The sequence below is a fragment of the Ranitomeya variabilis genome, chromosome 1 (assembly GCF_051348905.1).
Source record: "Ranitomeya variabilis isolate aRanVar5 chromosome 1, aRanVar5.hap1, whole genome shotgun sequence".
In the NCBI taxonomy this organism is placed as follows: Eukaryota; Metazoa; Chordata; class Amphibia; order Anura; family Dendrobatidae; genus Ranitomeya; species Ranitomeya variabilis.
Window position 1 is genome coordinate 1,063,960,289 of NC_135232.1, and position 72,089 is coordinate 1,064,032,377.

Sequence of the window (72,089 nt, forward strand, 5' to 3'; positions counted from 1 at the left end):
CTTCCTAACGAGGACTAATGGAGCTGCCCAGGGTCTACAACTGTCTCTGACCACCCCAGCCTCCTTCATCTCTCGTAACATACTCTTGGCACATTAGTAGTGAGCTGGAGGTGCAGGCTGGTACCTCTGTTTAATGGGTGAATGATCTCCAGTGGGGATAAGATGTTGAACCCCTTTTACCTGCCTGAAATCTAGTGGGTGTTTGCTGAATACCCGCTCATACTTATGGACCACCCGGTAAGCCCCATGTTTTTGGTGTGAAGTGGTAGAGCCAGTGCCCATGCCCACATGTAACTTTTGGCACCAATCCTCCAACTGTCCTGCAGAGCCATTGTCCTCCGCCTGGTTGGACGGGACCAAGGGTTCTGTTGTTTTTATTGCATTATAATTAACAGTGAACAGTTTAGCAAGTGTGGCATATCTGGGTAAGTGGACCTCTTTCGCCCCACAATTAAGGACAAGTACTGGTACCCTCCCCTTGCGGACATCAACCACCCCTATGGCTGTCAGGATGGTGGCCCTACTATCTGAATACACAGGCTCTACCAGGGCCTGGTAGTCTTTACCTCTGAGGCCTATTGCTGCCCGACACCAGATCAACATTTCACTCCTGGGGGGTATTGCAATGGGGATCTGATCACTCACTGCGATGCTGCCAACTTCTCCACCAGACAGCTCCACCTGTTATCTCTGCATCAAGGCTCTGATTTCTTTTTGCAGGACACGCTGCTCACTGGAACCAGCAGTTTCGGCCACCTGTTGTAACAAGACAATAACCTTGGCAAGACAGTTTTCTATGACATTAGTACCTAAAGTCATCATAGGGTTACATTCTTGCTGGTCAAAGTCGACAGTCACCAGTCCTTGGGTCTTCAATTCTACCCGCCCCCCTTGTGGTCACCTCCTTGTGCCCCCACTTGTGGCAAAGGCTGACCATTGCTGGCTACTATTGTCAAGTCACTATCTGGGCCACGGGTAATATCAGACTCCACCCAGTACCGTTTGTACAGAATGTAAGGCATAGTTGTCACCTGAGAGCCGTTGTCCAGTAAAGCGCTCATCGGGATGCCATCAATCACAATGGGGAGGACCGGTTGTCCTCCAACGTATTTGGCTCTCCAGCTTTGTGGGCCTCCTGGTCGTCTTACTCCTGGGGGTTGGCTCTCTGCCCCAGTGGTCGCTCGTTTAAATGGCAGAACTTTGCAATGTGTCCCGCCTGGTTGCAGCGCGACAAATAGGTCATCCATCCTGATGATAGCGGTCGTTGTCTCTTCCTCTGATCGGTGGGATCCTCTTCTGTCGTTGCCAGGGGACGTCATCTGGACTGGAAGCCAGATGGATCTTTCCTTTCAGAGACTCCTGCAGCGACTGCATGGTTCTGGCTAGTGTAGCTACGCTTTTAGTCAGTTCCTGGACCTGGAGGCACAGTTCTGTTGAGGGATCATCATCCAGGATCTGTGTGTTGGCCTCGATGGGGGCTTGATGAAAGGATGCCACCTCCTGGTGGTACATGACTGCTGGATACCTAGGGGGTGCTGTGCGGCTGGGCTGTGGTTCATGTAGCACCCGGATGGCCCTGTCTTTAAAATGTGCAAAGTCCAGGTCAGGGTTTTGCAAGGCCAGGATGCGCAGCTGTGTCCTATGGGTACTGGACCGGAGTCCCTCAATAAACTGTTCCATCAATATGGTGCCAAATTCACCAGATCCCTGCAACATGTTGAATCCTGGAGCATAAACCAGTAAATGCTTTTGCTTTGTATGATAATGCTTATCAATGTGAATATATTGTCTGCTTCACTGGCAATATACATGCTTCAGTAACTGGATAGGTAGCATGAGGTGCGTGATATACCATACTTTATGGATAAAGCATTATTTTCTATTACAGGGATGGAGCACTGCAGTTAGGATGTACCTGTAAGTATTATACCTCTTACTGTTCTTCCTTAGTAATGGCTTTAAATAATTAACATGTAATTACTAGGATTTGATGCCAGCACACATTGTATTGTATCCAATTACAGTCATATCCTTCATTCATACAGCTTACCTTACAGGAACGATAGAACTGTCTTAAGCCCAGGTTCTTGCAAGGCATCTAACTGGAGCAGCTAACGATTAAGCCAATCTGCTGCCATAGTTTCCTTCTCATTAATATTCCCAATTCAGGTCGTACAGAAGGTACACAGGGGGCCCAAGTATGGGTAAAGTTGAGCCACACTTCTCTCCCAATTTAAAGTGGTACAATTAATGTACAGTATATGCTCGAGCATAAGCCGACCCGAGTATAAGCGGAGGCACCTAATTTTACCCAAAAAAACTGGGAAAACTTATTGACTCGAGTATAAGCCGGGTATGCAGTATCCCCTCATCCCTATCCTGGCGTGCATGGCTCCTCATCCCCATCCTGGTCTGCATGACCCCCTCATCCCTGTCCTGGTCTGCTTGGCCCCTTCATCCCCATCCTGGTCTGCATGGCTCCTCTTCACTATTCTGGTATGCATGGCTCCTCATCTCTATCCTGGTATGCATGACCCCTCATCCCCATCCTGGTATTCTTGGCTCCTCATGCCTACTCTGGTATTCATAGCTCCTCATCCCTACCCTGGTATGCATGGCTCCTCATCCCTATCCTGGTATGCTTGACTTCTCATCCATATTCTGGTATGCATGGCTCCTCATCCCCATCCTGGTCTGCATGACCTCCTCATCCCCGTCCTGGTCTGCTTGGCCGCTTCATCCCCATTCTGGTCTGCATGGCTCCTCTTCACTATCCTGGTATGCATGGTTCCTCATCCTCATCCTGGTCTGCATTGCCTCCTCATCCCTATCCTGGTATGCATCACCTCCTCATCCCTATCCTGGTATGCATGGCTCCTCATCCCCATCCTGGTCTACATGACCCCCTCATCCCCGTCCTGGTCTGCTTGGCCGCTTCATCCCCATTCTGGTCTGCATGGCTCCTCTTCACTATTCTGGTATGCATGGCACCTGATCCTCATCCTGGTCTGCATGGCCTCCTCATCCCTATCCTGGTATGCATCACCTCCTAATCACTATCCTGGTATGCATGTGTAACAAGGTGGCATGGGGTCGTAGTCACGGGCGAGTCCACTAAGTCACAGTCAGTGAGCCCCGGTCCCTTGAACATGAAATGGCAGGTGAAGTCCCAGTCCTGTGGTACAGTCAGTTACCTCCAGCTCCCAGTTACTCAGGATGCAGGGGATGACTACTCAGGAAATACCACAAGCCACAGTTCTGTTCCAAAGGTAAAACATCCAACACAATGCTTCCTGCATTGTCCTGGACAACTTCAGGAAATTGTATGACCTCAATGGCTCCCATCCAGGTTTGGGAGCCCACACTCCTTCTGGAGACATTCCTACAACATCAGGACCCGTCCACACTGCCCGGCAGTCCGTGGCAGCTTTTATCCCCTCTACCGGGGTGCCCTCTGTTCCTGGTTGTGGAGAGCGTCTTGCCCTGGGCAAGCTTGCCTGGGCACTCCCCTCGGAGCAGGAAGTGCTTTCTCCATAATCCTGCTGTACAGTCTCTCTGCTAAACTCCTCCCAGCAAATTAACTCATTCTATACCTGAGCTGGACATATGAAAAGGCAGTCAAATTACACATTAACCCATGACACAACAGTATAAAACATTGGTGAGCCATTAGGGTGCCGCAGAGGGACACATGTGCTTGATATATAGGAGGGAGGAGGCAATTGAGGGTCCCCGCCACCTCCTTACACATGGTCCCTTCATCCCCATCCTGGTCTGCATGGCTTATCATCCCTATCCTGGTATACATGACCTCCTCATCTCTATCCTGGTATGCATGGCTCCTCATCCCTATCCTGGTCTACGTAGCTCCTCATCCCCATCCTGGTCTGCATGGCTCTTCATCCCTATCCTTGCATGCATGGCTCTTCATCCCTATTGTGGTATGCATGGCTCCTCATCCCTGTCCTTGTATGCATGGCTCCTCATCCCTATCCTTGTATGCATGGGCCCAATCAAAAGCATCCTACTTACCTTCTCTGCTCTCCCTCGCAACATCTTGCTAGCAGCTGACAGCTGATTTATGCTAGTGAGCAGCGCATGGCAGTGACATCATGTGCTGCTCACAAGCAGAGCACAGCTCCTGGAATACACACCGCTCCCCAAGCTGGAACTATGTGCATGGAGGGCAGTGAGTGTTCATTGCTATTTAGTAGCGCCCATGGGAATGGAGGGAAGTGAATATTAATTTCTCTTAAATAGCGGGCACACGTGATCGCCTGGCAGCTGCAGTAAGCCAGTAGCTGCGACTACTGCGCTATTACAGAGAAATGAACGTTCACTGCTAGCTCAGTGAATATTTATTTCTATTTATCAGAAGGCTTTAGCTGAAGCAGCTGGCTCCTGCATCCTGTTACCCACTGATTAGTCGCTGCCTCTCTACACCTCCATCTTTTTGGACCCTCACTCGAGTATAAGCCGAGGGGGGCATTTTCAGCACAAAAAAATGTGCTGAAAAACTTGGCTTATACTCGAGTATATACGATAATTTCTTTTAGAATAGACTTAATTTGAATGTTTTTTATCAGAGGTTTTGAATCTGATTTTCTTCAGCGTTTTTTTTGTCAGTGTTTCATCAGTTATTTTCTTGCACACAAAATAAAATGAAAAGCGCCTGTGTTTTCTATAAGGCCGGAGTCACGCTAGCGTATAATACGGACGAGTGCTATGCTCAGATCACTCAACAGTATTGTATGTGTGAGTGAAATCGCAGCATGCTGTGATTGTACGCGTATATCGGCCAAGTCTCGCCAATGCAAGTCTATGGGTGCGAGAAACAATCGGACACCACACGGACCATCAGTGTGACTTGCGAGAAATACACACATTTTCCTCATTTAAGCCCACTGAACCATTAAATTAATTGGGGAAAAGCAGTGAGAAATGTAAAGCCATATGCATGTCATACGGATTGCATACGGATACATAGGTGCAAGAAAATCGCATCATCGCATTGCAAACGCATTACACACAGATGACCATACGGAGAACACTTGTGCGATTCTCGGTTGAGAGAATCGGACCGATTTTTCATACGTTGTGTCTGACTCCGGTGTAAGAGAAACACTGCTCGCTGGAGTCCTGGGTTCAAGTCCCATCAAGGACAACATCTGCAAGGAGTTTGTATGTTCTCCCTGTATTTGCGTGGGTTTCCTCCAGGTTCTCCGGTTTCCTCCCACATTCCAAAGACATACTGATAGGGAATTTAGATTGTGAGCCCCAACGAGGACAGCGATGATGATGTGTGCAAACTGTAAAGCACTGCGGAATATGTTAGTGCTATATAAAAATAAAAATTATTATTATTAATCTGTCAGAGGCTTATCTCAACTAAAGGAAAGGGTCGACCATTGAAATTTCAACATCTGGATCCTTCTGATCCTCAATATCATCAGAAAGGAAAAATCCAGAACGCCACTATAGACATTAGATGGTGGTCTGATTCTGCCAAAATTGGTGAGTTTGGCCAACCCATCAAGTCTAACTTATTCCGTAAACTCTTTAGCACATATAGCCTTGTAGAAGCCATTGGCACGTGTAGAACAATGCTTTTCAGATAAGTAGAAATGCTTTTAGAGTGCAAAAAAAGACATTAAAAGGACCAAATATTGATTTATTGGGGAAAAACTTTTTAAGAACACCTGAAGATAGAGGGGCATATGACTACCTATACTGGTCTTCTGGTGGACAGTATCCCGTGTTTGAAATAGAAGATAAAAACATTGAATAATCCAAAAAAAATCACTATGCCATTACTATTTATTAACATTTTATGAAATTTGATCATGCATTGTTAGGTTTTAGAGTTACACTGCCTTTGCAATAATTAAAATGCTCATCAAGAAGACCATAATAAAAAAGACCCACATAAAGAAACGATCCATCACCTTGGCCACCTTCTTCCACTCTATCCCCATGGAACTAATAGATTTTTGTTCTCGGTACCAGTTAGTTATATATTCAATGTTGCTCGCCAGGGATTTGTAATGTGCACAGTGGTTACAAAACGGATGACCACTGAGCTTAGCTTGGATGTCAATGTCACATACAAAGTCTGTTCTTATGGAAAGTGGACGCTTCAACGTATCATAGACCTCCTGTTCCTTCTCATAATCATTGTAGGAATGAACACTGTCCTGAGAAATGGTGTCACAATCGTCCTGCGGTGTGGTACAGTTCTCACCAACGTCATACACAAAAAATATTTTTGACATGTAGTCAAGTATGATGACCCTGGCCCAGTTAGGGATGGGCTTTGCTTCTGCTCCACATAGATGTATATTCATGATGATGATTGTCAGAGCTGTAGAGGCCGTAATCATGGTCATGGTAGCAATATAATATTTGCCTAAACAGGGTGAAAAAAGACCTTATATCACATTTATATAAACATTATTTTGAACATAATTTTCCAAATTCCAAGGATAAGCTAAAAACTTTTAAATAAAAGGTTGCTCACTTCGACACCAAAACCTGCCATCAAGTGCACAGGTCGTAAAATAGAGTAACCCTTGCCCAATGTGGCACAGCGAAGATCAAGAAGAAGAGTCCTCAGTCGTGTTCCAGATAAAATTATAAGTTTTATTCCAACAAGTTTAAAAGGCAGACTTCTTCACGTAGATCCAAAATGTTATATTCTTTTTCAACGCGTTTCAGACTGCATAATGAATAAGAACGGAGCTGCAGTCTGAAATGTAGAGAAAAATTTTGGATAAACTTGAGGAAGTCTACCTTTTAAACGTGTTGGATAAAGCTTATCATTTTTGGGAACATGACTGGAGGACTCTTATCTTGCGCATGTTCTATCATATGGTAATATGATACCTGTCCCCTCGCTATTCCCTGGCCTCTCCCCTCTGTCAATCCCTCCACTGGCTCCCCATTACCCAGAGACTCCAGTACAAAACCCTAACCATGACATACAAAGCCATCCACAACCTGTGTCCTCCATACATCTGTGACCTCGTCTCCCGGTACTTTCCTGCACGCAACCTCCGATCCTCACAAGATCTCCTTCTATACTCCCCTCTTATCTCCTCTTCCCACAATCGCATACAAGTTTCTCCCGCACATCCCCCCTCCGCTGGAACTTTCTACCACAACATATCAGAGTTTCACCTACCATCGAAACCTTCAAAAAGAACCTGAAGACCCACCTCTTCCGAGAAGCCTACAACCTGCAGTAACCACCGGTCGACCAAACCACTGCACGACCAGCTCTACCCTCGCCTACTGTATCCTCACCCATCCCTTGTAGATTGTGAGCCCTCGCGGGCAGGGTCCTCTCTCCTCCTGTACCAGTTGTGACTTGTATTGATTAAGATTAGTGTACCTGTTTTTATTATGTACACCCCTCCTCACATGTAAAGCGCCATGGAATAAATGGCGCAATAACAATAAATAATAATAATAATGGTAATAATAATTTAGCAGTAGTGGTTCTGATTCAGTAAACTTTCTTTATTCTCAAGTATCAGTGTCATATTGTAAATATTTTTCTTCCTTGTTGTTATATAGTTATTAACTGAGATACTAATAGCGCAGTGTTTATAAGCAACACTCATAGGATAGAACAGTAAAAAAAATTGATCTGTAGGAATTTACTGAAGTTTTTTCCTTCCTACATGCAAAATTAAAAAAAACTCTCTACATAGTTTTCATTACCAATTCCCTACCTAGCTGCTCTATAAAACCTGGCACAAATCCATCACTTAATTCCGATGTCTATCTCATCTTCCCTTCCCCTTTTCTTTGTTGAAAAAGCAGCAGTGGCAAGAAGAAGGTTGTACATGATAGATCAGAGAGGAGAGACGAGGGAAGATATTCAGGTTTTTACAGAGGGCAGCTCATACAGACTGTAGGGAGGGAGGAAAGCACATGATGAGCTGTAGAAGTGGCAATCACTTCGGGAATAAAGCTGCACTGATACATAAGAAGTAAATGAACAGAACAGCATCTCGGACACACAGATCTTACATCAAACATATATTAATGGAAGATTGCAATTATTTTAACAAATGTTAACCACAAACAAATACAAAAATACATTTTTTTTCTATGTTAAAATTGTCTTTATCAAATGTCAAGTGCAAGTGAACAGACAAAGAATATTGACATACCTTGAAATGAAGGCGTTTTCCAGGGCTAATCATTAGTGGCCTATCTTTAGAGTAGGAAAGTAATGTTTGATAGTTAAAGGGGTTTTCTCACGAACAAAAGTTCCTTTTAATCAATAGATTTTGGAACAATAATAATCTCCATAACTGGATGTGTTTAAACAAAAAAGTTCCTGTGCTGAGATAATCTTATAACTGTGCCCCTGCTGTGTACTGTGTAATGGTTGTGTCTGACCGTGCAGGGACATGGGCTGATCATACCACAGCTCCTGTGCGGGGGGAAGGGGGAGAAAAAAAATGTATACAGACATGGGATCAGAGTTGGTTTCACGGTATGTGATCACAGCCGATATTTTTGTGAGTTAATACATTTCCCTGCCTGGTTTTAAACAATATTTTCCTTCAAGGAAAGAATCAGCTATGATCCTGTGCTGTAATGTCTGTATTCTCTTTTGCTTCCCCCCCTGCCCAGGAGCTGTGGTATGATCAGACCATGTCCCTGCACAGTCAGACACAGCCATTACACAGTACACAGCAGGGGACATTCATAAGATTATCTCAGCACAGGAACATTTTATTTAAACACATCCAATTGTGGAAATTATTATTGTTCCAAGATCTATTCATGGAAATGAACTTTTGTTCATGGGAAACGCCCTTTAAGGATCCAAACTTCAGGACCCCTGCCTATGAGAAGAATAATCTCTTCATTGTTCATCCAGGCACAGAATCTCCACTGTACATGAAACTTTGCCTTGCATTGCACCTCACTTGACTGGCAACATTGATTGATCGCCATTGATCCTAAGGATGCACGCATGGCTCTCTCCATTGACATCTATAGGAGTTCTGATAGAAGATGAGCAAGTGATAGCAGCAATGAGACAGGGGAACCCGGTTTTCAAAATAAGTAGAGTGCTCAGAATTGGGATCCAGGACCTATCAGACATTGATGGCATATTCTGTGGAATCAGATGAGAATGTCCCTTTTGGTATTTAAGATTGTATTATAATAATGGCTATATTTATATCCACTTGATTGCAACAAGTTGCTGGGCAGAGCCCCAATAAAAACAGTGGTGGTATTGATGATACCTAGAACTTACCTATCAGCGGCACACTTTCAGAAGGAGGCATGCTTTCTGCTACCATTAATTGAAAGACAGTGAGAGCCAATAAAACGGTCACTCCCAAGGAAACTTTTTCCCCTGAATCTGCAGGAAGATAGAAACCTAGCGGAGCCAGGAAAGATATCATGACACAGGGTATTAACAAGTTGAAAATGTAAAAAGAAGATCTTCTCTTAAGGATCAACGTGAAGGTGACATCAGGGTAAGGCTCTGAGCAGCACCCATAAGTGATAACGTTCCTCACTGCTGGCATACCCTGCATTTCCCACTCCACATTTTCCACAAAGTCCGAGAGTTCCCCAGTGTCCATAGCATTTATAAGGTCCACCTGGTTCCCATTGTAGGTCCACGAACCAAAGGTGAGGTTACATTGCTGGTTGTCAAAGGGGAAATACGAGACGTCCACCACACAGGAGCTTTTGGTTATAGCGGGAGAATCCCATGTGATTTTTCCATCATATCGGAGGACGACATTTGTATTTACTGGCTCAGCAAACTCATCATCTGCCCTGTTTTAAGAAAGCAGTAAAAGACATGGCTGTAATTGACTCTCCTAGTGTACATTAGTTTCAAGACACAATTTGGAAACCTATGTGCAGGGCCGGCGTTAGCGGCATACAAACTAGTCAAATGCCTAGGGCCTCACTTCCCCAGGGGACCCCATCCAGTGGCATACTGCCAGGAACATTGCTAGGCACTTTGATCGGGGCCAAGGTCCCGGATCAAAAGTGCACTACCCTGGAAATCTTGGACTGCAATAAAGTTTATTTGTCTGAATATTTCCCCTCCAGTGTCTATATGTTTGTCTGCTTTACTCCTCATTCCAGCTAGTTCAGCTTCCCGTTCTCTTCTCGTGTTTTAAACCTCTGCAGATCAGTGTGTGCAGTCCATCTGTCCAGCGCCTGCGTCTTCACACTGACTTTGCTCTTGCAAGAGCATGTGAGCCACGGTTAGAAATTTAGTTTTCCTTCCCACAGCAGCAATGACAGGCAGATCTGTCAGATTACGAGCAGTAACTTACTCACTTTGATCTCGGAGCTCCGGTGCTGTTCGGTGCAGGATCAAGTTTCACCGCCACAAACAGCACCGACCAACACCGGAGCTCCCACCAGAGTCATTAATCACGGCTTATAATTAGGGATGAGCGAAACTGAACTGGAAAGTTTGGGGTTTGTACCGGACACCTAGTGCCTGTTACCGAACTCCAAACACTGACTTTTTACTGTATGTTCAGTTTCCTATTTGGGTTCGCCAGTCTAATAAAGCTTGTTGAAAGGCTGCAGTGCAGCTAATCAACAAGATTTTAGACTATGGACACTTCTGAAGCCATCACAGACATGCCAAGTGTGTACTCTGCACCCTCGCCTGTGGGAGTACTGTCCTTTAAGCCACTGTTTGTACTCTGCACCTGTAGGGTGTATGATATAATATGTTTATACCTTTGACTTTCTCTCGTCCCAGTGCCATATGTTATCGGAATATGTGTATTGGTTAATATATGATGGTATTTCTAAACGATTTAGTGTATTATCACTCTTATATAATGGTACTGCTACACGATCAGGTGTATTACCGTGTCTTGTTCACTATGAAATATATATATATATATATCTATATATATATATATATATATATATATATATATATATATATATATATATATATATATATATATATACTGGTATATTGTCTTTCTTATCCTTTAATCTGCTAAATGTATGTGTTGCTGTTTGGTGTGCCGGTTAAATAGGGAAAGCGTAGTACTGAAGTCTGTCCACTAGATGGAGTAGCTCAGAATAGTGCACATAGTGCAAATAGAAGTTCCACATAGTTAGGAAATAGTTAATATAGGATAGGTCAGCTGCAACTAAGAAAGGGGGAACTTCCTCTTTTGGGTCAGAAGGGCCCGGGTGCCCAGATAGTCCACACGGGCTTAAGTGTCCAGGACAATAGGAGCAACCACGCAACGTTTATTAAGAGAGAAGCGCAGCCATCCACAGCATTGGGCCGGTACTGTAGAGGCCAGAACAGCAGCGGGAAAGGAGAAACAAGACAGAAGCAGTGACAGGATGGGGGCACAGGTAGCTCTATGATGTGGTAGCTTATAGCTTGGGCAGATGCCCTCAGTATCGGAGCAAAATGGCCACTGAGGGAACTCCCAGATGCATTGAGCGTGGAACAGGAGTACGCTGGGTCACCACAAAGCACAGTACAGGAGGGCAGGTCACTCACCAAGTGGCATCTAGCTTTGGAGATAGAAACTCTCTTGTCTGGCGTGAAACAGGCTAAGGAAGGACTGAACGTTGCAGAGCCAAGTTGGGAGGACTCTGAGAAATCGTGTGGAACGGTCCAACCAGGGTGTGTGCTGTATGACAAAGAGGAAAGCGCAGGGCAAGAAGTAAAGATGTGTAATATGAATCCCACTGTCAAGGCTGAGAAGAATATGGATGTGCTGTGTAAAGGAAACAGTAAAGTTGTTTATTTGAAAGCTGAACAGGACTGTGTCTCAATCTTTGTAACACCGACTGTTGGGAGCCTACAGAATAACAGAGGTGACCCTGTCGGCGCAGAAAGTGGAGCCACAGGTACGCGAAGTGTTGGACAATGTTTTCATGTAATGGGAGGCCAGGGCACCGATACACCGGAGTGCTCAGCCATGACAACCACCCTGGTCGTACCCCATACACACCCATATCTGAGGGACTACTGTCCTTTAAGCCGCTGTGTGTATTCTGTAGACTGCACCCATATCTGTGGTAGTACTGCCCTTTAAGCCTCTGTGTGCCAATTTACACCTTTATGAGGCCTATCGTCCACACGTGGCTCGGAGGGTGGGTTACTGTTATGATCCGGTGACCTTGGAGCCGCATGAGACTTTCTCAGGAGTAGGTGGTACCTGTACTGACCGCAAACTCTAAACTGTCACCGCAACTAGAAGTAGCCGTGGGGTGTACCTAACACATCCTAGACACCTCGACACAGCCGGAGGACTAAATACCCCTATAGATGGAAATGGGAATTCTATCTTGCCTCAGGGCAGAACCCCAAAGGATAGGCAGCCCCCCACAAATATTGACTGTGAGTATTAGAGGAAAGACACGCAGGCAGAAATCAGGATTTAGCAAAAGAGGCCAAGCTAGCTAAATAGAAAAGGATAGGACAGAATACTAAGCGGTCAGTATTAAAACCCTAAAAATATCCACAGCAGATGATACAAAAATTCCACCATCTAACTAAAGACATGGAATGTATATCTGCGTCTCCTGAGAATCCAACTTGACTGAAATATCCAAACACAGTCTAAGCTGGACAAGAAAAAACATTGAATAGTACTGAATTGTAAAGCACACAGCATGTGTGCTGCAGAAACAAAACCAGACACTTATCTTTGCTGATTTGGCAGCAGGGCAGGAGGAACCAGAAAGAGATGCAAAACCTCCAAGAACAATGGACAACTGGCAAGGGCTAATGAATCCTGCACACCTAAATATCCCAGTCAGAGCTGCAATCAGCAGGGACACCTGCCCAGGATTGCAACCCAGGGACAACTGCATTACTACCAACAACCACCGGAGGGAACCCAAGAGCAGAATTCACAACAGGTTACTGTCCCAACATCGGTGAGGTACCCAACTGTACAACCATGGGACAGTTTGAGAGGAGGAGGAGGAGGAGGCAGGGGAGTAAGAACAACTGTTCATGGTCAGTTTTAGACAAGGTGAGGCCCTGGGCAAAAGTTTAAAGTGGGCCACAAATGCTAACATACTGCACCATCACACAGAAACATTTTGTTTGTATTTATATATGCTGAGTTCAGGCCACTTAACAAGCATGATCAACAAAATTTAAGTCGTTCAACGCTTGTTTTCCAGCCTCCTTACACCAGCTGAGGAAGAGTGATGGGCACAGAACGATCAATAGTAGATCAATCTGTCCCGATACAGTATCATGTTATCAGCAGCATGTCTGCAGTTTTGACCAGGTGAAGTGCAGCTGAGAACAATGATTTCTGTTTCGGCATAAACAATCCAATCACTTCATGAATAGGCAACATTTTGCTTGTTTAGTATAATGCACACCCCATTGTCTTCCATGTAGTACAATGTGCCCAATAGTCTTCCACATAGTATACTGTTCCCCATAGACCTCCATATAGTATAATACCCTCCCCATAGACCTCAATATAGTATAATACCTTCCCCATAGTCCTCCATATAGTATAATGCACACCCCATAGTCCTCCATATAGTATAATGCACACCCCATAGTCAGGGGCGTAACAACAGTCCTGCGGGCCCCGGTGCGAACTTTTGAATGGGGCCCCCCCCCCCCCCCAAAAAAAAAAATGATATACAGACACACGCATACAATGTTAAACTAAGAAGTAAATATCTATTGCAATTCCTTTATGTATGAGTGGTCGCCTATATACACTGCAGGGGCAGATAGTATAGAGCTTTATGTATGAGTGGTCACCTATATACACTGCAGGGCAGATAGTATAGAGCTTTGTGTGTGAGTGGTCACCTATATACACTGCAGGGGCAGATAGTATAGAGCTTTATGTATGAGTGGTCACCTATATACACTGCAGGGCAGATAGTATAGAGCTTTGTGTGTGAGTGGTCACCTATATACACTGCAGGGCAGATAGTATAGAGCTTTGTGTGTGAGTGGTCACCTATATACACTGCAGGGCAGATAGTATAGAGCTTTGTGTGTGAGTGGTCACCTATATACACTGCAGGGCAGATAGTATAGAGCTTTGTGTGTGAGTGGTCACCTATATACACTGCAGGGGCAGATAGTATAGAGCTTTGTGTGTGAGTGGTCACCTATATACACTGCAGGGGCAGATAGTATAGAGCTTTATGTATGAGTGGTCACCTATATACACTGCAGGGCAGATAGTATAGAGCTTTGTGTGTGAGTGGTCACCTATATACACTGCAGGGCAGATAGTATAGAGCTTTGTGTGTGAGTGGTCACCTATATACACTGCAGGGCAGATAGTATAGAGCTTTGTGTGTGAGTGGTCACCTATATACACTGCAGGGGCAGATAGTATAGAGCTTTGTGTGTGAGTGGTCACCTATATACACTGCAGGGGCAGATAGTATAGAGCTTTGTGTGTGAGTGGTCACCTATATACACTGCAGGGGCCGAATATCTGAGCTGGAAGCAGTGCATTCTGGGTCTAACAGGGCCAAGGCCGGATATATAATACACGTGGGGCGTCTCCGACAGGGTAAACCAGCTGTAACCCATCCAAGCCCGGTCATCTGCCTGCAGCACAGCACGCCCCTTATGGAGCGGGGCGGACATCCGGCATAAGATGACTAGTAGCCCGTACCTGAGCTGCAGGCCCCTCTCTTCGTCCTCATGGCCGTTCAGGACCCTCCGCAGCTTATCCATGCCTCCCTCTGCACGACACCACGCTCCACCAGTGACAAACCGTACAGCTGGCCACCTTCACGTCCTGTCACGTGATGACAACAGCATGTGACTCGCTTGACGGCAATCTCAGCCTGGTGTACGGAACTGCGACGTGCATGGCCCCTCCCCCACAGCGTGTACGGAAGCCCGTGGGTTCAACCTAACACTGAATTTACAGGACGAAATGTGCAGCGTGCGCTCACGGAGATACCCTGACAAGTTGACCTCAGGTCGCAGAGGTCGCGGCGGCACCGGGCCCTCTTTTGGGCCCGGGCCCTGGTGCAGCCGCGACCTCTGCGACCCCGGTAGTTCCGCCCCTGCCCATAGTCCTCCATATAGTAAAATGCATTCCTCATAATCCTCCATATAGTATAATACAGTTCCCATAGTCCTCAATATAGTATAATGCACCCAATAGTCTTCAATATAGTTTAATGCATCCCATAGTCCTCCATACAGTGGGTATAGAAAGTATTCAAACCCCTTTAAATTTTTCACTCTTTGTTTCATTGCAGCCATTTGGTAAATTCAAAAAAGTTCATTTTATTAACAGTAATGTACACTCTGCACCCAATCTTGACTGAAAAAAAACAGAAATGTGGAAATGTTTGCAAATATATTAAAAAAGAAAAACTGAAATACCACATGGTCATAAGTATTCAGACCCTTTGCTCAGTATTGAGTAGAAGCACCTTTTGAGCTAGTACAGCGATGAGTCTTGTTGGGAATGCTGCAACAAGTTTTTCACACCTGGACTTGGGAATCCTCTGCCATTCTTTCTTGTACATCCTCTCCAGTTCCGTCAGGTTGGAATGGATGGTGAACATTGGTGGACAGCCATTTTCAGGTCTTTCCAGAGATGCTCAATTGGGTTTAGGTCAGGGCTCTGGCTGGGCCAGTCAAGAATGGTCACAGAGTTGTTCTGAAGCCACTCCTTTGTTATTTTAGCTGTGTGCTTAGGGTCATTGTCTTGTTGGAAGGTGAACCTTCGGCCAAGTCTGAGGTCCAGAGCACTCTGGAAGAGGTTTTCATTAGGATATCACTGTACTCTTTCCGCATTCATGTTTCATTCAATGGCAAACAGTCATCCTGTCCCTGCAGTTGAAAAACACCCCCATAGCATGATGCTGCCACCACCATGTTTCACTGTTGGGATTGTATTGGGAAGGTGATGAGCAGTGCCTGGTTTTCCCCACACATACCACTTAGATTTATCACCAAAAAGGTCTATCTTTGTCTCATCAGACCAGAGAATCTTATTTCTCATAGTCTGTGAGTCCTTCATGTGTGTATTAGCAAACTCTATGCAGGCTTTCATATGTGTTGCATTGAGTAGAGTCTTCCGTCTGGCCACTCTACCATAAGGGCCCGACTGGTGGAGCGCTGCAATAATAGTTGACTTTGTGGAACTTTTTCCCATCTCCCTACTGCAGCTCTGGAGCTCAGCCACAGTGATCTTGGGGTTCTTCTTTACCTCTCTCACCAAGGTTCTTCTCCCATGATTGCTCAGCTTGGCTGGATGGCCAGGTCTAGGAAGACTTATGGTGGTCCCAAACTTCTTCCATTTAAGGATTATAGGCCACTGTGCTCTTAGGAACCTTGAGTACTGCAGAAATTCTTTTGTAACTTTGGCCAGATCTGTGCCTTGCCACAATTCTGTCTCTGAGCTCCTTGGCCAGTTCCTTTGACCTCATGATTCTCATTTGGCCTGACATGCACTGTGAGCTGTGAGGTCTTATTTAGGCTACTTTCACACTTGCGTCGTACGACGCACGTCGCAATGCGACGTGGCGACGTCCCGACGCAAACTGTTGTGAATTCCGTTCTCGGACTCCCTCCTGTGGTCATGAATGGTACTTTGGTTAGTTCTGCTCTTGGACTCCCTCTGGTGGCTTCGAGCGGAACTGCTGGTCACTGAGGTGGCTTTATCAGCTGCTCTCATTTATTGCTATGCTTACTTCCCTATTTAACTCCACTCAGATCGTTACTTGATGCCAGCTGTCAATGTATCAGTATTGGTTCAGATCTCTCTTGGACTTCTCTGAGGACCTGTCTACTCCAGCAGAAGCTAAGTCCCTGCTAGTTCATTTGTTGTTACTGCTGCCTGAATATATTTCTTAGTACTGCTAGATTCTAGTCCAGCTTGTTATCATGATATTTCCTTGCTAGCTGGAAGCTCTGGGGTGCAGTGTTGCACCTCCACACCGTGAGTCGGTGTGGGGGTCTTTTTGCATACTGCGTGGTTTTTGTAGTTTTTTTATGCTGACCGCATAGTATTCTTTTCTATCCTCTGACTATTTAGTGAAGTCTGGCCTCCTTTGCTAAAACCTGTTTCATTCCTGTGTTTGTGACTTTCCTCTTAACTCACAGTCAATATATGTGGGGGGCTGCCTTTACCTTTGGGGAATTTCTCTGAGGCAAGGTTAGGCTTCTATTTCTATCTTTAGGGGTAGTTAGCTCTTAGGCTGTGAAGAGGCGTCTAGGGAGAGTTAGGTACGCTCCACGGCTATTTCTAGTGTGTGCGATAGGAGTAGAGTTTGCGGTCAGCAGAGTTCCCACTTTCCCAGAGCTAGTTCCGATTTTGAGTTTACTCATCAGGTCATTCCGGGTGTTCCTAACCACCAGGTCCATAACAGCAAACTGTGAGTAGAAAACACAACGGTGGCAGCGGATGCAGTTTTACAACTCATCCGCTGCCCCATTGTGATGTGCGGGGAGGCGGGGGCAGAGTTCCGGCCGCGCATGCGCGGTCGGAAATGGCAGACACAACGCACCAAAAACGTTACATGTAACGTTTTTTTGTGCCGACGGTCCGACGCAACACGACGCAACCGTCGCACGACGGTTGCGACGTGTGGCAATCCGTCGCACTGCGTCGCTAATGCAAGTCTATGGAGAAAAAAACGCATCCTGCAAGCAATTTTGCAGGATGCGTTTTTTCTACAAAATGACGCATTGCAATGTGCAATGCACGACGCTAGTGTGAAAGTAGCCATAGATAGGTGTGTGCCTTTCCAAATCAAGTCCCATCAGTTTAATTAAACACAGCTGGACTCCAATCAAGGAGCAGAACCATCTCAAGGAGGATCACAAGGAAATGGAGAGCATGTCACTTAAATATGAGTTTCTGAGCAAATGGTCTGAATACTTATGACCATGTGATATTTCAGTTTTTCTTTTTTAATACATTTGCAAAAATGTCTACATTTCTGTTTTTTTTCAGTCAAGATGGGATGCAGAGTGTACATTAATGAGAAAAAAAATAACTTTTTTGAATTTAGCAAATGGCTGCAATGAAACAAAGTGAAAATGTAAAGGGGTCTGAATACTTTCCATACCCACTGTATATGCATAGGATACATACATATATAGATGTCAGTGACACACACACACACACACACATATATATATATATATATATATATATATATATATATATATATATATATATATATATTGTGGTGCAGTGACCATTGTTACCGCCAGGGGGCACTGTGTGTGCACTTCAAGATGCACTTGGAGACATAATTGTATTGAAACAACGACTGGTCATGTGATTGATGGACGGTATGTATCACAGAGAAGACTTGTCGCTGTGATGTAACCCGGAGTGTTTGGTAGTCTGCAAGTGTGGACAGACTTTCCATGTGTCCTGGCTGGACACTGCTGAGTGGCCTGGGTGCTGTAGGTCCTGTATGGTCAGTGTTGGAGGCTCCTGGCTGGTGGAGTCATCCTGGAAGCACTGGGAGACCGTCGACCTGGACAGTCCGTGTTGAGGACCTTGGACTGATGTGAATTCAGCGTGTGAACTGGTACTCCTGAGAGGTAACCCCGGACAAGGGGATTGTAATATTTAGCACAGAAGGCTATCGGCTGCATGAACTGACTGAGGGTCGTGATAAGTCCATGATATATAACGCAATGGACTGTACGTCATGTGGTTTATGATGTGTAATAAACCAAATAAGACTGATATGTGTGAGATATCATGCCTGAAGTGAATATCCTGCTGCCAAGCGAGTATTCCCCAACCCACTCAGGTAGCATATTCCCACATATGGTGGAGAATGCGGGCAACGATCCCGCTACCTCTCGCATGCCACATTTTTTTTTTGTTTGCAGACTCTTAAAGGGCCAGTACAAGCCCAGAGACATAGGGGTGTACTGTGCGAACTGGGGCCTGAGTGCCGTGGGGAAGTTCACGGGGTGTCCCTAAAAGTGGGCGGTGACCCAAATGGGGATGATTCCCCAAAAGGGGGTAGAGTCCCAAATAGGGGCGGTAACCCGAAGGAGGGTAGTCGCCAAAAAAGAGGTGGAATCTCAGGAAATGGTGGTTTCCCAAAAGGGGCACCAAAGAGGTACCGCAGACAAATTGGTGCCCGGGGCCTGTGAGTTATGTGTGTCCGGTATGTTGTGTGAACTATCCACCTGGTGAGAATTTACGGGGGTGTGTCCTACGGATGCATGAGATGGAAATGTATGGACTGGTTGATTCTGGGGGCTCGGTGACTCTACTGAGGGTTGCACCTGAGGGACTCGGAATACCCGGTAGGAAAATCAAGGTCACCTGCATCCATGGGCACACTAAGGGTTATCCAGTAGTCAGGGTGGTCCTAGAGACAGCCAAGGACCGTGCAATCCATGATGTGGCCATAGTCTCAACCTTACCCTGCTCAGTGATAATTGGCCAGGACTCTAAGTTCTTCACAGACTTGTGGGAGAAGGGAGTTTCTTTACAACAGGTGAATGGAGGGCTCTCAGATGGTGGGGTTGCGTACCTTAAAACATGTATTCCTCCAAAAGTTGAAGGCTCAGATGTAGGGTTGAACAAAGGGGAGGGAGCGTTTGCCCAACTTACGGACATGTCACCTGATGTCTACCCCAAGAAGACTGTAAGTGACGTGGTTAATAAAGCCCCTGAAGCTGACACCTGGTTAGGGAGCAGCGGGAAGGTTCACCATGTTGTGGGGTGTGAGACTGGCTCTGAGGGTGACTGTCACATGTCTTGGCCGGTAACAAGCACTAGGGCGGAGTGTGACACTGTGCTATCAGAGGTACTGACACAGAGAAACGACAGGGTTCCACAGGCTGAAGTCATGATAGCGGTGGCAGCCATTCCAGAAAATGTGACCTGTTTAGATGGGGACGGCTGGTTCCCAGATGACCGATCGGGTGATGGTGACTCCCATTCAGACGGTGACGAAAGCGGAAAAGAAGGCAGTAAGACTGACTCTGGTATAAATAACAAAACTTCCTCCCGTCGCCGGAGACATAAAAGAGGAAAAGGGGCTGAACAAATTGCACCCTCGGAGAAGAGTGTTAAAGAGGACACAGGGAGAGATGCCAACAAAGATAATGTCCCTGAGATAGAAGTCGCCAACTCCGCGCAGCTGGATCAGGTGCGTTACCTGGAGTCCGAGCTCTCAGCAGTCAAGGCCTGGCTTGTAGCGAAGGAAGCACAGGGGTTCAAGGAACTCGCTAAAGGATTATCTCGTGAGAAAGAAAAGGTGGCAGATCTACAGGCCGAAATAAAAACACTAAAAGGGCATGTTGAACGAGAAAAGGCCCTGAGACAAATGGCGGAGCACAGATTGGGTGAGCTGGAGAAGGACGTCTCTGAGCTCAGAAGTCACCTGACAGCGTGGCACACTGAGAATAAGGCCTTAGGCGAAAATGTGGTAGTGCTGCGAGAAGCAGTAAGAGATCTTCTGACAGAGGAGAAGTTACGAGTCCGAGACGTACAGCTGTCAACCCCGAGTGATAACAAGGCGGAGCTGCCGATGCCCATCTCGACAAAGGATGTTGAGAAGTGTAAAACTGAGGAAGAGCTCGCGCTAAAGGCAGAACAAGACAGTCGCCCGGTCGTGACAGATGTCTTGATGGAAGTTTCGGAGGTAAACCAGGGGCCATCTGTTCGTGAAGAAAATGAGACCTCATTCTTCAAGTGTGTGGTGGAGATACCCGAAGACATGCAAGAAGCATGCGCCAGGATGGGTGTGCATGAGGCCTTTAGAAAGGCAGTAGAGGCGTGTAGTGTGCACTGGGCACCTGAGACTCAGCAATTGGTTATACTGTCGACTAAGGAAGTCACAGTGAAGCGGGTGGCTGTCCTGAGGGATATGCACCTACACTGCCTCCGTACCAAACAGAGGATCATTTTGAAGAATGCTGAAGCCGTTCGACGTTTGGAGCGTGAAAGGAAAACTCTTAGTCGACTGGGCTTAGTGGAAGACACAGTCCAAGTACCCAAAGTTCTGGTGGCGAAAGTCATTGGGAAACTTGGGAGAGTGATGCAGGAGATAGTAAATAAATCCGGTGTAAAGAGACTGAGGATTCCGGCTGATGACGAGGCCCAGGACGTGGGTGAAGATGGGATGGTTCCATTCCTTATTGTCGGATCCAGAGAGAGTCTTAGCAATATCCGCATGCTCCTGGAATATTGCATGGCATACCTAAGGGAGGTAGAGCAGCTGAGACTTGAGAGACTGCAAGTTAATAAACAGCTGCCAGAAAGGCGAAGAAGATGGCGGCCACTTTCAACCCGAAATGTGGACAAACAAAGGGGTGGAAGTACCCAGCCTGAAGGAAGAGTTAGAGGCAGTGTCTCCTCAGATAGCTCAGGGCTGAGTGACTTAAGGGGGAGACCCGGTAGTGGACGTATTGACAAAGAGTCAGTCCAGACAGCTGGTGACTCAAGGGTTGAAGCCCAAGGCCAACAAACTGACCACTGGGGGCAGGGGTGGCCTATCAAAGGTGACGTGCGTTCCCGGTATCGGAACCCCGGGTTTATGTCATGTGTCCACCCCAATAGGATTGAACAAAGGGGGGAGGTATGTGGTGCAGTGACCAATGTTACCACCAGGGGGCGCTGTGTGTGCACTTCAAGACGCACTTGGAGACATAATTGTATTGAAACAACGACTAGTCATGTGATTGATGGACGGCATGTATCACAGAGAAGACTTGTCGCTGTGATGTAACCCGGAGTGTTTGGTAGTCTGCAAGTGTGGACAGACTTTCCATGTGTCCTGGCTGGACACTGCTGAGTGGCCTGGGTGCTGTAGGTCCTGTATGGTTAGTGTTGGAGGCTCCTGGCTGGTGGAGTCATCCTGGAAGCACTGGGAGACCGTCGACCTGGACAGTCCGTGTTGAGGACCTTGGACTGATGTGAAGTCAGCGTGTGAACTGGTACTCTTGAGAGGTAACCCTGGACAAGGGGATTGTAATATTTAGCACAGAAGGCTATCGGCTGCATGAACTGACTGAGGGTCGTGATAAGTCCATGATATATAACGCAATGGACTGTACGTCATGTGGTTTATGATGTGTAATAAACCAAATAAGACTGATATGTGTGAGATATCGTGCCTGAAGTGAATATCCTGCTGCCAAGCGAGTATTCCCCAACCCACTCAGGTAGCGTATTCCCACAATATATATATATATATATATATATATATATATGTGTGTGTGTGTGTGTGTGTGTCTTTAAATTAGATAGATAGAAGAAAAGCCGGCAATTCATGTACTGTAAAATCACTTGAGGAGCCAACTGGATAGTAGAGGTGGATTACATACAGTAAATACATATAGAATAGATAGATATATAGAGGTCAGTGACAAATACAATTAGTGCAGTGTGTGTGCAAATTACTGTACATGATATTGCAAATCCCAAAATCATATTAGTGGTCTGGGACTAACACATGTGTGTTATATATAACCAGACCCATCAATTCGCTCCAAAAAACATATGAATAAGAATAGGAGAACCCGGAGCATAATATAAGAATACTTTATTAATACAAAAGTTAAAAACAACAACTATCAGTAATACTTAGAGGTGCATAGTAATTACCATGATTCACATATATCAGGGAAAACCCACCCCTCTAGAGTCCCCATACTGTGCAATAGCACTGGGAGGGAGATAAATCAGAAATCCCTTCCATGCAGTATAGCCTGGTGCAGCGGCCAGCTAGTAACTAAGTACCAAGCCCCAAGGTAATTGTATAAGGGGTAAATGTCATGATCTCCATGGCCAGAGAACTAGCATAAGCCTCAATAGGAACAAGCTCTTGGAAGATGTAACTGTACTGACCATGAACTAAACCTACCGCATCATCTAGAAGTAGCCAGGTAGCATGTCCTACTTTTTATCCCTATATGCCCAGCGCCGGCCGGAGAACTAAATAATGCTAGCAGAGGGAAATATAAGACCTGACTCACCTCTAGAGAAATGCCCAAAAAGGAGACAGAAGCCCCCCACATATATTGGCGGTGATATGAGATGAAACAACAAACGCAGCAGGAAAATAGTTTTAGCAAATTTGAGGTCCGCTTTCTAGATAGCAGAAGACAGAAAGCATACTTTCATGGTCAGTAGAAAACCCTAACAAAACACATCCAGAAATTACTTTAGGACTCTGGCATTAACTCATAATACCAGAGTGGCAATTCCTGATCAACAAGAGCTTTCCAGACACAGTAACGAAACTGCAGCTGTGAACTGGAACCAAAATACAAAAACAAAACATGGACGAATGTCCAACTTATCTAGTAGATGTCTGGGAGCAGGAACAAGCACAGAGAGGCTTCTGATAACATTGTTGACCGGCAAGCATCTAACAGAGAAGCCAGGTTATATAGCGACACCCAGATCTAATCAGAACAGGTGAACAGGGAAGATGATGTCACAAGTTCAATTCCACCAGTAGCCACCGGGGGAGCCCAGAATCCAAATTCACAACAGTACCCCCCCCTCAAGGAGGGGGCACCGAACCCTCACCAGAACCACCAGGGCGATCAGGATGGGCCCTATGAAAGGCACGAACCAGATCAGAGGCATGAACATCAGATGCAGTGACCCAAGAATTATCCTCCTGGCCGTATCCCTTCCACTTGACCAGATACTGGAGTCTCCGTCTGGAAACACGGGAGTCTAGGATTTTTTCCACAACGTACTCCAACTCACCCTCAACCAACACCGGAGCAGGAGGCTCAACGGAAGGCACAACCGGTGCCTCATACCTGCGCAATAACGACCGATGAAAAACGTTATGAATAGAAAAGGATGCAGGGAGGTCCAAACGGAAGGAAACAGGGTTAAGAATCTCCAATATTTTATACGGACCGATGAACCGAGGCTTAAACTTAGGAGATGAGACCCTCATAGGGACAAAACGAGAAGACAACCACACCAAATCTCCAACACAAAGCCGAGGACCAACACGACGGTGACGGTTGGCAAAAAGCTGAGTCTTCTCCTGGGACAACTTTAAATTGTCCATCACCTGCCCCCAGATATGATGCAATCTCTCCACCACCGCATCCACTCCAGGACAATCCGAGGATTCCATCTGACCGGAGGAAAATCGAGGGTGGAACCCCGAATTACAGAAAAACGGGGACACCAAAGTGGCAGAGCTGGCCCGATTATTGAGGGCGAACTCCGCCAATGGCAAAAAAGCAACCCAATCATCCTGGTCAGCAGACACAAAACACCTCAGATATGTCTCCAGGGTCTGATTAGTCCGCTCGGTCTGGCCATTAGTCTGAGGGTGAAAAGCAGACGAAAAAGACAAATCTATGCCCATCCTAGCACAGAATGCCCGCCAAAATCTAGACACAAATTGGGTTCCTCTGTCAGAAACGATATTCTCAGGAATACCATGCAAACGAACAACATTTTGAAAAAACAGGGGCACCAACTCGGAAGAAGAAGGCAATTTGGGCAGGGGAACCAAATGGACCATCTTAGAAAAACGGTCACACACCACCCAGATGACAGACATCTTCTGAGAAACAGGCAGATCTGAAATAAAATCCATCGAGATGTGTGTCCAAGGCCTCTTAGGAATAGGCAAGGGCAACAATAATCCACTAGCCCGAGAACAACAAGGCTTGGCCCGAGCACAAACGTCACAAGACTGCACAAAGCCTCGCACATCTCGTGACAGGGAAGGCCACCAGAAGGATCTTGCCACCAAATCCCTGGTACCAAAAATTCCAGGATGACCTGCCAATGCAGAAGAATGTACCTCAGAGATGACTCTACTGGTCCAATCATCAGGAACAAACAACCTATCAGGCGGACAACGATCCGGTCTATCCGCCTGAAACTCCTGCAAGGCCCGCCGCAGGTCTGGAGAAACGGCTGACAAGATAACTCCCTCCTTAAGAATACCTGTGGGGTCAGAGTTGCCGGGTGAATCAGGCTCAAAACTCCTAGAAAGGGCATCCGCCTTAACATTCTTAGAACCCGGTAGGTACGATACCACAAAATTAAACCGAGAGAAAAATAATGACCAGCGCGCCTGTCTAGGATTCAGGCGCCTGGCGGTCTCAAGATAGATCAAATTTTTGTGGTCAGTCAATACCACCACCTGATGTCTGGCCCCCTCGAGCCAATGGCGCCACTCCTCAAACGCCCACTTCATGGCCAAAAGCTCCCGATTCCCAACATCATAATTCCGCTCAGCGGGCGAAAATTTACGGGAAAAGAAGGCACAAGGCCTCATCACGGCGCAGTCAGAACTTTTCTGCGACAACACTGCCCCAGCCCCGATCTCAGAAGCGTCGACCTCAACCTGAAAAGGAAGAGTCACATCAGGCTGACGCAACACAGGGGCAGAAGAAAAACGGCGCTTAAGCTCCTGAAAGGCCTCCACAGCATCAGGGGACCAATTAGCAACATCAGCACCCTGTCTAGTCAAATCGGTCAATGGCTTAACGACATCCGAAAAACCAGAAATAAATCGACGATAAAAGTTGGCAAAGCCCAAAAATTTCTGAAGACTTTTAAGAGAAGAGGGCTGCGTCCAATCACAAATAGCTTGAACCTTGACAGGATCCATCTCAATGGAAGAGGGAGAAAAAATATATCCCAAAAAGGAAATTCTCTGAACCCCAAAAACGCACTTAGAACCCTTGACACACAGAGAATTAGACCGCAAAACCTGAAAAACCCTCTTAACTTGCCGGACATGAGAGTCCCAATCATCCGAAAAAATCAGAATATCATCCAGATACACTATCATAAATTTATCCAAAAAATCGCGGAAAATATCATGCATAAAGGACTGGAAGACTGAAGGGGCATTAGAAAGACCAAAAGGCATCACCAAATACTCAAAGTGGCCCTCGGGCGTATTAAATGCGGTTTTCCACTCATCCCCCTGCCTGATCCGCACCAAATTATACGCCCCACGGAGATCAATCTTAGAGAACCACTTGGCCCCCTTTATGCGAGCAAACAAATCAGTCAGCAACGGCAATGGGTATTGATATTTAACCGTGATTTTATTCAAAAGTCGATAATCAATACATGGTCTCAAAGAGCCGTCTTTTTTTGACACAAAGAAAAAACCGGCTCCTAAGGGAGATGACGATGGACGAATATGTCCCTTTTCCAAGGACTCCTTTATATATTCTCGCATAGCAGTATGTTCAGGCACAGACAGATTAAATAAACGACCCTTTGGGTATTTACTACCCGGAATTAAATCTATAGCACAATCGCACTCACGGTGCGGAGGTAGCGAACCCAGCTTGGGTTCTTCAAAGACGTCACGATAATCAGACAGGAACTCAGGGATTTCAGAGGGAATAGATGATGAAATGGACACCAAAGGTACGTCCCCATGAGTCCCCTTACATCCCCAGCTCAACACAGACATAGCTCTCCAGTCAAGGACTGGGTTGTGAGACTGCAGCCATGGCAATCCTAGCACCAAATCATCATGTAGATTATACAGCACCAGAAAACGAATAGTCTCCTGGTGATCCGGATTAATACACATAGTCACTTGTGTCCAGTATTGTGGTTTATTATTAGCCAATGGGGTGGAGTCAATCCCCTTCAGAGGAATAAGAGTCTCCAAAGGCTCTAAATCATACCCACAACGATTGGCAAAGGACCAATCCATAAGACTCAAAGCGGCGCCAGAGTCGATATAGGCGTCCGTAGTAATAGATGACAAAGAGCAAATCAGGGTCACAGACAAAATAAATTTAGACTGTAAAGTGCCAATGGGAACGGATTTATCAAGCTTTTTAGTACGCTTAGAGCATGCTGATATAACATGAGTAGAATCCCCACAATAGAAACACAACCCATTTTTCCGTCTAAAATTCTGCCGCTCGCTTCTGGACAGAATTCTATCACACTGCATGTTTTCTGGCGTCTTCTCAGTGGACACCGCCAGATGGTGCACTGGTTTGCGCTCCCGCAGACGCCTATCGATCTGAATGGCCATTGTCATGGACTCATTCAGACTTGCAGGCACAGGGAACCCCACCATAACATCCTTAATGGCATCAGAAAGACCCTCTCTGAAAGTAGCCGCCAAGGCACACTCATTCCACTGAGTAAGCACAGACCATTTACGGAATCTTTGGCAGTAAATTTCAGCTTCATCTTGCCCCTGCGATAGGGACATCAAAGTTTTTTCTGCCTGAAGTTCCAAATGAGGTTCCTCATAAAGCAAGCCCAAGGCCAGAAAAAACGCATCCACATTGCGCAACGCAGGATCCCCTGGTGCCAATGCAAAAGCCCAATCTTGAGGGTCGCCGCGGAGCAAGGAAATCACAATCCCAACCTGCTGTGCAGGGTCTCCAGCAGAACGAGATTTCAGGGACAAAAATAACTTACAATTATTTCTAAAATTCTGAAAGCTAGATCTATTCCCTGAGAAGAATTCCGGCAAAGGAATTCTCGGCTCTGATACCGGAGCATGAACAACAAAATCTTGCAAACTTTGTACTTTCGTGGCGAGATTATTCAAACCTGCAGTTACACTCTGTAGATCCATTATAGACAGGTGAACATAGAGCCATTCAAAGATTAGAAGGAGAGAGAAAAAAAAGAAAGACTGCAGCATAGACAGACTGGCAAGTGATCCAATTAAGAGCACAGAGAAAAAAAAAAAAAAAAAAAAAACTCTCAGCAGACTTCTTATTTCTCTCCTTTCTCAGCCAAGGATTTTAACCCTTTAGTGGGCCGGTCAAACTGTCATGATCTCCATGGCCAGAGAACTAGCATAAGCCTCAATAGGAACAAGCTCTTGGAAGATGTAACTGTACTGACCATGAACTAAACCTACCGCATCATCTAGAAGTAGCCAGGTAGCATGTCCTACTTTTTATCCCTATATGCCCAGCGCCGGCCGGAGAACTAAATAATGCTAGCAGAGGGAAATATAAGACCTGACTCACCTCTAGAGAAATGCCCAAAAAGGAGACAGAAGCCCCCCACATATATTGGCGGTGATATGAGATGAAACAACAAACGCAGCAGGAAAATAGTTTTAGCAAATTTGAGGTCCGCTTTCTAGATAGCAGAAGACAGAAAGCATACTTTCATGGTCAGTAGAAAACCCTAACAAAACACATCCAGAAATTACTTTAGGACTCTGGCATTAACTCATAATACCAGAGTGGCAATTCCTGATCAACAAGAGCTTTCCAGACACAGTAACGAAACTGCAGCTGTGAACTGGAACCAAAATACAAAAACAAAACATGGACGAATGTCCAACTTATCTAGTAGATGTCTGGGAGCAGGAACAAGCACAGAGAGGCTTCTGATAACATTGTTGACCGGCAAGCATCTAACAGAGAAGCCAGGTTATATAGCGACACCCAGATCTAATCAGAACAGGTGAACAGGGAAGATGATGTCACAAGTTCAATTCCACCAGTAGCCACCGGGGGAGCCCAGAATCCAAATTCACAACAGGTAAATCAGCCCAAGTCAGCTTACCAGAACAAAAGGGGAGAAACAAAGGAGCGGGGTCCCGCCAGAATAACGACCCCGACACGTGTTTCGCGGCTAAAAAGCGCCGCTTCTTCAAGGAAGTGCACTCTAGAGGGGTGGGTTTTCCCTGATATATGTGAATCATGGTAATTACTATGCACCTCTAAGTATTACTGATAGTTGTTGTTTTTAACTTTTGTATTAATAAAGTATTCTTATATTATGCTCCGGGTTCTCCTATTCTTATTCAAATTACTGTACATGTAACTGATTAATAAAAGATTAATTTTTGGAAAAAAATGGTGTGGGATCCCGCACTATTTTTGTAACCAGCAGAGGGAAGGACGACAGCTGGGGGCAGATGTTTATAGCCTAAAAGGGGGTAATACCAATGGGGCTTCCCAGGCTATTAATATCAGCTCACAACTGTATACTTAGCCTTTACTGACTATTAAAATGGGAGACCCTAAAACAAATGACGTAGGGTCCCCCTATAATTAATAACCAGCAAAGGCTAAGCAGACAGATGAGGGCTGATATTAATAGCCTAGCACTCGCCCGTATTCTACGGTAGTGTGACGGCGGCCTAACTATTCTTCATAAAATGGCAAAGCATCTTTTCTTCGCAGTGTACCATTCTTCTGTTATTCTTCTGGAAATGTAGGAATAAATTGAAAACTGGATGCTACCATTCCTCTTGTTGAAAATCCATATATCTTCACACCTTGCTACTGTAAAATGAATGATGACAGTGTCACACTGTACGACAAGAAGAATGATTATAATTTTGTGTCAATTTAGTCATAAGTTTCCAGATGGAATAACAGAGGAGTTACAGAATGTAAAGTTCTCAAATCTACAAAACAGATATTACAATTGCTGACTGACGAGATTATTACTATAGAGTAGGGTTGAGCGACCTTTACTTTTATAGGATCGGGTCGGGTTTCACGAAACCCGACTTTTTCAAAAGTCGGGTCGAGTGAAATCGGCCGATCCTATAAAAAAGTCGGGGTCGGGGTCGGCCGAAACTCGAAACCCAATGCAGTGCATTGGGTTTCCAATGGTTCCCAGGGTCTGAAGGAGCGGAAACTCTCCTTCAGGCCCTGGGATCCATATTTAAGTGTAAAATAAAGAATTAAAATAAAAAATATCGCTATACTTACCCTCTGACGGGCCCTGGTACTAACGGGGAACCTTCCTTCCTTAGAATCAGCCTTCCAGGACCTTGCGGTGACGTCGCGGTGACGTCGCGGCTTGTGATTGGTCGCGCGGCCCCCATGTGACCGCTCGCGCGACCAATCACAAGCCGCGACGTCACTGTGACGTCACCGAAGGCCCTGGAAGGGCTGATTCTTAGGAAGGAAGGCTGCCGGAACGAAGCCGAGGGTGAGTATATTCCTATTAGGTATATACTCACCCTCGGACACGCCCTGCTTCTTTCCGACAGCCTTCCTTCCTAAGAATCAGCCCTTCCAGGGCCTTCAGTGATGTCACGGTGACGTCGCGGCTTGTGATTGGTCGCGCGAGCGGTCACATGGGGGCCGCGCGACCAATCACAAGCCGCGACGTTGCCGCGACGTTACCGCGACGTCACCGCAAGGTCCTGGAAGGCTGATTCTAAGGAAGGAAGGTTCCCGGTTAGTACCAGGGCCCGTCAGAGGGTAAGTATAGCGATATTTTTTATTTTAATTCTTTATTTTACACTTAAATCTGAATTCCGATACCAATTCCCGATATCTTAAACATATCGGGAATCGGTATCGGAATTCCGATTCCAGATTCAGAAGATCGCCGACCTCATGGCCGACCCCACACAGGCCAAAAGTCGGCGACTTCTGAAAATTGCCAACCCGTTTCGCTCAACCCTACTATAGAGCACTATATAAGACCACAAAAGGAAGATGCATTGGTAAAGAGAGGTTCTTCTGGCATGAGTGGGTCATAGGTGCCAGTGTTCTCCTGTCATTCATCTAGACCAAAAATAAAAAAAAGATCACTCGTCTTGTTGGTTGTCCACTTACTTATTGTACAAGACTATGTCTGGTCTCCATACCATGTTGCTCGGAATACGAATTGAATCCAGACCATCATATTCATCTCTGTCCCACGTAAGGTAGGCGTCATACCAACTCTGCCTAATCCATATGTATGCTGTTAATATCTGATTCCGTTCATCCTAGAAGATCAATGAAAAATAAATGTTTAAAAGACTTAAAGTGAACCTGTCATCAGGATTTTGCTAAATAAATTACAGGCATTGTCAGGTTGGGGCTGTTATACTGATTAAAATGATACCTGGGGTGAAGAAATCCGTCTCGTGGTTGTTGTTTTATCTTTGTTTTGCAGTTTTCAGTTAATGAGATTGTCGTGTTCCAGGGCATCCTGCACAGACTAAGCGCATCATCTACAAACAGATACTACTACTCATGCACCGGCGCAATTTTGCAGCAGTAGATTCTAGGAGATGAGAGCGAGAGCACCAAATAAAGACCACCCCAGAGGCTGTCCTGAAGCTCGAGAATCTCAAATAAAAAGCATATAAAAATTAAACAACAACCACAAGATGGATTTCATCAACCCAAGTATCATTTTAATCAGTATAACGGCGCCGACCTGACACTGTATGTAGTTTACTTAGGAAAATCCTTATGAAAGGTTCACTTTAAAGCATATCTATCACTAGAGTTGACAGCACAAATTGCATAAATTAATAAACAGATCTCTTAGACCTGATGAAGCTAGTGTACTTAATTTGATAATCCATATCACTCTGATAGTATATTCCTCAAATTAAAATGCTTATTTTAATATTATGCAGGTAGACTTTCATAAAGGACTATGTAGAAATCATTATGCAGATTTTTTTAAGTAAGTATACCAGCCTCATCAGGTCTAAAAGATGTGCTTATTAATATGTGCAATTTGTATTATGAAATCTTGAGATAAATCCACTTTAAGTCGTCCATCCATGGGTCATCCTAAGGGCTTGTGCAGACGGCCGTCCATGGGAATTGGGGCGATTATGCTAATGTCACTCTAATCAGATTTTCATAAGAGTTTGAGTGTCAGCATAGTGTGATCTGATTCTTTCAGATGAGAGAATTGAAGCACACTGTAAAGAAGATGGAGAGCAACATTTCTCCATCTTCTTTGTTCTGTCAGTGCGTGAAAGTCCAAGTCATCCAAGTGCAGTCCGATGATTTCCACTCACTCATTGACTTGCGTGGCTGAGTGTGATGTGAATATTAGATCAAACTCGGGAAAGCTGCAATTTTTTCCTTGGACTGGCTCTGTCTGAGGAAATAATCGGACATGTCCACAGCCTCATAGAATAACATTGGTCCAGGTGCAATCGATGTTTTGTCAGATCGCACTCGGACCGATGATACAGTCGTCTGCACCTGACCTAACCTGTGATTGTTAGTAGGTCCAGTTGATGATCATGTTTATGGGGGCTTCCCAACATGGGAAGCATTTTTGGAGTCTTAGGAGTGCCCTGATGTAATGGTAGGAGATGATGCCTGAGATGGCTCCTGTCTCCAGGTAAACGATTAGTTTTTTGGTCGTAAATGACCAAGCACTTTTTCGTGATTTAGGGCTCTTTGGTTATGACTATTTGTTTGTTTTTACTACTTTTTTTGTCATGATCCAAAGACCACCTAATGTGTATAACAGCCTCTGATCCTTTTGCTTAAAGGCGAGATAAGCCAACATGGAGGTTTCTCACAGGGTTTTTTTTTACCTTTTACCATCTCCACATGAATGGGTGGCCCATAATCAATTGTCTTAGATTTTATTCAAACATCAGTCTTTTTCATCAGTATTCGTATGCCAAAAGCAGGAGTGACCAAAAACACAAAACAGGTGTGTCAATCTTTCAATTATTGTTTTTCTCTGTAAGGGCTCAGGAAGATGTACGTGAATTTTGTTCTTATATAAGATCGCAATGCATGGACCAGCCACTGGTCTCTCAACCCAAGCGCCACCGTTTCATATATTTCTATAACTAAAATTTGGGGCAGGAGAGGTGCAGCAAGTCCATGCATTGGAGCTCCATGCTCTGGCCGAGTTGCATTGACTTCTGCATGGACCCTAAATTCCTCTCCTTGTTTTGGCATACAAATATTGATGCAAAGCAATGTCCAAATACTGAACGTGTAAATAAGCCTTTAAGGACGGGAGCTGCACAGGGAGCATTAGTTATGTAACCTCCATAATGCTATAATTATGTGATCTACAGTGTACATTTATCTCGATGAACAAACCACCCATGTAGAGCAACCTATAGAGTTTGGGGGATTTGTCAGTAGATTGATGGACTCCTATCAGAAGTGAAATCACACATTAGCTTCTGCTAAAACACACAACCAACAACAAGGACCATAAATTGTTATTAAGATACCTACCACATCTTTGATCTGAGACAGTGTAATCTGAAGTGTCACATTTAGCGCTCTATCCGTATCTTCCACTGGTCTCAGTGCATTAGAGTACTCGACAAATAAGTCTCGAAATAACATCTGGGCGTATTTTCCTTTTGCTGCTTCTACACCTTGAAAATACATGAATATGACAGAATATGTTATTTAAAACTATTTAAATCTACATTATTCTTTTTTCCCATCTCCACTAGTGATGAACGAGTGTACTCGTTGTTCAGGATTTCCCGAGCATGCTTGGGTGATCTCCGAGTATTTGTTAGTGTTCCGAGATTTAGTTTTCATCGCGGCAGCTAAATGATTTACAGCTACTAGCCAGGCTGAGTACATGTGGGGGTTGCCTGGTTGCTAGGGAATCTCTGGACACTAACAAATACTTGGAGACCACCCAAGTGTGCTTGGGAAAACCCGAGCAACGAGTACACTCGCTCATCACTAATCTCCACCACTTCTGGGCTTATATCTCTTTTTTGGTAGTGATTTCTGTTCAGGGTGGATATGTTCTTTGCAGGACATTGCCTCCCTTGTCCATGGACTATGTCTGGTATTGAAGCACTCAGGTGGCTAAACTGAAATACTAAACACTATTTCAAGAAAGAAAAAATAGACCTTTTTTTTACTAATCTCTTACACCCTATAAAAAATAATGGATCATTCAGTGCTTGCTGCCAATATTGCGAAAGTGATATAGAGATGTACACTGCATTCACATACTGGCGCCAATGTGCATTTTATTGCCACAATCACAGCAATGTCTTGTTGAGGTTTTTTAAAAAATTCCAAAAAACTGCACTGCAGCTGCAATACGTGAGTGTAACCTTAAAGCCCATTTAGATGCACTAATAATTATGTACAAGCTCTTATCAGTTTATCTAATCAGGTCAACAATCACTTGTTGAATGAGAAAAAGTATCAATCGTATGATTGGATCTTTCATGTTGATATGAAAATCATGGATATCAACAGCACATTGTCTTTTGTGCGCAGGAGATGTGCTGTCGATAATGAAGATATTCTTGTCGGTCTATTGATAGACTTGTGTATAGCCTATCGGCAGTTGTTTAATACCCACTGTCAGCAGATGCAAATGCACCTTTACAGTAAAATATACAATAATTGTATGCATAAAAGTAATATACATAAGCAAATTTCATAAAAACATAACAAGATAAAGGGAAATTCCATTTGCTTAGAAACTATTTTCGGTGAATTGATCCCAGGACATAATAAACAAAGGATGTAAAAAAAAAAATTAATATGCACCTCACTGCTCACACAGTAATGCGTGTGTACATACAGTGAGTGAAATAAGTATTAAACAAGTCACCAATTTTCTAAGTAAATATATTTCTAAAGGTGCTATTGACATGAAATTCTCACCAGATGTCGGTAACAACCCATCCAATCCGCACAGGCAACAAAATCAAACCATAGATTTCCATAAATTAAGTTCTGTAACAATGAGAAATGACACAAGGAAAATGTATTGAACACATGAATAAAGAGAGCTACAAAAAGCCATGGGAAGTCATGACATCAGCTGAAATCTGTTAGTAAATAGAAAGCAATACTGCCACTTAGTGAAAAATAATATCAGCTGGTTCAACTGATGGTCTACAAAAGGTTTCTAATTACCAAGGCCCCACTCAAGAAACATCTCATGATGAGTAAAACCAGTGAGATATATTAAGACCATTGCAACCTTATTGTTGCAAAACATACTGATGGCATTGGTTGCATAAGAATTTTTAAACTCCTGAAGGCTCCAGTGAGCACTCTTGGGGCCATAATATGTAAGTGGAAAGAACATCATTTCACTACAAACCAGCCATGACCATATGATCCCTGCAAGATTTCAGACACAGGAGTGAAAAGAATTATCAGAACAGTTGAAAAAGAGCAAAGAACCACCCATGGAGAGCTAAAGAAAGACCTTCAATCTGCAGGTACAATTGTTTAAAAGAAAATAATAAGAAATGCACTCAACCTCCATGGCCTGTATGCACGTTCACCATGCAAGACTCCACTGAACAAAAAGCATATTGAAGAGCATTTAAAGCGTGCTCAACAACATTTATACAAGCCTGTGAAATACTGTGAGACTAAAGTCTGGTCAGAGGAGACAAAAATTGAACTCTTTAGATGCCATAATACACACTATGTTTGGATGCCAAAAGGCACTGCGTATCACCCCTAAAAACACCATACCAACAGTGAAGTTTGGAGGTGGAAAAATCATGATGTGGGGCTCTTTTTCAGCATACTTCACCAGCAAACTTCATTTAATTGAAGGAAGGATGAATGTACAAATGTACCAAGACATTCTTGAAAAAAAACCTGTCATCTACTAGGATGATGAAGATGAAACAAGGGTGGGCATTTCAGCCAGAAAGGCCCAGATAATTACCAGACCTGAATATAAAATTTATGGAAGGAACTAAAGCTGAGTTCATAAAAGAAGCCATGATTTAAAGAGTATTTATGTTTAAGAATTGGCCAAAATCCACCTGAGCAATGCATGTGATTAGTTTCTCCATACAGGAGGCATCTTGAAGCTGTCATCACCAACAAAGGATTTTCTATAAAGTATTAATTAAATTTCAGTAAGTGTGTTCAATACTTTTTCCCCTGTATCATTTCTCACTATTGCACATAACTTAATTTAACGACATCTATGGTTTGATTTCTTTGCCTCTGTGGATTGGATGGGTTGCTACCAACATCTGGTAAGAATTTTATGTCAATGGCACCTCTAGAAATATATTTGCTTAGAAAATTTGTGAAGTGTTTAATACTTATTGCAGCATGTTGACCAATTGTAAACAGAAACTGGTAGGAGCATTGTAGTAGAATTGGCAGAAGAAAGAAGAGGTAAGTAGAGTTCTTTTTCGACGTTATCAAATATAGAGATTTTTATTTTTTAGATGTTGGATTATCTTTATACGACATCCATTTGATAGGTGATATATATTTTATGGCTGTATGGTAGGTTTGCTGCGTACAAGAATTCCAGGTAATTGAGCTTACCTTTCAGATCCAGGACTGCGGAGATGAGCCATGTTAGCCTGCAGAGGATAGCTGAAGCAGTCTTCATGTTGAATATTCAGGCTTCTGCAATACCAGTATTTCCTAATGTTCACTGACTTCTTCGCTCAACGTTATTTCAAGTAATAAAACATCTTCATATAGAAATCCATTCCCTTTATTGCAGTAGTGATACAGCCTAGTACATGAATGTGGTGAACCAGGAAGACATCCAGCATTCTGCGACTGAGGGTAACTGATACTGGAAAAGATCAACCAGCTTACAAAAGTGATCTGAGAGTCACGGCTCAGTGACCCATCGTCTTCTCCTATTTCACCCAGTTCAGTGAGCCTGTGTACCATTGCGAAGGAAACATGGATTTTTTAATTGCTAATTAAGTATGCATTAACCTCAGTAGCAAAAATGGAGGTTTTTATGCAACTTTCTGGTCGTTTCTTTAGCTCTGCATCTGATGCTGTTGCAAGCAGGTGCTGAGATGCAGTACATGGGGATTGCAGAGCAGTACGGTATTGCAATACTGTTTATTCTTTTAACAGTAAAACTTAAAGCAATCTCCTCACAGGGAGTTAATAGGCAGTAGCAAAGAGCTATTGGATCAACAAGGGTTAAATGAAGTAAGCAAAACGAGTGCAACAGTCTAAGTTTCAAACAACACTTATGGTAGCTCCTGGTGGGGTCCTTAGTCCACAGTCTGATGGGGGTAGTAGTACCTGCAATGGCCAGTGTAGGGTCCTCAGGTGGGTTCCAAAGTTAACAATCCGTCTTCTGGTGGCAGCGGGCGGTCTCTGGTTTTACCCGCTGAGCCCCTAGTCCATAAGACCATGCAATCAAAGCGGGAAAAGCTTCAGAAGTCTCTGTACCGACCGTGGGGTGATGTGTACTGGCCAGTAAAGGAAACCGCACTTCAATGTCCTGTAACCGGCCCACACTTCTCTGCACACGCCCGGTCTTATGCTTAGCCGGGTGCACGGCGCTTCCCATACTCCCTATCCCGCTGGGGTTACCTGGAAGTGTCAGCTGCCATACGTCGCAGCATCGGGGCTCGGTGTGCGGAGCGCGCTTCTCATTCAGCTGCGCTCTCCCTGACGGTGGGGAACTGACCTCTTGCGTAGTGCACTTTTTCTCTGTTTCTGGCTTAAAACCGCCCCCTATTCCCAGGTCATGTGACCTGTCCAGTCCCCTATTCCTTCCTCCGGGCAACATGCCTATGTTTGGCAGGTACCCAGACCTCTTGCAGGCCTCAAGAAGGGAGGGCAAAATTAATTTGAACAGTGCGTAAGTCCATAAAATCAAATTGCTTGATTAAAACACTTCACTCATACGCCTTCCTCCACATTTTCAGCATTACCGTTATTATTAATAGATTTATGATTAAAAGCAGCAATGCTAAAAACATGCAAGATGGACATGCAGAAATCACTTTCAGCTCTCTCAAATTATCATCACATGCAGTTTTAATGAAAGGTAAGTTCTCTCTATAGAATAGATTAAACAGGATCCATCATTCACTATATACAGTATTACATTGTCCTTCTCTGCACAATGACCTCTGCATAGATCACAGAGCATGCCTACAACACTTTGCTATAAAAGTCAATGAACATCTACTGTCTCTTTCATCCTACGGTTCATGTGGCTACTGTAATACATATCTATGAAAGATATTAGCAGAAGCTCTACAATCTGCATTAACCATAATAAGGTGTCTTAATTTTGCAGGTGTAAAAGAGACAAAAAAATGTACATGCCAGAACGATGGAGTTTTTGTTAGCTCCCTACAGTATAAAAGCTATAGAAAATGATCAAAATGTTATATGTACTCCAGAGTGGTATTATCAAAAACATATGTTCATCACAAATAAAAAGCCCTCACAAAGCTCTATCGACGGAGACATAAAAATGTTACCGGTCTCAGCTGTTTAAAAGGGTGTTGCGAAAAAAGCATCAGTTAGCAAAACAGGGCACTTTTTTCCCTGTTAGAATGGAGCGGCAGTGCGCATACTCCACTGACACTCCCATCATCCTCTCTGGTACTGTCAAGCACTGTGCTTGGCTTTTTCCAGCAACCAAATAGAGAATAAGTGATTGATCAATTGCACTGCTGCTTTATTCTAGCAGGGATAAATTAACCTTGTTTTGCCTGTTGAACCCCCACCAATCTGCGGGGGGCCCGGCTTTATTTGCCAGGGGCCCCTTGACTGGCCGGACAGTGTTTAAAGATAGTTCCCGTTCTCCGGCACACAAGGAAAGAGTTAAAGTTACAATTCCCTCCCCTCCTCCTTTTGGGCTCTGGTTGAACGCGTCACTTCCAGTGCGAAGGTTACCTCAGGTGGCGCACTAAAATTTGGTGGTGCCTGAGGTGAATCTGGCCGCTTGTTTCAGCGAGGTTATTTCAGCTGACAACCTCGTTAGAATGTCTTCCTCCCTCGAGGACGCCATTAGGGAGAGGGTGAATAAGGAAGGGGCCGGGTGGTTATCAGCGTTCTTGCCGGACTTACAGGTTAGTAGGGCTGCTCCGGCTGGTCGTCGGTCTCGGAGGAAGCCGCGCCCACCGGAGAGGTTGAGTCCGTCTCGGGTTCGGCCAGGCTCGTTGGCGGCCTCGGTGCCGCTCGTGGAGGGAGCGAGCGCCGTTCATCCCCGACAAGCTGGAAAAAATAAGGGCGGGAGTTTAGGGAGGCGGAGACATTCAGGTCTGCGAGTTGCTGTGTCACAGCAGCCGTGGATCCTGTCAATTGATAAGGCGGCGGCTGAGGAGGTTTTAGGGAGCATCAGGGGAACAAACCCCTTTTTACCTCACAGTTCGTCAGAACAAGTTAGCATGGGGGGATATCACAGTGCCATTTCATCTTCTGATGAAGAGACTGGGCAAAGGATGGTAGAGGAACAACAGACAAGTTCTTTACCTCAGAAAACAGCAGTGAGCTCAATGGATGTAGGGCAAAGTCAGCCTATTCAAGATAACCTGCATGCTGCCCCTAATTTGTCAGGCATGGTTTTTGTTAGTTCACAACTGGCTTAATTGTTTCCGGTCGGGCATATGCAGCAACTGCCCCCCTTTTCAATGGCAGCTTCGACCCATATCAATAATCCTATCCAGTCTCCACCTTTGCTATTAGGTTCGGGTAATTTGGACCAAGGTAGTAATGGTATGCAATCAGGGCTAGCAGCACAAATGCCACAAGATCAAGGAGTGGGGGCTGCTGCGGTGGGTGCAAGTCACTATATAACAGCTACTACGGGCATAGCATCTCTTTATAAAAGGGGGAAGAGCCGCAGAAAAAGAAGGCATGACAGGTCCTCTTCATCTTCATATGAATCCGATAGGCCTTCTAGATGCCATAGCTGTCACTCTCATCGCAGATGGAGGAGATCAGTCTCTAGAAGCAGCAGGGGTCGTCGCGTTATCATTCTTCTTCCTCATTGGGGTCCCGTGGTCGCAGTCACGGAAGGCATCATCAATCTCTCAGGACATCTCAAGAAGATCAGCAAGGTTACAAGGAGGATGTGGTTCCAGTTTCGGCAACGGTAACAGCAGCAGAGGCACAGTCAGGTGAGTTTAATTATGCGGGAGCTTGGGAAGGTGAGGGTAAAAAATTTGTAACACTTGAAAATCTGAGAAGCATATTGAATGGAGATAAATTAGTTTTGAACCCTAAGTTATTAACCCAAGAAAAAAGCGTTGCTTTTGTTCCTCCGCCGGCGCGGGCTGATATTCATAAGGATGTTTTTTATTGTGGCGTGGCCCCTTTGGGATCTCACTTAGAGCAGGATACATTGGAAAAAATATGGGGTAATGACTATATTGATATATGGTCTTTGTTGTCCCCGGAACAAAGTTCAGTGGATAAAGATAGGAGAGTGGCTGATAGGGCGTACGAGCGTCGGCCGAAAGTGGCAAAAACAATTAATAATTGGCTCCAAGCCTTTTTTGTATTAGGTTGTGTCATGGGAAAAAAACACCCAGAGAGGTGTTTGGAATTGTTTATATGGATATTATTTATAATTCATTCAAAACGCATGGGGGTGCTGCGTGGTGGAGGTATGATGAGGAATTTCGCCGGCGTTTAGCCATTAATCCTCAGCTTGGTTGGGGAGTGAAGGCTACGGATTCCTGGTTGGGCCTAATGATGGCTCAAAGGAGCAGTTTGCCCTTTCAAGCTGGGGCCCCTGGCCAACCAACAGGCTCGGGGCCAGTCACCGTTCGTAGGCCCGGGACTTGTTGGTTGTTCAATGAGGGCCATTGCAAGTATTATGGATTGTGTAAGTACAAACATGAGTGCTCAATATGTGGTGGACCACACTCAGTTACAAAATGCCCCCGGCCTGCCACAAAACTCAATCAATCAAAGACGAACAGTCAACATGAGATTAAAGACGCCAGTGAACATCACCGCGATGGAACCCTGGTTAAATCAATATCCTAAAAAGTGGTGGCTGCTGAATTGCGTGTGGGGTTTTCATATGGTTTTTTCATACCATTTAAATTTTTAAAGGACCTTGTATTTTCTGTTAATTTAAAATCAGCCAGAGAACTTCCATTGGTTTTATCAAGCAAGATCGCAAAGGACGTTGCACTTGGTCGCATGATGGGACCTTTTCCCACACCGCCATTTTATAATTTGAGAGAGAGTATCACCATTGGGTATAGTTCCCAAAAAAGTGCCAGATGAGTTTAGACTTATTCATCATCTCTCACACCCGAAAGGATTTTCGGTGAATGATGGAATTGATCCGGAAGAGGCGTCTGTGTCTTATGCGTCCTTTGATCACGCATTAATAATTTTGCGTAAGGCAGGACCTGGAGCATGGATGGCAAAATCTGACATTGCATCGGCTTTTCGGCTCCTTCCGGTTCATCCGGATTGTTACCATCTTCTTGGTTGTTTTGCAGATGTGTACTATTATTATGATACCTGCCTGCCCATGGGATGTTCTATTTCATGCAAGTACTTTGAGTTATTTAGTAGTTTTCTTGAATGGGTAGTAAAATTTGAGACGGGATCACAGTTAATTACTCATTATCTGGACAATTTTCTTTTTGTTGGTCCAGCAGAGTCAGATTTATGCAAGGAGGTGTTGCATAAGTTCCAAGATTTAATGAAAGTGTTTGGAGTACCTTTATCAGCAGAAAAGATAGTGGGTCCGTTGAAATGCTTATCGCTCCTCGGCATTGAAATAGACTCCATAAAAGGGGGTTTTCGCTTGCCCTCAGAAAAAATAGTTAAGCTGCGTGAAAAAATAGATGGTTTTTCTTTCGATAAAAAAAAATCACATTAGCACAAATGCAATCCCTGTTGGGATTATTAACATTTCCGTGCCGGGTCATGCCTATGGGAAGAATTTTTTCCCTAAGATTGGCAATGGCCACACGAGGGGTGAGGCTACCTCACCATGGAAGAATTTTTTCTCGAAGATTGGCAATGGCCACACGGGGGGTGAGGCTACCTCACCATAGGATTAGGCTTGGCCTCTCTTTGATAGAAGATCTTCGTGTATGGAGAAGTTTCTGCTAAAGTACAATGGTTGTACTTGTTTCCAAAGTGAAGAAAAGGCGTGTCAAGATATTTCTTTGTTTGCAGACGCGGCTGGAGCAGTGGGGTTTGGAGTTATGTTTCATGATCAGTGGTGTGCTGAGCGTTGCCCAACAAATTGGGTCAAGAACAACTGGACAAAACATCTCACTTTGCTGGAACTATTCCCTTTGGTGGTGGCAGTTGAAATTTGGGGTGATCAGTTTCAAAATTCTCGAATTTGTTTTTGGACAGACAACGAAAGTGTAGTTTATTCGGTAAATAATTTATCGTCGTCTTCCATCCCAGTTATAAAGCTCATTCAGTTTTTGGTATTAAAATGCTTGCATTTGAACATTTGGTTCTGTGCCAGACATGTTCCTGGTATAGACAATGCTACGGCTGACGCACTTTCACGTTTCGAATTTCAGAAGTTCCGGGAGCTCGCGCCAGAGGCCAGTCAACAGGGAGTAAGGTGCCCGGAATACATTTGGGAGGTACCAGGAATCCCTTAATGCCGCTGATTCAGGCTTCAGTGGCTAATTCGACTTGGAATGCATATGGTAAGGCATGGCAGGAATGGTGGGCATCAGCAAATAACACTTTGATAGGCACTTCCAATATAGCAAGGTTGAAAGCAACACAACTTTATTTGCAACAGTTACACGCACGCGGAGCATCGGCAGCGGCTGCTAGGAATAGGTTATCTGGTTTATCTTTTCATTTTAAATTTAGGGGTTGGGAGGACATTACAGAAAATTTTAGTGTGTGCCAGGCTTCGAAGGGTTGGAATAAGTCTTCAGAGCATCGTCAGGTCAGGCGACCAATTTCGTTTTCTCTTTTGGCTTGGATTATTGAGAGCACAAAAGTGGTGTGCAGCTCCGTTTTTGAATCCGTATTATTTTCAGCTGCTTTTCGGAATTGCCTTTTTCGGAGCCATGCGAGTTAGCGAACTGGTTGCCCCTTTGGTAAAGAAGTCTGGGGGTTTGCAACATAATGATGTTGCATTTTGCGATGGTTGTATCAGGATTCGGATTCGGTGTTCAAAAATAGATCAGCTGGGAAACGGGTTATGGTTCCCTTTGTTTCCTATTACTGGTCCGGTTTGCCCCATTACATTGGTTTCGCAGTATTTAGCAATAAGACCAATTAGTCAATCCTTTTTTGCGCATTTTGATGGTGCCCCGTTAACCAGATTTCAACTTTTGGCATTATTGTGGCAGATTTTAGAGATTCTGAATATTCCGCCGGAAGAGTATGGGACTCATTCATTCAGAATTGGAGCAGCCACGGAGGCGGCGAGAGGGGGGCTTTCAGATGACGTAATTATGAAAATTGGGAGGTGGTGTTCGTCATGTTTCTTTTGTTAAAATTTTCAGTTTCTTTGTCATTATAGGTTCCACTAGGCCTAATGTGTGGATATTAGGACATTCTTATGTATATTGGGCCGAGCAGAGAGCAGAGTTTCGTCCTGGAGTGAGATTGATGGGATTCCATAATGTGGATGTAAACTGGAGAGGCATTCGAGGACTGACATGGTCTCAGGTGTTGGTAGAGGTGGTAAAAATTTCACGGTTGATTGCCCACAGAGTCATCTTGGTTCTTCCTGCAGGGGGAAATGATCTGGGATCGATACAATTGAATAAGCTCCTTACACTGATGCGAGCAGATATTGATAAATTCCCAGGGTTTTTCTCGCAATTAGTCATGGTATGGTCGGAAATTATACCCAGAGTGGTATGGTGCGGAGCACGAGATTGGGCAGGTATCGAGAGAGCACGTAGAGTAGTTAATCAGCGGATTTCACGGTTTGTGCATTTCAAGGGTGGGGTAACTTCCGGCGCGAAGGTTACCTCAGGTGGCACACTAAAATTTGGTGGTGCCTGAGGTGAATCTGGCCGCTTGTTTCAGCGAGGTTATTTCAGCTGCCCACCCTCCCATTTTATTTTTCGTTGAAGTTGTTTAAATAAATGGAATTGGTTTGAGAGATTTATAAGGTGTATTCAAGTTGCAGCAGTTGGCGGAATAGCGAGGTGGGTTACATGTGCCGGGAGTCCAGTGGCATATCCCCACAACTTCCGGTGGTTTAATGTGATGAGCTGCGACCTTACCCCTCCAACATAAAACAGGGTTATAATTCAGATGAGAGATGTTTTGTTTTGTTTTGTTACTCTCCAAAATAAAAAATGTTTGGAATTGAAAATTGTGTGATTATTTCCTTGCGTCGGGAGTACGGGGGGAGGTATTATGTTACGGGCAGTCTATAAGTTATCATCTATCACATGGATAGGTGGTAACTTAATGTCGATGAAAGACTCCTTTAAGATGTGGTTAGAAGTAAAGGGTCTGATTATGGCACCTGGTCAAGTGCATAACTAAGCGAGTAAAGGGACCCTGGAATGTTGTGTATAGTTTTGCCCATGGTATGCAGTTTGTGTCCATTGCGTGCAGTTTTGCCCATTATGGGCAATTTTGCCCATTGTATGCAGTTTATGCCCATTGTGTGCAGTTTGTGCCCATTGTGTGCAGTTTTGCCCATTGTGTGCAGTTTGTGTCCATTTTGTGCAGTTTATGCCCATTGTGTACAGTTTATGTCCATTGTGTGCAGTTTGTGTCAATTGTGTGCAGTTTATGCCCATTGTGTGCAGTTTATGCCCTTTGTGTGCAGTTTTGCCCATTGTGTGCAGTTTATGCCCATTGTGTTCAGATTTGCCCATTGTGTGCGGTTTATGCCCTTTGTGTGCAGTTTATGCCCATTGTGTGCAGTTTATGCCCATTGTGTGCAGTTTGTGCCCATTGTGTGCAGTTTTGCCCATTGTGTGCAGTTTGTGTCCATTTTGTGCAGTTTATGCCCATTGTGTACAGTTTATGTCCATTGTGTGCAGTTTGTGACAATTGTGTGCAGTTTATGCCCATTGTGTGCAGTTTATGCCCTTTGTGTGCAGTTTTGCCCATTGTGTGCAGTTTATGCCCATTGTGTTCAGATTTGCCCATTGTGTGCGGTTTATGCCCTTTGTGTGCAGTTTATGCCCATTGTGTGCAGTTTATGCCCATTGTGTGCAGTTTGACTCTTTCCGGTTTTATGCTCTTTGATACATATTTTATTTATAACTTTCTGCTTTTACATTTTTATTAATTTTCTTAAAATTCTCTGCAAAGTGATCAATGTCCGTCTCACAAATAAGCAATTTACTTTTTTCATTTTTAGCATTTCCTCAATTGCATAACATATTAATACGGTGTGAAAGAAAGTGAATAGTATCTTCTGCATGTGTCGGTCTGTACGTCAGCGTGCCAGCAGCTCCATCCTACATGCAGGATATATATACATTGTGACTAATGTAGAAAATTAGTGTTCGTTAAGGATACATAAATAGAGTGAGTAGGAGTGTGCCGACCTGCAGTTTTCGATAATGTAAACTTTTGGGGCTTCTCTGGTTGGTAAAACACCTTTCGCATTTTCAGTGTTCACGGAAAATGTATTTTTTTTAATGAAAAGGGCAGCCTAACTAATGTAAACCTCCAAGCTAAGGGTTAAAAGCAGACGATCAGCTCTTCGCTCATGCATTTATAACTTTGATAAAGGCTTCCTATACAAAGCGAATAACGAATGTCTATGATAACAGTGGGCTGGATCTTATTCCTGTAATTCGCAGACGGGGTAAGTTGTTCACAACCTACAAACTGGGGAGAAGACGCGAAAGGGGGGAGTATGAATGATAGGTTTTTGATAGATGATTGAAGGAAAGGCAATAAGAAAGTGAAAGTGTGTAGAATACATAATGCACAAAGAGAACGGTTTCTTACAATATTAAATCTAACTTTCCAACTTCTATAAAACATGACAATCAATGTCTGCTACAGGCTTGGGAGGCAAGAAAATATACTTGCAAAGTTTGTGTAAAGCGCGATGAGAAGGGGTCATTGTCCGCATCAGTACAGCATCCCGCATTGCAATTGGTCCAAGAAGGATTTACTTTTTCCACAGTGCAACAATTATTTTGGGGCTCTACATAACATTTTATTATTTGGGTAGAGTCTGTTTTTGATAGTGTTATAGTACAGTATGTCGGGCAGTGAATGTATTAATTAGTACAATAGAATAATTATTTGGGCCCTTATCCGATTGACTGTATTGGTTATGAGCTGAATGGTATTTTTATTTGGGTACAGTTGGGTACAGAAGAGGGAGACCCCTGCAAAGTTTTGATCACAAACCTTCGCACACTTCTATCTGCCCACTGCATAACTTTACAGTTTTGCTACTATAAGATCTTGGGTAATAAAAATTTGACATCAGATCAACTAATTTTTTTCTTATTTTATGACAAAGAGAAAATATTAAAAGCAGAATGTCCTTTTCCTGTACGAAATAATTAGATTAATACATATTAGGACATTACTATTTGTTCTGTAGCATTGACTTGTAAATGCACCAAGTGTATGTTTCTGTGTTAGTTCATATATTGTTCTACATGATAAAGTTACCTGACATTAAATATATTCAATTGACACAATTACACCTTATCCGCAGTTTGAGGCTTGAACGTTCTATATTACTGGCATTAGTTGCTCTCTAAAAAATTACACATGCCTCTCCAACCCCTAGTCACATTCTCAGCGGCTTATTTGATGGGTTTCCTGCTCAAGGAGATGTATAAGAAAAAAAGCACATTAATCTGCAGATGTGAAAACATGACCGACTACTATGTAAAAAATGTTAATCAAACCTTTAAACATTTAATGCATTTAATACTCTCATTATTCTGAGGACATTTGATATAATAATTGCTTTATTATAGTGATCTAGTATAATTGCTGGATGGAATAATCACAAACCACTCTAAAATAAAGATGATAATTCTAAAAAATCTATATAAAATCAGTCTCTAAAGCTGAAAAACAGGGCAAAACAAGACCTAGCAAAACTATAACTGGCAATTTCAAGCAGTAAGCTGGGAGTTTAAGTAGAGTGTGGCGCTTTCCCATGTGCCACAGCGAGGAGCTAATCACTTCTGCTGGACAGCGCAATCACTGCCAGATTGAATGGCAATACAGGTCCCAGCGAAACTAACCCTTAGGCCTTGTTTGCACGTTTAGTATTTGGTCAGTATTTTACATCAGTATTTGTAAGCTAAAACCAGGAGTGGGTAAAAAATGCAGAAGTGGTGACGTGTTTCTATTATACTTTTCCTCTGATTGTTCCACTCCTGGTTTTAGCTTACAAATACTGAGGTAAAATACTGACCAAATACTGAGCGTGTAAAAAGCAGCCCATATTAACACATTAACATATAGTGTGGTACCATTTCCTGAACTTGCCCATTGGTTTCCTTCACTTTTTTTGTTCCCTTATATCAGGGGTGGGTAACCTCAGGCCCCAGGGCCATTTACGGCCCTAGATGACCTTTTATCAGGTTCCCGAGCAGATTCTCAGGGACCGCATTCTGGGGCAGGGAGGTGTATTTTGATTACAACCAGCTCATTAATTTCTTCTTGCTCTGTTAGCACACACACACAGTGTTCACTACTTAACATTGAAGGGTCAATTAAATATGAGGAGAACTTGAGTCATAATGTATCTCAAAATATAAATATTTTATTAAGGGTAGATATTTACCACAGACTAAATACAAATACATACAAGAGGATATAATAAAATAGTGTGATCTAAAGAAAAAAGAGTAGTAACAGTCACAGGGTGGATCAGGACAACATATTATGCTAAATAATTGCATATACATGTAGAAAGCAATGCACATAAGCAATGTAACTTAAACAGGTAGGACAATCAGTTAGTCACTTGTTTGTACCAAGACTAATCAATTCCACCTATAACTATCACCATGTTTAGTGCTAGCATGCATTGCTAAAAACAATTACAATGTATTAGACATAAGTAGCATAAGATATGCATCAATAAATCAAGGGTTAATTACCCATATTGTGTCTCCTCTTGTCCACGATGTGACTGCAAACCCGACGTACGTTTCGCAAGTATAAAGACTCGCTTCCTCAAGGGCCCCCCACACTTGTTTTTTGCTTGGCTTTTTTGCTAGGTTCACTACATGCTAAAACTGACCTGCCATTTTGATTCTCCAGGTCATTACAAGTTTATAGACACCAAACATGTCTAGGTTACGTTTTATCTAAGTGGTAAAAAAAAATTCCAAACTTTGCTAAAAAAAAAACAAATTTGCGTAATTTTCGAATACCCGTTGCATCTCCATTTTTCGTGATCTGGGGTCGGATGAGGGCTTATTTTTTGTGTGCCAAGCTGGCTTTTTTAATTATACCATTTTGGTGCAGATACGTACTTTTGATCGCCCATTATTACATTTTAATGCAATGTCGCGGTGACCAAAAAAACGTAATTCTGGCATTTCGAATTTTTTTCTCGCTAGGCGATTTAGCGATCAGGTTAATCCTTTTTTTATTGATAGATCGGGCGATTCTGAATGCGGCGATACCAAATATGTGTAGGTTTGATTTTTTTTATTGTTTTATTTTGAATGGGGCGAAAGGGGGTGATTTAAACTTTTATATTTTTTTTAATTTTTTTCATATTTTTTTCAACTTTTTTTTTTTACTTTTGCCATGCTTCAATAGCCTCCATGGGAGGCTAGAAGCTGGCATAGCCTGATCGGCTCTGCTATATAGCAGTGATCATCAGATCGCTCCTATGTAGCTGAATTGCAGGCTTGCTATGAGCGCCGACCACAGGGTGGCGCTCACAGCAAGCCAGCATCAGCAACCATAGAGGTCTCAAGGAGACCTCTGGTTGCTATGCCGATGCATTGCTGACCCCCGACCATGTGGCGGGGTCGGCGATGCTCTCATTTCCAGCCACGCGGCCGGAAGCTTCTGTTAACTGCCGCTGTCAGCATTTGACAGCGGCGTTTAACTAGTAAATAGTGGCGGGTGAATCGCGATTTCATCCGCCGCTATTGCGGGCACATGTCAGCTGTTCAAAACAGCTGACATGTCCAGGCTTTGAGGTGGGCTCAGCACCGGAGCCCACATCAAAGCAGGGGATCTGACCTCCGCAGTAATAGTACGCCGGAGGATGGTAAGGGGTTAAGTTACATTGCTTATGTGCATTTGCAGCACCCCAGAGTCCTGGTTGTTGCAGTACTGTGGCTCCGCAACTACGGAGAGCTATGGTACGTCTGATTGCACTAAGGAGTTTCTCTGATCAGGTACACTCACACCACACTTCACACTCCGGCCACCAGGGGGGGTGGTCCTATCTAGTAGGCCACTCCTCACAACTCTGGTAAAACTGGGGGTTGGACAGGAAGACGGGGAGAAGTAGCTGGGAAGAGCTAGTGAGAGGACCTGTCAGGGATGGGATCCTGGCAGACTCCTCAGAGCAGAACTAACCAGTAAACAACGGGAATACAGAAAAGGAGAAATACCAGAAGGGGTCTTGCTGTTAAACCGAGGCAACATCCTTCTGAGGCGCAAACAGTCGGTGGCCGGAACGCCGAGCAAGTAAGAGACTTTAAGTACATTGCAAACCACGGCAGGGCAGCTAACTACAGGTTGGCTGTCTCACTTAACGCCTAAGCAGACAACGGAGGCAGCTGTGGGAGAGGGGCGACTCTAGAGTCCCGGAAGAACTCCAGGCCTACCCCGTCATACGGGTGCGTCCTACCATATCAACTGGAGGACGGAGAAGGAACAGTAGAGACAGAAAGAAACAGTTGTGAGGACTATCCCGGGAGCTCAGCAGGGAAGAACTACAACACACAGCGCTAGAAGGTAGATACTGATTCCCACCTGTAAAGAGAGCTCCTGATGTGTCGTTGGACCGGCCGGTCTCTGAAAACCCAGTTAACAGCGCTCTGGACTGAGGTCTCCCACATCTTCAGTAAAGAGGTAAAGAGACTGCAACCTGGTGTCCTCGTTATTTACCGCGACCTGCACCCCACAACTGCACCGCTATACCACCGTTACAACACGACTTATTGCACCGGACGTCCCCCACTGACAGACAGGGCCACGGACCGGGTCTAGCCACCGTGACAACCCCAGGACTGAGACCCAGAGGCCCGGCTCCGGGTACCCCTCGGCCCTGCGGCGGTGTGGGGGCGCCGCAGACTTGGCGTCACGAACAGGATTTACTTAAGCCTGAAGAATCAGGTCATGTGTGCCTTGGAACTGTGATTTATCGTGCTTGGACTGTACTTTATTGAGAGAACTGTGTGCTACTGCTTGCCGCGGAAAGTTACCGCCAAAATTCGCCATTGCCGCGCGCGGAGGGAGGAGCCTTAGCTACGTGGGCGGGATCAGCCAAAAGAAGCGCGGAACGGAAAGCGCGGTGAGACGCCAATCCCGGAAGAGGAACTCCGACCTCCAGCAGGTTAGTGGGAGGAAGCGACGGCCATGTCCGAGTCGGGAGGAGAGGAGGTGGCGGTCGCAGCCGCGGACGCAGGGGCAGCTCCGGTCCCCGCAGCGGGCGAAGCCGCGGCCCTAATACCGCCACTGGCTGCCGCAGAGCCCGCTGCCCCCATCAGCCAGTCGGACACCGCCGCTAACGCAAAAGCCATAATGCCCTTCTCCATGCCCTACCTGCCCGGAGCGACCTGGCTCCCACGATACTCTGGGGAGGCGCATACATTCACTGACTTTAAAGAAGGGCTCTGCAACCTACTCGAGTTCTATCCCCTAACCGAGCCTCAGAAGGTCCATATGATAACCGGTCAACTCTTTGGGGCGGCTCTGAGAGAAGTGAAATCCTGGCCCGCTGAGGATAAAGGAACTGCACAACAGATTTTTGCCAAGCTTAAAGCCACCTTTGATACTCGCACTGCCACAGAGATTAAACTGACTTTCTATGGATGCAAACAGAGGTCGCAGGATAGCTTACGGGACTATGCCCTTAATCTCCAGGAAGCGATGCGGGCCATTAAGCAGAGTGACCCCGGCAGCATGCAGGATGAGGATAAAATCCTGAAGGAGCGGTTCATCGAGGGGCTCCTGTGCAGTCACCAGCGGGGCCAATTGCACTTCCTGGCCATGCAAAATCCAGACTTGTCTTTTGCGCAGTTTAAAGATAAAGCTATCCAGGCATTGCAGGAGCGGCAGCCCAGCCGCGCAGTGCCACCCAGGCGCCCCGCTCTCACCTACCACCAGGAGGTGGCATCGGATACCCCAGTTGCCGCGGAGGCCGACGCCCAGAGCTTCGAGGACGACTCCCCTGCAGGACTCCGTCTCCAGATGCAAGAGCTAACCAAGAGCGTTGCTGCCCTGGCCCGGACGGTGCAGTCCCTACAGGAGGCCCCCAAAGAGAAGATCCAGTTGGCTTCCAGCCCGGAGGATGTCCCTTGGATGCGACGGAGGAGGACTCCGCCGACCAGGAGCCGGCCCGACGATCGCTTCCACCAGGATGGACGACCCATCTGCCGCCGCTGTCATCAGGTGGGCCATCTTGCAAGGTACTGTCCTTTAAACGAGCAACCCCTGGGGCAAAGGGCCAACCCCCAGGAGTAGGACGGTCAGGCCCGCAGCATTGGAGAACCAAGTATATTGGAGGACGACCAGTTCTCCCTGTAGTGATTGACGGAATCCCCTTGAATGCTTTGCTGGACACCGGTTCTCAGGTGACGACTATACCTTACGTGCTCTACAAACGGTATTGGGAGGACGCTGATATTACTCGTGGCCCTGACGATGATTTCACCATAATCGCCAGTAATGGTCAGCCGTTGCCACAAGTGGGGTATAAGGAGGTCACCATCAAAGTGGGGCGGGTGGAATTGAAAGCCCAAGGGATTGTGATTGTAGATATTGATCATCGAGAATGTAATCCCATGATGACTCTTGGTACTAATGTTATAGAAAATTGTCTTGCAGAAGTGATTGTTTTGTTGCAACAGGTGGCAGAAAACGCTGGCCACAGTGAGCAACGTGCCCTGCAGAAGGAAATCAGAGCTCTGATGCAGAGACAGCAGGTAGAGCTGACTGGTGGTGAGATTGGTCGTGTCACTGTAAGTGATTCAAACCCCATCGCGATACCTCCCAAGAGTGAAATGTTAATATGGTGTCGAGCAGCCATAGGCCTCAGGGGTAAGGACTACCAGGCCTTGGTGGAACCTGTATATTCAGACAATAGGCCTACTATTCTGACAGCCCGGGGGGTGGTTGACGTCCGACAGGGGAGAGTGCCCGTACGTGTCCTCAATTGTGGGGAGGAAGAGGTCCACCTAACCAAGTATACCACGCTCGCCAAATTGTTCACTGTCAATAATAGTGTAATACAGACACCTGAACCCTTGGTCCCGTCAAACGTGGCGGAGAACAAAGGTTCTGCAGAGCACTCGAAAGACTGGTGTCGGGAACTGCATGTGGGCACTGACTCCACCCCGTCTCATCAAATACAGCGGGCTTACAGGGTGGTACACGAGTACGAGCAGGTATTCAGCAAACACCCCTCAGATTTTGGGCAGGTGAAAGGGATCCAACATCACATCCCCACGGGAGATCATCGACCCATAAAAGAGAGATATCGCCCTGTACCCCCAGCTCATTACCAGTGTGCCAAGGACATGTTGCGGGAAATGAAGGAGGCTGGGGTGGTGAGAGACAGCTGTAGCCCCTGGGCAGCTCCGTTAGTCCTCGTTAAAAAGAAAGATGGTACAATGAGGATGTGTGTTGATTACAGGCAGTTGAATCGCATTACACATAAGGACGCATACCCACTGCCCAGGATAGAGGAATCTCTGGCTGCTTTAAAATCTGCTAACTACTTCTCTACCTTAGATCTCACCAGTGGGTACTGGCAGGTTCCTGTAGCGGAGGCGGACAAGGAGAAGACGGCCTTCACGACACCAATGGGTCTCTGCGAGTTCAACTACATGCCCTTCGGACTGTGCAATGCTCCAGGAACGTTCCAGAGGATGATGGAGTGCTGCCTAGGACACATGAACTTTGAAACTGTGCTGCTGTATTTGGATGATGTCATTGTCTTCTCTAAGACCTACGAAGACCATCTGAAGCACCTGGCCCGAGGTGTTCGAAGCCAAGTCCAAATTCGGCTTAAAGGTGAAACCGTCCAAGTGTCATCTGCTCAAACCTAAAGTGCAGTACCTGGGCCATGTGGTGAGCGCTGAAGGAGTGGCCCCAGACCCCGACAAGGTCACAGTGATCAAGGACTGGCCAAAGCCTAGTGACCTCCACGAAGTCCGGCAGTTCCTCGGGTTGGTAGGTTACTATCGGAGATTCATTAAGGATTTCACCAAGAAGGCCGCACCCTTGCAAAATCTGCTGGTGGGCCAACCAAAGAAGACCAAGGGGAGGAAAACCCCCTTTGATTGGAACGAAGAGCTGGAGGAATCCTTCACCTGTTTGAAGTCGGCACTGACGGGAGAAGAGATACTGGCTTACCCCGAATACGATCAACCGTTTGTGCTGTATACAGATGCCAGTAATGTGGGATTAGGAGCCGTGCTGTCCCAGGTTCAGAACGGCAAAGAAAGGGTGATCGCTTACGCCAGCAGGAAACTCCGTCCCACGGAAAGGAACCCTGACAACTATAGTTCCTTTAAGCTGGAATTCCTGGCCCTCGTCTGGGCAGTGACAGAGAGGTTTAAGCACTACCTGGCCTCCGCGAAATTCACCGTCTTCACGGACAACAATCCGCTAACGCATCTGGGTACTGCCAAACTCGGGGCTTTGGAACAGCGGTGGATGGCCCGGCTGTCCAACTATGATTTCACCATCAAATATCGGGCAGGACACCAGAATGCCAATGCCGATGCTCTGTCCCGAATGCCCAATCTACCAGAAGTGGGAGAAGACCCGGAGGCACTTGAAGAGGTGGAGCTGCCTGCCTTCCATCGCCCCAAAGCCACTCAGAACTCTCACCATGTGAAGAACAGGCACAAGAACCAACCGGATGCCACGCTGAATCCCCTGCCCCACCACGGATGGGCAGAAACCCAGGATAGTGACCCCGCGGTCCGTCAGGTGAAGGAACTCTTGACGCAGGCTGGGTTGCACCCTGGCCCAGATGATCCACAAGAAACTCAACAGCTGTGGAAGGGGAGAAGCAAACTGTTTATCCATGATGGCAAGTTGTGCAGGAGGAGCATCGACCCACGTACTCATGAATTGGTGTGGCAGATAGTGGTGCCAAGGCGAGATGCGCCCATGGTTCTGGGAGCCTACCATGATGGAGCCGGACACTTCGGATGGAGGAAGCTGGAGAAGCTGCTCCGAGGGAGGTTCTATTGGATTGGCATGAAGAGAACCATTGAGAAGTGGTGTCGAGAGTGTGGTCCGTGTAGTCTGCGAAGGAAGGACCGTGACAGTCAACGGGCTCCCCTGCGGCCTATCATCACCAAACGGCCGCTCGAACTGGTCGCGCTGGATCATGTGAAGCTGACGCCTAGCCGGTCGGGCTATATCTACGCCCTTACCATCGTGGACCACTACTCCAGGTTTTTGGTGGTTGTGCCTGTCAAGGATCTAACAGCTAGGACTGCCGCCAGGGCCTTCCAGCAGCACTTTTGTAGACCCCATGGCTACCCAGAGAAAGTACTGACCGATCAGGGGCCTGCATTCGAAGCGGAAGTGTTCCAAGAATTCTGCCAGTTGTACGGGTGTAAGAAGATCAGAACTACACCGTACCACCCCCAAACCAACGGGATGTGCGAGAAGATGAACCAGGTAGTAATCGATTTATTGAAGACCTTGCCTGTGGAGGAACGGAACCTGTGGCCGACAAAGTTGCCTGACTTGGTGGATATGTACAACCACATCCCAGTAAGTTCCACCAACTGTACTCCAGCGTACCTGATGCGAGGAAGGTCTAGTCGGTTACCCGTTGATCTGGACATGGGGGTCCTAGTACCCGAAGATACCTCGCCGGAGGCAGATTGGGATACAGAAAGGCAGCGAAGATACCGCGAAGTACAGGAGTGTGTGGAGAGAAGTCTCGCCCAGGCTAGGCAGAAACAAGAAAGGGACTACAATCAACACGCTCCTGCGATTCCCCTGTCACCTGGTGAGCAAGTGCTTAAACGAAAGAGGAGGTTACACAAGCTTGATGACCAATGGGAAGCGGAACCGTATACCATCTTGCCATCCGACTTCGACAACACTAAGGTCTGTCTCATCAGCAAGGACAGAGGGGAGACCTCGACAGCGGTATCCAGGGATCACCTTAAGGTCTGCCCCGATAAGTTGAAAGAGAGGGGCACGGCCCCAGAAATCTCCCCGCCGGTGGAAAAGGAGAAGATGTTCCATACTGTCCTTGGTGACTTTCCCCAGTCCTGGACTCAGATAAATCAGGCCATCGCGGTACCTGTTCTAACGTTTCCACAGCCGGACCCACCAGAAACAATGGTGGTACCAGATCATCCGGTCCCGCAACCTCAACAAGCCTTGCCTGAAGAAGCCATGCCAACCGTTGAACCGGCAAATCCTCCCTCTGCTATCAGTGAGCCTGCCGTACCCACTGTTGATAGCAGCAGCTCTGAGAGCCCCAACCTGCCAGTGCTACCCAGACTCACTAGAAGTGTAGTTAGAAAACAGCGCACTACACCAGCGGTAGCAAGCATAGCGGGCCCTGTTAGGCCAATAGCAACCCCTGCGCTGCGAAGGTCCACACGCAGCACTCAAAATCAAACTCCCCTCCGCTACAAAACTTGGAGGTATTGATAGGGCTGCTATGTAATTGAAAATGTTTGTATGCATATCCTTTTGTTACAGGTTTTTAAATGGACACTAGAGTAATGGACGGTGAATTGCTCAAAAACTTCCACAAAGGGGGGCCCCTTTGTTTACCCGGGGTCCCTGCTGTTTCAACCACTGAACTGAGAGTCATAAACTGTGCATGACCTAACTTTTGCAACGTTCAAGAATCCTCACCTCCTGTAAAGGGAAGCATTGTTATGTTCAATTGTTATGCTATTTCAAAAATTTGTGTGTTTTCTGTTAACATGTATTATTGTTCTTGTTTTCCCAGTCCCGGAGTACTGGATTTAACCGGGGGGGAGTGCAGCACCCCAGAGTCCTGGTTGTTGCAGTACTGTGGCTCCGCCACTACGGAGAGCTATGGTACGTCTGATTGCACTAAGGAGTTTCTCTGATCAGGTACACTCACACCACACTTCACACTCTGGCCACCAGGGGGGGTGGTCCTATCTAGTAGGCCACTCCTCACAACTCTGGTAAAACTGGGGGTTGGACAGGAAGACGGGGAGAAGTAGCTGGGAAGAGCTAGTGAGAGGACCTGTCAGGGATGGGATCCTGGCAGACTCCTCAGAGCAGAACTAACCAGTAAACAACGGGAATACAGAAAAGGAGAAATACCAGAAGGGGTCTTGCTGTTAAACCGAGGCAACATCCTTCTGAGGCGCAAACAGTCGGTGGCCGGAACGCCGAGCAAGTAAGAGACTTTAAGTACATTGCAAACCACGGCAGGGCAGCTAACTACAGGTTGGCTGTCTCACTTAACACCTAAGCAGACAACGGAGGCAGCTGTGGGAGAGGGGCGACTCTAGAGTCCCGGAAGAACTCCAGGCCTACCCCGTCATACGGGTGCGTCCTACCATATCAACTGGAGGACGGAGAAGGAACAGTAGAGACAGAAAGAAACAGTTGTGAGGACTATCCCGGGAGCTCAGCAGGGAAGAACTACAACACACAGCGCTAGAAGGTAGATACTGATTCCCACCTGTAAAGAGAGCTCCTGATGTGTCGTTGGACCGGCCGGTCTCTGAAAACCCAGTTAACAGCGCTCTGGACTGAGGTCTCCCACATCTTCAGTAAAGAGGTAAAGAGACTGCAACCTGGTGTCCTCGTTATTTACCGCGACCTGCACCCCACAACTGCACCGCTATACCACCGTTACAACACGACTTATTGCACCGGACGTCCCCCACTGACAGACAGGGCCACGGACCGGGTCTAGCCACCGTGACAACCCCAGGACTGAGACCCAGAGGCCCGGCTCCGGGTACCCCTCGGCCCTGCGGCGGTGTGGGGGCGCCGCACATTGCTTTCTACATGTATATGCAATTATATAGCATAATATGTTGTCCTGATCCACCCTGTGACTGTTACTACTCTTTTTTTGGGATCACACTATTTTATTATATCCTTTTGTATGTATTTGTATTTAGTCTGTGGTAAATATCTACCCTTAATAAAATATTTATATTTTGAGATACATTATGACTCAAGTTCTCCTCATATTTAATTGATCTTTTTGAGTCTGTATTTTTTGATATTTTTGATTGTGTGTGTGTGTATATACTGGTGACCTACACAATTAACATTGAAGGGCATGCAATAAAAGATTACGTCCTGAAACCAGTGCCAGAGTCAGTATGTACATTGTGGGCGGAGTTCGTACGGCCCCCGAAGGATGGTATAAGTATCCAAAAGGTCCTTGGCAGAAAAAAGATTTCTCACCCCTGCCTTATATCATGATTTCTGGGTTACTAGATGATGGATTGGAGGAATGTTGCAGCTCTATATGTAATAACACAGTATATACACTAATTTATTTGGCGATATTGAGAAAACAATAAAAGTTTCTACTATGTGTGCCAGTTCTTTATTGCAAAGATTTATTATTTGTTTTATCTTTTGAGCAGTATATTGTATCTTCCTGCAGTATCTGTACTATGAGGTTAATTCCTTGACAACAGCAAATTTGCCTGAAAAATCTAGGGTGCTTATATTATTAATTAATACAGTGATAGAACATAAATTCATGTACAATTATCTAATATACAGTAAATCTGTCTTAAGCTTCAATATTCATTTACATAGGGGTCAGTTCATCAATTGTGATTTTTTTAAGGCACACAAAGCTTTAAGAACTGTGGCAAAATCAAAGATGCTATTTTTTTTGCTCTTTTGCTTATTGTGACTTTTTGCAGTAAAAAGTGGCGCAATCCTTTTCAATAAACACAAAAATATCTCATATTAGTCTTTAAAAGCACAAAACAATTATAAAGTACTTGTAATGCTCTAAGGTGCTGGAGTATAACTGTGCAAAAATATTGGTACCGATTCATTTGAACCTTATTAATATAGTTTTGGGTGATTTTTTCTTGTTTTTCATATGCACGTCATTCTTCTTTTAAATTTGCTCCTTTTTTGAAAGTCCTTTATGCGTTTGCCTGTTTTCTTTTTTGTTTATCATCATGGGCAGGTTTTGGGTTTCCAGGTGTTTTTTTGGCTTTTTAACATGTCACAAAAATGTTTGCAAAAATATACTCTAGTATCCCCTGGAGTGATTTTACGTGTTTAAAGCTTTTCTTTTTTCATCCATAATTTTTTAAATGTTTTCTCAAAACATACAGCTTTTTGCAGTTAAAAAGTCGCGAAAAAAAATTAAAGAGACATTAGAAGCACTTTTTCATTTTGTGCAAAATGTTTGAACCGTATGTGCTATTTTGAAGATTTTGTTCCAAAAATGTCAATGAATGCCACAAGACCAAAAAAAAGAAGATGCAGATGATGAATCAGGTTCCTCTGTGACTTTTTAAAAAGTCGCAATAGATGAATTAGCCAAAAAACATCTGGAATTGACCAATCAAGCAGACAATGAAGAACAGAAGAGAAAAGTGGCAAAGTGCGTAAAAAAGATAATGGCTTAGATGGAAAACAAAAAAGATAAATTATCTCCAAAGAAACAAATACAAATACACTGAATTGGCTCCATAGTGAAGAATAACTCATTACATCGTCACTTTTATTGCTTTGTTCTGTATTTTAAGTGCAAACAATTTATTTTTATTTAATTTGGTAACTGGCATTTACTCCTGTCTACCTGTCAATCCAGGAAAGCAAATGGGTAGAAGCCGCTGTGGAGCCACCTACCTGATTTGTCTCCAGCACGGCTCGGTCCCCGGCAGCTATTAAAGTATGGTTTTCTCTTGAAATGCTGCAGCGTTTTAGACTCCAACATACACGGCTGAGATCATACAGCCAGTGCCTGATACATGATCCCCACGGATTGGGCAGCATGTATCAGCTGTTAGCTTCACTTTAAATATATCACCATAAAAAAAAAATTTGCAAATAACCTACAGTAACTAAATAAACAGAAATAGTGCATGAAAACTCTATAGGGTACTTATCTCACACAATTTTGATAAAAAATGTAAAAGCCATCCCACCACGTCAAGGTGACCCTATTCGGGCCGGTCCTATCCGCTAATATTTAAACACCACCATATGTGTAATAATGTAAATGTGAATAAGGGCCGGACAGGACCGAGACCCCAACTAAGGGACACCCAGCAATGGGGAGCTATATAAACGTAATGTCTCGCTTAAAGAAAAGTGAGGCCACACACTTATTTGCACATAGTGAAAAAACCTGAACCTTAATTTTAAGGCCATGTTCACACGTTCAGTATTTGGTCATTATTTTCATCTGTATTTGTAAGCCAAAACCAGGAGTGAGTGATAAATCCAGAAGTGGTGCATATGTTTCTATTATACTTTTCCTCTGATTCTACAATGAGTATTTATTGCAATTTTCTTTGTATGTATTTTTATTGCAAGAAAAACTCACTTTATTGCAGTTTCAGCAAAGTGTATGGGATTTTTATGAATCTCATTCTATAAATGTCTCGCTCATTGTTAGTTTTTTTTAATGCTGCGGAGACTGAAGTGTGGTGCAGTTTTGAAATCTGCAACATGTTAATTTCTCCTGCAGTAAATATGCATTTTATTTGTGGATTATCCTCATACACGTAAATGAAACGAGAAAAATCTGTAGATAAAAAATACCCATGTATTTCTTTTCTTTTCCACATTAGAAGAGCAGTAAAAATGCATGTCATCTGCAGATTAATGTAAAGTATTATCAATGTAACAGGAAGTATCCAAAACAAAGCAGTTTTATTGAGAACATACCATATCAAAAATGCCAAAAACCACTGAGGGAAAAAATGCTGCAATACAGCATTTAAAAAAACGCAATGTAACACCACAAGTGGCCTAAGGCTGTGTTCATACGGAGCATAAATGCTGCATTTTTTCACACAGAAAATTTGCCATGTTTAACTGTCCAAGCAAACTTGATGTGATCTTATAAAAACTTATGCCAAATGTGCGTCTGAAACACGCTGTGGAGCTAAGGGGTTTTTCTTCTATCCTTTTTTATAGGGAGTCTGGGAAAAAAAGCGGTTCTGATTTTGAATGCAGAATCAAAACTTTTCTGCACTTAAAAAACATATTTAAAAATGCTGCTTTTAATCTAAAAGAAAAAAAAACGCATATGTATTTTTAGTGTGTATCTGCTGTGGAAATGCATCAAAAGCACATGTAATCCACACATGACTACATCAATAAACTTTTATCAAAGCCAAATATCACGAGAAATCAAAAATAAAAGCAGCTTTATTTAAAACATGGCATAACAAGAAGAGAAAAAAACCTCAGCATAACAAAAAATAGAAACGCATGCAAAAACCTGCACTCATAAACGCAATTAAAAAACACAATTATCCTATTTTACTTAATAGGTGCAGAAAAAAGCTCTTCCTGGGAACGTTGCCTAAGAAGTAAAGTTCCCAAAGGGGCTATATTAATGTTCAAAATAATTAAAGTGACTGTTCTAAAAAAAAATATAAAATAAATTAACAAATTAAAAAAGTAGACCCAAAAATAAAAAAAAAACATCACATTTTTAAGCTATCATTTTTGATTCATAAACAAACTAAATAGTAAAATAGGTGCCTTCTCACGGTTATAAAAAAAAGTTATTGCATCAATTAAGTTGAGCAAAAAAGGAATAAAGCTAAACAATAATTAAATTGTAATTTTAATAAATATTAGCTTTACAAAGAATATACCTCAAAATGATTTCTAATAAATCTACAACTTGTCTCACATAAAACAAGATGTCAAATAGTATTAATGCTAGTATAGACGTCCCCCAAATATATGGCTGGCCGCGTAATAATGTCCACCGCAATGGCGGCCTCTCTTTGTTAGTGCCTCTCTTTTGGTTCAGAGAGTTAAGTCCTGAGTGGGTCCCTCCACAGGGAAATGGGTTCAAATTTGCTAAAATGATCATTTCACATAATTACAAAGAGATTGTCAAATATATAATATAAAAATCACTTGTGATTGGGAAAGTAACTGAATAAACTGAATAGCTCACTTCCCACACAACCAAATTTTTGGTTTGGTCATCATAATAAAAATTAAATCGTTTATTCCCAGTTTTACTTAATTTTTGGTTTCCACCAGAAGGTCACCTGCATAGCAGACAGAAGTCTGATCAGAATACTCAGCGTTTTGTGCAAAGTACCGTAACACACAAATGTGAATAGCGGCATGTTCTCTGTGTCACCAGATTATCCCCGGTAGCAATAAGAGATTATTTATGTACACGTGGCCAAAACAGAACAACATGTTAGATTTCATGGAGTAGCATCTTTCCTGAACCACAGGCACATATTGTGGCTGTAGACTATGACGGAGCTTATCTCCATATTCTTGAACATCTGAAGCATCTTCAGATGTGAAGGAGATAAGATTAGATTCAAGTACTTGTGACAGAGCATCTCATCGCTTTTCTGGCAGGTGCTTCCTGTGAACCAAGAAAAACATATAAGTGCGGTTTAAGCAGAAATGTGTGGTGCTCAATACCTGCTGAAGTTAACTCTTCAGTAATAGTAACGTGCTCTCCATGGGAACAGAGATATATAAAATAAATAACAAAAATTAGGAGAATTAAGAAGCACTGAGTATTTCTTGTCCATGTATAGAAAACTAAAATGTAACAGGCTACGTTCACACTTGCGTACCGAGGCTTTGCGGATGGCTGCGCACTTCCTCCCTGAAGTTCTGCCTACTTCCACACTTCTTCAGTTTAGGTCCACCTACTTCTGCATGCGTCCTGCGTACCTGTCTTTAACATTGGGTACGCAGGACATGCGGATGCGTAGTTTTGAAGCGCCCGTCGAATTTGCAGGGACACACACATCCGCATACATCCACATACATCCTCATATCCTGCGTACCCAATGTTAAAGATAGGTACGCAGGATGCATGCAGAAGTAGGCGGACCTAAACGGAAGAAGTGCGGAAGTGGGCGGAGCTTCAGGGAGGAAGTCTGTAGCCATACATATTAAAAAAAGTCTACTTTATGTTCAATTATTTAGAAGTAAAATATAACAAAAGCATTTGTGGGAATTCTATAAGAAGCGCAAATACTAATCTCACCCTCTCTCCCAACCAGCTTAGGAAAGAGATAAAGCCACTGCCAGATACCTCTGTTGGCGGTTTATCACCCCTGAGAATGATAAGATAGGGCATGTTGAGATCTAACATGCCTAACCCTTTTCCCTGACCTCTCTCATCAACGGAGATATGAGACACCCCTAAAAATTTCACTTAACAAACATACAATGAGAAGCAAGCCCAACCAATTTCAACATCACTCATGGTTTAGATGATTGTCTCCGATGTTTGTCAATGCCGTAGACAACCAGGAGCTGTTTCATTAAAGTTTGTGGTATTATGGTAAATATTTATACTTTGTTTTGATTATTAGACAGTTGAATTTACCTTTATATCTTTGATAATGCATTTTAATATTAGCTTCATAATTGTTATTCATAAAAGCAATAACACACGGAGTTGTCTCTGATATAGAGGTGTCTGTGTTAAACATTTCTTTTGTTTCTGAAAGTATAGTAAGCTGGTTAGAACTGCCTAGAAAGGAATTTTGACAGAATCCATAATTTACAATTTTGTTTTTCCCAGCTTAAATATCTTCTGTCTTAGGTAATGTGCCAGTACACCAATAGATCCTGCTTGATGCCCTTATCTCCTATTGATCGACTCCTTGATTTGATCAAAACTGGCAGAGGTGTGAAACCTTTTGAGTTTCTTCTAAAACTTTCCACACAGCATTCCACTACAGTGGATACCAAGGAACCTGTGGCACAGCTTGTGTTCCCCACACAACCAAACCATGCCATCCTTATCAGTATATCAGGCCTTACAACGACTTAAAAATATTCTTTATTAATGATGGAAGGTGGGTAAAATCTTCCCTCTTTCGAAGCAATCTACCTAACTTCTGTGTAAGAGGATCTGTCTGCAGTCATCTGGCAGCTCTAAATAGGGCTTCCATGCAGAGACTTTGCGCTAGCTACTCTGACAGCTATCAGATCCATAGTGAGCCCTGGCCTTCACCCTATAACCTGTATATAGGGATGTGGAGCTGGCTGCCAGGAATGGTCAGGTGACTGGGTCAGTACCAGGTGGCTAAAAACAGGACAGAATCATCAGGCTGAAGTGTAATCAAAACAGGGACAGAGGTAAAAAAAATGTGAGAATCCAACAGACTGAGCAAGAGTTGGAAAACAAGTAAATAACTGCAGCGCTGCTTCCTGTGACATCCTGTTCTAGAAGGGGCGATAGATACTGTGGGGAATTGAGAGCACAGAGCACATTTGAATGAAAAAATAAATACACTAAATATAAAAGTTTGAATAATCCCTTTTTTAATCGATTAAAAATAAAGATAATTATCCCTATCAGTAAAAAAAAACACATACAGAAAAAATTTAAAAACGGCAAAATTGCATTTATTGGTCACCGCAATACTGCAAAAAATGCTGAAAGAAGTGATCAAAATGTTACATATTCCAAAATGCTATTAATAAAATCATTCTTTCCCTGCAAAATTAAACTCTCACATTGCTTAAATGTAATCTTATTTTAATTATTTATTTTTATTACATTTCTCTGAGTATTCCTTTAACTAGCAGAAATTTCTAAAAAGTGTTAGATCAATAAAAAAATTAGTATGTGCAACAGTAAGGCCAGCATCACACTCAGCGTAGGGAAATACGGTCCGTTTTTTACGGCCGTAATACGCAGAAAAGTTCCTGAACATTGATCCGTATTCAATGCGAGGATGCGATTTTTTTTCTCCAAAAATTATCCGTGTGTCATCCGTATGGCATCCGTACGGCAAGAAAATCTCGCCGGCTTGCAAAATGGACATGGAATGGATCCATGGGCTCAAATATTCGTGAAAACATATATGCAGTATATATATACACTCACCGGCCACTTTATTAGGTACACCTGTCCAACTTCTTGTTAACACTTAATTTCTAATCAGCCAATCACATGGCGGCAACTCAGTGCATTTAGGCATGTAGACATGGTCAAGACAATCTCCTGCAGTTCAAACCGAGCATCAGTATGGGGAAGAAAGGTGATTTGAGTGCCTTTGAACGTGGCATGGTTGTTGGTGCCAGAAGGGCTGGTCTGAGTATTTCAGAAACTGCTGATCTACTGGGATTTTCACGCACAACCATCTCTAGGGTTTACAGAGAATGGTCCGAAAAAGAAAAAAAATCCAGTGAGCGGCAGTTCTGTGGGCGGAAATGCCTTGTTGATGCCAGAGGTCAGAGGAGAATGGGCAGACTGGTTCGAGCTGATAGAAAGGCAACAGTGACTCAAATCGCCACCCGTTACAACCAAGGTAGGCCTAAGAGCATCTCTGAATGCACAGTGCGTCGAACTTTGAGGCAGATGGGCTACAGCAGCAGAAGACCACACCGGGTACCACTCCTTTCAGCTAAGAACAGGAAACTGAGGCTACAATTTGTACAAGCTCATCGAAATTGGACAGTAGAAGATTGGAAAAACGTTGCTTGGTCTGATGAGTCTCGATTTCTGCTGCGACATTCGGATGGTAGGGTCAGAATTTGGCGTAAACAACATGAAAGCATGGATCCATCCTGCCTTGTATGGAGCATCTTTGGGATGTGCAGCCGACAAATCTGCGGCAACTGTGTGATGCCATCATGTCAATATGGACCAAAATCTCTGAGGAATGCTTCCAGCACCTTGTTGAATCTATGCCATGAAGAATTGAGGAAGTTCTGAAGGCAAAAGGGGGTCCAACCCGTTACTAGCATGGTGTACCTAATAAAGTGGCCGGTGAGTGTATATATATATATATATATATATATATATATATATATATATATATATATATATATATATATTTCATACAGCGCTGGATAGCAGAAAAGCCGGTAATTCAATTGCCGGCTTTTGCTATCTCCTTCCCAAACCCGACAGGATATGAGACATGGTTTACATACAGTAAACCATTTCATATCCCTTCTTTTTTTTACATATTCCTCACTATTAATGTTAGAAGTGTATGTGTGCAAAATGTTGTGGCTCTAGCTGTTAAAATAAAGGGTTAAATCACGGAAAAACTTGGTGTGGGCTCCCGCGCAATTTTCTCCGCCAGAGTGGGAAAGCCAGTGACTGAGGGCAGATATTAATAGCCTAGAGAGGGACCATGGTTATTGGCCCCCCTGGTAAAAACATCTGCCCCCAGCCACCCCAGAAAAGCACATCTGTAAGATGCGCCTATTCTGGCACTTAGCCTCTCTCTTCCCACTCCCCTGTAGTGGTGGGATATGGGGTAATAAAGGGTTAATGTCACCTTGCTATTGTAAGGTGACATTAAGCTTGGTTAATAATGGAGAGGTGTCAATAAGACACCTATCCATTATTAATCCAATATTAATAAAGGGTTAAAAAAACCACACACACATTTGGAAAAAAGTATTTTAATGAAATAAATACACATGGTGTGTAATATCTTTATTATACGCTCAATCCAATTGAAGACCCTTGTCACCTGAAACAAAGTTAAAATAAAAAAACAACAATATCCCATACCTTTCCTGCGACCAGTCATGTCCCACGCTGTAAATCCATCTGAAGGGGTTAAATAATTTTACAAGCAGGAGCCTGCTAATGCAGCTGTTGCCCCTGCCTGTAAAAACTGTGGAATGAATGGAATGCAGGGGAACGTAGCATCGTAGACTTGCAGTGCTGCGTCCCCTGCTGGCATAACCTCATATGAACTCTAGCGTGGGAATTTTTCTGAATATTTTCTCACCTTTATTACCCCATATCCCACCACAACAGGGGAGTGGGAAAAGAGAGGCTACAGTAAGTGCCAGAATAGGTGCATCTTACAGATGTGGCTTTTCTGGGGTGGCTGGGGAAGATGTTTTTAGCCAGGGGGGCCAATAACCATGAACCCTCTCTAGGTTATTAATATCTGCCCTCAGTCACTGGCTTTCCCACTCTGGCGGAAAAAATTGCTCGGGAGCCCACGCCAATTTTTTCCGTGATTTAACCCTTTATTTTAACAGCTTGAGCCACAAAATTTTGCACACAGACACTTCTATCATTAGCAGTGAGGAATATGTAAAAAAAAAAAAAAAAAAAAAGGGGGTGATGAAATGGTTTACTGTATGTAAACCATGTCTCATATCCTGTCGGGTTTGGGAAGGAGATAGCAAAAGCCGGCAATTGAATTGCCGGCTTTTCTGCTATCTAACGCTGTATTAAATACAAATATATAACCTGTAAGTGTGATTTTACTGTACACCGCGCTGAATTACCGGCTTTTCTATAGGACACCGCTGTGTATTTCTCGCAAGTCCCACTGATGGTCTGTGTGTAATCCGTATTTTTCTCGCCCCCATAGACTTTCATTGGTGGATTTTTTGTGCCATACACTGACAAACGCAGCATGTTGCGATTTTCTACACCCGTAAAATACAGCTGAGAAATATACAGCAGATAGGAGCTGCCCCATAGAGAAACATTGGTCTGTGTGCAATGCGTAGATTTTGCGCCTCTCATACGTCCGTAAAACTCTCTAGTGTGACTCCGGCCTAAGAGGTTACCTCATAAATCCATAAAAGGGTGTTTCAACTTTTTTTAAACTATACAATCCACTTTAAAGGCTAATACACAATATCATGCATCCCAAAAATGATGGTAATGTACCTCACTGGGGAAATACGGTACATACCCTGTAGTATGCAAAACTGCAAATGACATATCTTGCTACAAATTCTCCCCGGTAAGGGTACGTTCCCACAATCAGTATTTTTGCTGCCTACAAAATGCTGCATTGTACAGTTCAAGTGTAACACCCCAGGTAACCGGTTATTACAGTGGCGTTGCTTTCCTCACAGGGAGAGTCATGTCATGCTTGGAAGCGATGAAGGATCCCTTTAACAGGTATTCAGCATATACAACACCGTTCTGACTCCAGGCCAGAAGGGGTAGCTCTACACCCGACTTCAGGGGAGCTGCTCTCTCTGGTCGGGTGGAGGAGTCAGTTGCCAGGCAGTTTCTAGGCAGTTGGGGAGAGTTAGACAGTTGGTGAGAGGAGAGCGAGGAGTGAGGAAGGAAAGCTGGGGCCGTGCAGACGAGTGATTCTGCAGCTCCTGGGAAGCAAAAAAGAGAGCAGAGCAACTTGTAAAGAGACTGAAAGGAGGAAGGAGCAAAGGCGAAGTGAAGAGCTGGAGAGAGAAGTTGCGACTGAACTTCCTCACGCTGAGCGCATATACCAGTGGCCAGAAGACCGAGGTTGTGGGAGTAACTTCATGCCCCATGGCAGAAACCGGCTGGACAGCTAATTGTAAGTTACTTGTCCACCATTAACACCAGAGGACACAGTAGCAAATACAGCCAAGGTCATGATAGATATCCTGTAAAAAGGCTCGAGTTACCTGTCGTACGGGTTAGTGTCCTACCTAAAGGGGACAGAGAGAACGTGAGGACCTTGTGTGAGGCCTAAGGCAGCAAGGGAATACAACAACACAGCGCTTGAAGGAAGGCTTCCAACCCCACCTGGTTAGGGGGGATTCCTAAGACACTTCCAAGCCAGCCGGACCACCACCAGCATCTGTAATCCGGTACCCTGGACTGTGGCTGCCTGAATCATACAGTAAAGAGGTAAAGAGACTGCAACCATGTGTCCTCTGTTTCTTTCTACACCACCTACCACCTCTCCCTACTACATCGGGAGCCCTGGGGACCCAGCTTCACCTGTGGGAAGCCATACCATCCCTGCTGCCATAACATCATCCCAGTGGACCCCTTTAAGCAGCGTCAGTCACCCCTGACCAAATACCACAGGTGGCGTCACAAACTTTATTATTCAACTAACCCCTTTAAAGACCGTCCCTTTAACATTGGCGCCCAGGGCCATGGACCGGGTCACCGCCGCCATGACATATCCCTTGAAATACTGGACCCGGTACCGAGTACCTCACGGCCCTGGCGGGCGACTCACAAGCACAGTGTATGGAATTAACAGAAATCTCCTGCCCACTGTGCTTCTTATTTACGCTGCGAAAACTGACCTGCGGTGTGGGTTTCCGAGTCACAAAATGTCAATTTCTCTTGGGGGAAATGTGTGGAGTTTATCGATAGACTCGCATTAGATATGAAAAATCCATAGTTAAAAAAAACACATGCGTTGAACTTGTAAGTGTTTTTAGACTGGTTAAACCTAATAAATAAATAATTTTAAAACATGATGTGGGATCCCCCTATTTTTGATAACCAGCTAAGGTAATGCAGACAGCAGGGTGCATATATTATCAGGATGGGAAGGTCCCTGATTCTTCCCAGCCTAAAAATACAAGCCCACAGCTGTCTCAGAAGTATGGCATCACATTAGATGCACCTATTCTGGTGCTTTGCAGACCTTTTCCCGATTGCCATGATGTAGTGGCAATCGGGGTAATGGTAGTAGGGGTTGATGGCACCACACCCCCACACTAAAAATCAAATAGTGGTTCACTCACCATCTCCAGATCCAGTATGATGCTCTACGACTGTTCTTAGTGTCTGTTATTTTCTGCAGCACTGACGTGACATACACAGTGCTTCAGACAATAACAGAACTCTGTGGCTTTGCCTAATTTCAAGCCATGAGTCTCTGAGCACACTGATTGGTTAAACCTTGTGACATCAGCTCTCCAGACAATATCAGACACAAGGAAGAGTGGGAGAGACTCAGCTCTGAACCTAGGGAAATAACAGGTTTGTTTTGTATAACAAAATTTGGCTGTTAACTCCTTTCACCTCACTGATGTTACCACAAGTGTGAGAAAGTTCTCACACTCGCTGTGCCATCAGAAAGGTCCTGAGAGTTCACAACCAATTAACTCAGATCAAATTACTGACGTTAGAGCTCACATCAGTGGGGTGAAAGGAGTTCATCTAGATGTAGCAGAACTAGATGCATCACGGGACAAAAGGATTATCTTCTCATTGGACAAGTGAGGAATACGATTGTTTATTATTTTAATTCTGTTACAGGAGACATTGGCTTCAGTGGATTGGGCGTTGATGTGATATGTGTTTTTTTTTCCCTGTCCGCTTTCCCTCTGCTGGTTAATAAAATGTTGTGGGATCCCATGCCATTTTTTTGAGAAAATAATTTATTTAGTAAAAAAATACATGTACAGAAAGCTACAAAAGCGCTGTGCTAGTTATATATGTCACTGACATCTTTATATCTATCTATTCTATGTATATCTGTTCTATGTATTCTATTTTCTCTGGTCACGCTGTGATTTTACTTCATGCGGCAGATGAATTACCGGCATTTAAAAGGACATAGTAGGTGTGAAAATCGGACAGCACTCGCATAGTCCTAGTGCTGTGCAATTTTTTTTTTTTTTGTCGCATTGACTTCTATTAGTGAATCCAATCCGATTTTCACATACAATCGCAGCATACTGCAATTTTTTTTCCAGTCCGATCATGATCCGGTCTGAGCTGGAAAAAAAATTGTAGATGAACACACAGTCATAGAATAACATCCATTGCATGGATTGCATTCATCTGATTGGAGAATCATACTGCTAGGTCAATTTTACCAAATAGTGCAATTTCAACACATGTTGGTAAGCATTAAAAGTATAATGTGGTTTAATGGGAAGTCATATAATATATAATGTTGTGAGGGTGATCTGCCCAGTTACATATTGTAGGGACAGACATAGTTAAAGTTGGGACTAGCCCATACTGTGAGGGATAAGCCCCAGTATAAAGGACTGCTTCCTGTTAGATAGCTAGATAGGGAAGCACAGTAACCAAGGTTAAGTGCTGTAGGCTTCTGGTGTCAGCAAGAATCTACAGTTCGGGGTATTGGGAAGCCTTAATAGAATCACTTGCGGACATTCCTGCAACAACCAGATTTCAAGCCTCGATACAGATACTAAAGAGTGCCTTATCCTTTGACATACAGAGGAAGATGGATGTGGAACCACAAAAAGGGAAGGTAATGGATCCAGGATGTACTGAGAAGCTGCTAGTGATCTCACTTACGCACCTCAGCTGCATGAGAGCTTTCTCAGTGCCGTAAGTGAGGTCACCGGTGAAATTTCTTACCACAGATCAGCGCTACACACTGCAGGAGTGATTACACGCTCCTGTCAGTGTGATGGCTGCTGGGTAGGTCAGTCTCTTCAGCTGATGTGATTACTCTGCAAGTGAATTCACATCAGGACTACAAGATACCAGGTACTTTCAGCTGCGTCACTTCTAATGTGGTGTACTTAATTATTTGTACTAAATGTCCAACTGGGGGTCTGTATGTAGGGGAGACAGGGCAGAAACTGAGAACAAGGATGAACTCTCATCGTCATACAATAAGAGAAAAAAGAATGGATCTACCTGTGGCAATACATTTCTGTCTCCCAAATCATAACATTATGGACATGAAATTACTTGTATTAAAGGGTAACTTCAAATCGCAGAAAGACAGGAGAGTCTGGGAATATGAACTGATGACGACCTTTGACACTCTAAATGCAGGAATGAATGTGTCACACGGATTTATGCCTTTTTACATCAACTAAAGGTACCGTCACACTAAACGATATCGCTAGCAATCCGTGACGTTGCAGCGTCCTGGCTAGCGATATCGTTGTGTTTGACACGCAGCAGCGATCAGGATCCTGCTGTGATATCGCTGGTCGTTGATTAAAGTTCAGAACTTTATTTGGTCGTCAGATCGGCGTGTATCGTCGTGTTTGACAGCAAAAGCAACGATACCAGCGATGTTTTACAATGGTAACCAGGGTAAATATCGGGTTACTAAGAGCAGGGCCGCGCTTAGTAACCCGATGTTTACCCTGGTTACCAGTGTAAAATGTAAAAAAACAAACACTACATACTCACCCTCTGATGTCTGTCACACGTCCCTCGCCGTCCGCTTCCTGCACTGACTGAGAACCGGCCGTAAGTGAAAGTACAGCACAGCGGTGACGTCACACAGTGCAGGAAGCGGACGCCGGGGGACGCGAATGTAAGTATGTAGTGTTTGTTATTTTACATTTTACTCTGGTAACCAGGGTAAACATCGGGTTACTAAGCGCGGCCCTGCGCTTAGCAACCCGATGTTTACCCTGGTTACCCAGGGACCTCGGCATCGTTGGTCGCTGGAGAGCGGTCTGTGTGACAGCTCTCCAGCGACCAAACAGCGACGCTGCAGCGATCGGCATCGTTGTCTGTATCGCTGCAGCGTCGCTTAGTGTGACGGTACCTTTATGAACTTGCCCATCAGACCATGTGGGGTCATCACAACAGAAACAGACCCTAATCACAGGACAATAAAACAATCCTTATCTAAGAATTGGCCCAATATTTATGGACGTAACTGTTTATCACCCATGGTAATTCTGCTTCATGTCACCTGGCTTATCCATGTTTTTTTTCCCCTCTCCCTTTTTTTTTTTTTTTTCTATACTATGTTGTGCATAAATATGTGATTCTTCAGAATTTGTTTTAGTCTTTGCCTGATGAAGAGATGTATGTAGTCTCGAAATCTTGCAATTTGTTACCATCTTTTCAGTTAGCCATTAAAAGGTATCAACCACTGAGGACTCTCAATTCTAAATATTTTTCTATCTACTGGCTAACACGGTACCAAGATATATTTCTTTCCTGTATCTTCTATTCTAGTAATCCCTATAGGGAAGGGGTGGAAGGAACAATGTAATACCTTATTTTGGCATAGGAAGCTGTGAGCTAGGATATGATTTCTGAGGGCCAAGAAATAATCCTAAATGCCCCTACTCTAATCCTGCCTAACAGCGGGGGTTGGCACCCTAAATTACCACGATATGGCACCCCCACTCCTCGACGGCTATCCCAATACTAACCCTGATAACAAGATCTTAAAGTGCTGAGGTGCAAAAAATATTGTAGCAAAAAAAGGATGGGCTTACAGTTACTGGGAGAATACACTCATGATTATCCAGCAATTTTCATGACCGTGATCCCACTAATAAATAACAAGATATATTCTGCCAACATGAATGCAAAAAGGGGTGCCCCTATTTAATAAAGATAACAACCTGGGACATCTTCTCCCCCTAGGGATAATAAGTACCACAAAACAACCATATCTTTTGGGCCCAACATTCTGCAAGAAAATATGTGTATAGAAAAAAGCTTGACGCGTTTCCCCTCACCACCGAGGTTCATCAGGAGTAAATACACATTTTGTTACGTTCTGCTACTTAGCTTAATGATGTTAGGTATCTGATAGTATTGCGATGCAGTCACAGACGCACAGGGTAGGTCCCCTCTAGATAGCGTGCTCCAGCTGCAATGCCAGCTCACCAAATATATAGGTTCCTTTAATTGGCATATAGCCATCACCTGGACAAGCCAGCTTGCATACACCTATACTTGCACCGCATGAAGTTGCGCGATAACGGAAGTGGGATCCAGGTAATT

The 72,089-nt window shown here is 44.4% G+C and overlaps 1 protein-coding gene across 1 annotated transcript; it reads right to left on the bottom strand.

Moving 5' to 3' along the window:
• Positions 1-5,656: 5,656 nt before the first annotated feature.
• Positions 5,657-36,191, bottom strand: CHRNA9 (cholinergic receptor nicotinic alpha 9 subunit). Its single transcript, XM_077276289.1, has 5 exons — positions 35,966-36,191; positions 32,906-33,051; positions 30,521-30,675; positions 9,281-9,813; positions 5,657-6,406 (listed from the first exon to the last, which is right to left on the bottom strand). Exons 1-5 carry the CDS (start codon positions 36,030-36,032, stop codon positions 5,865-5,867), a joined length of 1,443 nt encoding a protein of 480 aa, XP_077132404.1. The 5' UTR covers positions 36,033-36,191; the 3' UTR covers positions 5,657-5,864.
• Between the last annotated feature and the right edge of the window lie 35,898 nt (positions 36,192-72,089).

Bases quoted from the DNA above. Each gene is read 5' to 3' on its own strand.
- CHRNA9 (XM_077276289.1), bottom strand. From the start codon at position 36,032: ATGAAGACTGCTTCAGCTATCCTCTGCAGGCTAACATGGCTCATCTCC. The intron at 33,052-35,965 runs GTAAGCTCAATT...TGTATTTTCAAG, and splicing joins CGCAGTCCTGGATCTGAAAG to GTGTAGAAGCAGCAAAAGGA. The intron at 9,814-30,520 runs GTAAGTGGACAA...TTCTTAAAACAG, and splicing joins GACATAGTCTTGTACAATAA to GGCAGATGATGAGTTTGCTG.